This window comes from Spinacia oleracea, chromosome 3 (genome assembly GCF_020520425.1).
Source record: "Spinacia oleracea cultivar Varoflay chromosome 3, BTI_SOV_V1, whole genome shotgun sequence".
Lineage (NCBI taxonomy): Eukaryota > Viridiplantae > Streptophyta > Magnoliopsida > Caryophyllales > Amaranthaceae > Spinacia > Spinacia oleracea.
Window position 1 is genome coordinate 35465821 of NC_079489.1, and position 72089 is coordinate 35537909.

The 72089-nt window shown below is 36.4% G+C and overlaps 3 protein-coding genes across 3 annotated transcripts; all 3 read right to left on the reverse strand.

Annotated features, from left to right (window-relative positions):
- Positions 1–33018: 33018 nt before the first annotated feature.
- Positions 33019–33472, reverse strand: LOC110797847 (phytochrome B-like; the record flags this gene model as incomplete). The annotated part of the gene is made up of 1 exon (XM_022002974.2): positions 33019–33472. A coding segment is annotated over one exon (411 nt), but the record flags the coding sequence as incomplete, so codon positions are not given.
- Positions 33473–34815: 1343 nt separating this feature from the next.
- Positions 34816–38244, reverse strand: LOC110797860 (G-type lectin S-receptor-like serine/threonine-protein kinase SD3-1). The gene has a single exon (XM_022002982.2). The coding sequence runs from the start codon at positions 37363–37365 to the stop codon at positions 35068–35070; it is 2298 nt and encodes a 765-aa protein (XP_021858674.1). The 5' UTR covers positions 37366–38244; the 3' UTR covers positions 34816–35067.
- Positions 38245–71017: 32773 nt separating this feature from the next.
- On the reverse strand, positions 71018–71827 carry LOC110797848 (uncharacterized). The gene is made up of 2 exons (XM_022002975.1): positions 71484–71827; positions 71018–71414 (listed from the first exon to the last, which is right to left on the reverse strand). The coding sequence occupies exons 1-2, from the start codon at positions 71825–71827 to the stop codon at positions 71018–71020; spliced, it is 741 nt and encodes a 246-aa protein (XP_021858667.1).
- Positions 71828–72089: the final 262 nt, after the last annotated feature.

A 72089-nucleotide genomic window follows, 5' to 3' on the forward strand; every position in this document is an offset into this window, starting at 1 on the left:
TAGCATTGGTGCATATATAATTAGTGCAATGTTTTACTTCGTGATTAATAGTAGGATTACAAATATCAATATCCTCATTTGTATTACAGATTTAACTACTTTTTGTTGTTGTTTTAGCTTCTTCATTTGCTTCAGTTCTTCATGCATTGTACTGTTTTCTACACTTTTTCTTTTGTCTCTGCTTTTCCTGTTTTGTTGCTGTTGGAAACCATAATATCATGTTGTTGTTGCTGCCCTATGTTTTCTTCAATTACTCCTTTACACCATCTAAGATTGTTAAATGGATCTCACACTTGTAGTAGAGCCTTTGTGGATTGATTGTTGTATCGGAGTATCTGATGGCAAATTTCCTCCCAAAATACTAGAATTTGTTTGGAACTCTTTGTATGTGGATTCATTGGGCGTGGATGGCGTTTTTTTTGAGAGAGAACTAATATTAAAAAATTAACACAACACTTGATCAGATCAACCACATGAACCATGTAGAATAGGGGTATTTATATGCAAAGAATAACCAACGACTACTTTTTCAAATACAAAAACTAGTCGTTCAGGAAAAAAATGGATACTTTAAAGATATGAGTATTTGGTGAATTAAGTTTATGAATAAGGGTATTTGGTGAAATAAGTTTAAACATAAGGGTATGTGGTAAATTTGAAAATTGAGCTAACAGAGCACTAACGGCGAGTTAAAAGTAAGTATGTTTAGGATATTAAGTTTTATTTTAGGGGTATTTTAAGTATTCTTGAAACTTGTGGGGTGATGAATTATGACAAAACTTAGTAGTATTTCATAAAAAACCCGAAACATAAATAAGAGGCTCTAAAATCTTTGGGAAAAAAAGAAAAAAAGGTCTAAAGATTATATTCTTATAAATTTTAATTTGGTAACTTTTGTGTAAGATCGCCTTACCGGAAATACCACTTTGATTGTTTAACTATTTTTTTTGAGAGGAATTGTTTAACTAATTGGTTTCATTGTTTAACTAATTAATTCTAATGCTTTACTAATTAGTTTCATTGTTTATCTAATTGGTCTTAGTGCTTAATTGAGTAGTTCCAGTGTTTAACTAATTGATTTCATTGCTTAACTTATATGACATCAAAGTGATCTTTTGTGTAAGACCGCCTTATATAAAAATTTATAATTTTAATTAGGATTCTACCATCTTTACAAATTGAAAAACAATGATGAAGAGAACATGAACTAATTACTAAGTTTAGAAGTTGCTTGGTACGTAGTATTAAAAACAAACAATTTGGGAAGAATTTAAAATTTGAGATAAAACGGCAAAGTTAATAGAAAATCGTAGTGTTTGGTTAGTTGCTATGGTGGTAAATAGTAACTTGTTTGTAATTTGTAAAAGTTTCAAGTTCACTTTGTTCCAACTCCTCAATTGTGATTTATGACACTACAAAAGAAACTTGTACAGAGTACTTTAAAAGTAATTTATATGTGAGTTACTCTTACGTTTTTCAGTCAAGCACGCTTAACAATAGAGTTATTGTCATGCATGGAATAGGAACGGTAGGAAGGAATTTCTCTTATCTCGGATCTTTTGTAGTAATAGGGATCTACACACTGCACGTAAGAACGTTAGGCACCCTCATGGGTAATTGAAAGATTCACCTCCGATCCTAAAGTCAGAGAGTATATATGATGTTTTTAAGTAATTACTAAATAAAATGATTGGGAATTTGGGATTGCATAGGCAATAAATGAGGCTCCTATATATAGACAGGTGGATTGTACTGAGGGTATGGGCTAGGATCCATAGGATAGAGACTCGTTGATCCTAGGCCTATCCCAATAACTCATGCAAACTGACAGGACAATATGCCGGTTGTGTGAGTCTCCCAACGACTGACAAGAGATATGTTTTTTTTTGTATGTAAGACATGAGATATATTAGACTATAAATTCATATCTTATTGTTATAAGGATCCCTATGGATCTGTCTTTAGGTATCCCATGTTGTTGGGGCCCGATCACCCACCTCGACGGGCCGCACACCACAATGACTTGACATCTATACTATTAAAACTCAATGGCATTTCATGTCATCTCGAGACATGTCGCCCCCATTAGATGGTAGGTGACGTGCCAAGTCATATTCACATTGACATATATTATTTTCTTACAAAAAAATGAAGAAATAAAAACATTAATGCCCATGACCTCATGTTCATTAACTAGAACTTTAACCACTAATCCAATAACACAACATATGATACTTAAGCAATTCAAACATATAAATTATGTTTATATTAAAACTTTACTACCTACCATAAATATGTATTTTAATTATATCTTATCAAAATAACTATAATTACACTTTTTCTATTTACATTTACTTTTTTTTTAATTGTACATGTTCATTTACAACTAGGTTTTTTTTAGCAAGCCAGTTCATTTACATTTACTTAAAGCTATATAAAAAAGGAATAATTGGTATTTAAACATAGCAAACGACTACTCCACTTTAAATTTAAATTTAGTTTATTAAGATATTTAACCAAATTTTATATTCAATCACCTTATAAAATAAAATGTAAAAATAAATTATTCATTTTATATCATGTTGCTTGTACGTATTTAAATATCAAACTATTTTAATTTTTTTTAATTTAACTCAATTTTTATTAAGATTAATTCTCAAATTACATATAATCACCAGGGCATCGTCCGGGACAATAACTAGTTAGTAGGGAGTATGATATTGTCCGCTAACCCGCACGGATTTATTTTTGAGCTCCTTCCCAAAAGGCCTCATACTAATAGGAGAAGGTGAATGTTAAGATCTGACCCATGAAACATCACGTGTGAGAGTCCCATATTGACAAAAGATAAGAGAGTTAATCACTTAATAAGGCCAAGGGGGTACTCCCCTTATTGCCATATGGTTTTAAGGTGGAACCTCTTTTGGACTTGTTAAGTGGACTCTCTCTCTTGATGACCGGTGCGGTCCAGACCCGTATTTAACATGGTATCAGAGCCAGACCCACAGCTGGGACCTTACTGAAGGAAATAATGCCCTTGGTCCAAGTATGCATTCTATGTTAAGTCTAATAAATGCGGTTCAGTATTAATTAACAAGTTAATAATTTAGTGAGATCAAGTGAGCTGAATGCCTAGCTAGAGGCCACTTCAGTTCAAGTGGAATTAATGATATTAATCCACAGCTTACTCTTGACTGAACCCGTAGGGTCACACAAATAGTACGTAAACGGATCAAGTATTTAATGGCATTAAATACTCTATCTATGGATATTCGGAATCGACGGATCTTGGTTTCAGTGGGAGCTGAGATCGTCACAAGCAAGAAATGAATACTCCGGAAACGATGATATTGCCGGAAACGGAAATATGGATCGTATCGGAACTATAAATATTATCCAAGTCGTAGATGTTGCCGGAAACGGAAACATGGTACGTATCGGAAAATATTACCGGAAATGGAAATATTGCCGGAATCGGAAATATTGCCGGAAACGGAAATATTGTCAGAATCGGAAATATTATCGGAATCGGAAAATAATTCCGGAAACGGAAATATTAAATATTTGTTCGAAACGGAAATTAATTCCGGAACCGGAAATATTAAATATTGTTCGTATCGGAAATGAATTCCGGAACCGGGAATTTAATCGGAAGCGTATCGTACGAATAAGCATCGGACGAGGCCTGCAGGACGAGGGCCCAGCACGAAGCCAGGCCATCGCTCAGCAAGCCAAGCGCGCCACACGAACAGCCAAGGCCACGCCAGGCCCAGCGCAAGGCCAGGCCCAGCAGGCCATGGCAGCGCGCGCAGCAATGGGCTGCGAGCTGTGCTGCTGCTCGCGTGGGCTTGCGGCTCGCATGGGCCGAGCGGCCGTGTGGGCTGTACGCGGGCATGGCCTACACGCTCGTGGGTCATGCTCGTGTAGAGTTTGTGTTCACATACGAAGCCTAAATTGTATAGGATTTGTTTGATGATTAAATTCCTAATCCTAAAAGGATAAAATTAATTAGTTAGAGTCCTACTAGGATTCTAGTTTAACTAATTAGTATCCTAATAGGATTCCAGTTCCTTTTCCATACCTCTATAAATAAGGGCCTAGGGTCATTATTTGCGGGTACGATTGAAGTATTCAAAGGGTAAGTTTTTGAAAGAAAAATCAGCCATACACTTGCAAACACTAGCCGAAATTCCTAGTAACCTTAAGGGCGATTCTAGTTGGTGTAACTTGAGGCGGATCCGGACGTACTGTGGACTATCTACGGAGGGACGACATTTGGAGTCCTAAAGACTTGTTCTTGTTCGGTTCGGGCGCAGCTAGGGAACGCACGCTACAACATGTATGCATCTATAGTATGCTAAATGATTATGTGTAAATAATATGATTTCCTGGCTTTATGGTTTTTCCGCATGATTTATGAATTGTCATATGTATCATAACCTAACAGTGGTATCACGAGCCTCTCATTATTTTCATAATCTAAATTGCATAAACATGGTTAAATATTACAAATTTGCAAGTATTAAAAGGGGTGATTAATTTTCGTAATTGTTAATTAATTGCAAATTGCGTTTATTTAATTATACGTACGTTGTTTTTCGGCAGTTTCTTCGTTACTCATCCAAATCGAGTGATTTTTATGTCAATTCCGCATGTAAAAGGCATTCTAAAATTTTGACAAAAATAATGTTTTTCGGCCGAACCCAGAATTCTCAAATTCGAAGCCTAACTATGACTTTTCGGAGGTTTTAGTTTTTCGAATGCAAAATTTCGTAAATTTAAGATGTTAAATTAAATATTTGCGATTCTTGTTGATAAATCTTGAATTTTTGATTGACCTACTGTATATGTTTAACAAGTTTGAATGCCTAGCCTTGTTAATTATGCAATCTAATTTGTAATTATGATTAATTTGTTGAAAATTGGAATAATTTAGAATTAATTTGATTTTCATAATTAGTTATAATTTAATTAGATACCTATGATTAAAAACCACCATAAAATTGTAAATTTATGTTAAATTTTAAATTTTTATGACCTAGACTTGAATCCATGTTAATCGGAAATCAATTAAATAATAAATTTTCGATTTTTCTCCCTAAAATTATGAAATTAATATGATTTATTAATTTGTCATTAATTTTGAAAATAAATTTTTAATTTTTATGCGATTCGCTCATATAACTTGCACGCACAAAGCAATGGACGCTACGTGTTACCCTCAAGGGGTGTTGTATAGTGCGGGCATGCGACGACGAGCAAGGGAGCTCGTCGCCCATGCGGTACGAATGCAGCGAGCAAGGGCATGGTGCACGAGCACAAGGAAGCAGCCCTGCCTTGTGTCGTGGGCTGTGAGCAATGGGCGCATGGGCAAGGGCGAGAGCAAGGCACGAGCAGTCGCGTGTGGGCAGCAAGCGTGCTGCGCCACAGCGCGCACTGCCTCGCGCAAGCGTGCAGAGCCTCGCGCGCACCGAGCGCAAGTGTGCGTGCGACGAGCGCTGCGCCCAGCGATGGCGTGCAACGTGCTTGTTACGACGTGCGACGAGCGCTGCGCCCAGCGATGGCGAGCAGCGTGCTTGTTGCGACGTGCGACGAGCGCTGCGCCCAGCGATGGTCAGCAGCGTGATTGTTGCGACGAGCGCTGGCGCGCGCCTTGCGATGGGGAGCAGCAGCGATGCGACGCAGCGCATGGGCTGCGCGCACATGGCCAGCGATGGCTGTGTGCGTGTGGCCCATGGGCGTGCGTTGCGTGGGGTTGTTGCGTAGCGATTAGATCGTTTTGAAATTTTAATTTGAAATTTTCAGTTTACGTAATCTTAATTAATTTCAAAATTAATAATTTAAATTATTTTCTTGGATTTTAATTTTGAATATTGTAATTATAATAAATTTTATTTATTCTAATTATTTTACTAAAATTAAAATCATGAATTAATTTAAATACGACTGAAATTAAATTAAATTTATGGATTCAATTATAAATTTATATGAGCTTTAAATTTTAATTAAATTTGTATGTTTCCGGTTAGACTAGAAATACATTTTTATGTTTAAAATTAGTAAATCATATGAATTTATTGGTTTAAGTGGAAGCCCTTTTAGTCATATACTGTTGATTAGGTCTACAAATCCTTAAGGTTAAAACAACTTGATTAGAATTAATAAGGACTGAATAATTTGTAGATTATTGGTGCCCTTGATTAATTTCTGCAAATGTTTATGTGATGCATAATGTGTTTTGCTAACCAGCTATGTGGGCCATTCATGATAATGAATGGGTGAATGGTATATATTGTATATGTAGTGTTTTGCAGGTTATGAAGTGACTAGTATGGCCCAAATAGGATAGAAAATATGGTCTGCGTACCATTAATTTGAATGTAATTGGTCTAAAGTACCAAAGTTGTTTTTCAATTCAAATATGGTCTGCGTACCATCAAATAGTTGTAATTAGTTTTAATTATAGCTTATTCTATTTGAAGAAAATGGTGCCTCCCACGGAGATTTTCAAGACGGACTTTGAAGTTAAAGCTTCAAGATGAAGTCGGGCCATACTAGATCACATTTATCTTATGCATGTTTTAAGTTATTTATTGCTTTTAAATATGTCTTAAAATGCATGAGATCAAAGCTTGATTATGTTGCATGATTAAGGATTTTAGTTCACTTAAAATCTAACCAACATAGTAAGAGCCTTAAGTTCCAAACTTAAAAATTGAGTTAAAAGGTGCCATGCCAAAATATACACTTGCTTGGATATCCTTTACATCAATCTAGTAATAGTTTTCGCTCAGCGAGGTGTTACTTATTGGTCCTAAAGGGGCAAGGTACACAAATAATTGTGAGTACATGTTAGTTTTGGTGAAACTCAACGATATAAGTAAGGAGTCATTTTATGTCGTGGCAAAATCGATAGGTTTACCTAATAAGTTCTTAGACGTACCTATCAACCAAGAGTAGTTTCTAGACTATTAGCAAAAGGCTTTTGCTTGCCTAAAATGTTTTAGAATGGAGTCGACAAACTGTGCTTAATTCTTCAATGGTTTTAGGATCTTGGAATCATTTTATTCACACCTGCCGGAACAATAAATTCGAATAAAATGCTAATAACTTGTTTAAATTGCATGATTGCTTTAATTTTCAAGTTATTACTCATGATAAATGTTTAGACTTTGCATGCTTCAATGTATGTTTTAATTATTGTTTATAATTAAATATCTTGCACTGCAGTAAATCCTTTTAGAAAGGTAACAGTAAATTTCCTCGATTGGTAGTGAATCCAAGAACGATTCACAGAAATGAGAGAAAATGAGCAATTTAAAATGTACGTTTCTTTTAGCGACTTTTATGGTTGTTTTCGAATATCAAAATCGAATGGCAAACCAATTGGTGCTTGTGAATTCAAATTACAATGTAGTTTTGACATCACAAAGCATTGAGTTTAAACGCTCAGCTTTACCAATGGTTAACAACCTAATATCTTTGTTCATTTAATTCTCGAATGAGTCTAGTCCCTAGACATTCGAATAGATCGATGCTTAGAGAACTTTAGAAGCTTCTGGTAAGATCATCTAGTTGAAATAAAATATTCAACATAAATGGTAAGAACTCTGTTGGAGTGACATTGGACATGTCTAAACAAAGTATAAAAGTCAACACTAGAGAATTCAATTCTTAAGGCTATAAGAAAGGGTACAAGAAATAGGAAAACAAAGGAACAGATGAAAGGAATTTACAATTCCGTTTCTACCAGTAAGTTTAGGTTTAAAGAAAAGTGACCTAGCAATCAAACTTCCTTGGTATCATATACCGCTTGAGGTTCTTACTTCGGTAATAACTCAAACAATGGAAGCTAGGATACACTAATGGCCTACAAGTGGGAAATGAAGCATGGAAATGCTACATTAGTTGTAGGGTCATCTGGTTTGTTTTAAGTCCTTTCAAAGGCTGGAACCTAATGGCTATTTTGTTCCATAATCAGCATACCTAAATTTCTGCTTCAAACACAGAAAGACTCACATTCAAGAAAAACAAAAACAATGTTTGTTTATTTGAATGAAATGGTCATTTACGGGTTGAGTCAATATGCTTGATTAAAACAAACAACTCTTTAAATAAAAACTTTACTAGGTTCAAATCAACCCCTTGATTTGAGTTCCACTATTCTTTGGCATTGTTGCTTAGACCATATCAACAAGTTAACAATCAAAAGCTCTATTTTGATGGACTTTTGAAAGTTCATTGATCTCTAAATCAATTTAAGACAACTAGTCTTACTTGTTGAAAGTAACAAAAGATATGAACTATTGTTAGAACGCCTAGACAATAGAGTTCAAAGCTAAAGAAAGCGATTTTATGACTTTATTATTTCACCTAGATTTGAGTGAATGTTGGTTCATTTACTCGAAGTGATATAAGTTTGAATCTGTTGGGCTTGTTCAAAGATTCAGAAGTATGAAATCCACTTGGCAAGAAATCATAAAGATCTAGGATAGATCATATTAATGATTACTTGAGACCAAAATGATCATCAATGATTGTGTGTATTAAAATTCACAATCTAGCTCCATAAGATATGGCATATCTAAATTGGAATGATCGAAGTCGATTAGTACTTGATTTGATCAATGATGGATCATAAAGGCTTTTCCTATAATTTCTAAAAACAAAATGCTCAACTACCACCAAACTAAACCAATTCGTCAAAGCTATTGAAAAGTAATTTCAGAATAACTTTTCATAAAATATATCTAGAGAGTTGCAAAACTCAGTGGGAGCTTAGTGTTTGTCATTCGACAAACTAAGGCCCAAGTATAGATATATGTTTCATTGTGATTTATTCAAATGAGACACAAGGGTATTGTTTCTACCACAAATTGTTTGAGAACATAATGTTTGTTTGCTCGAAATAATGTCCTTTTGGAGATTCGTTTCCAAAATGACAAGTGGGAGAAAATAGACCTCGAAAGGTCTTCGAGGCAAACAACAAACATAAACGGACATTCCGGAGGCTTTTCGAAGTTCTTCAGAAAATCCGAACACTTATCTTAAGGACTTTAGAAGTGGCTTTAAAGAATAGACATCTCTTAGAAGACTTTACAAGTGCTTCAAGGAGAACAGAATATTCAAAGGACTTTCAAGTAGCTATTGATATTCTATTTGTTTGATGTTCTATACCCAAAGTAGGCATAGAGTTCAAGTCACTAGAACTATGATATTCTTCTATTGGATAGTGAAGAAACATGGAGTTCAGGTCACTAAAGCTATGCGATTCTTCTATTAGATAGTGAAGAAACCTACAACTTGCAGTCAAACTATTATCATATAGATTAATGAGTTTATAACCTGTGAGAAAGCTATGACGAAACCCAGATTCCCTAAAATGGTTAGAGGCCATATATAGACTCAAATGTTTTAAATGGTTAGAGGCCATAAAACATACTCAATGTTTTGATGACAAAATTGAAATTTTGTTGATTTGCAAGAATAGTTTCACACCTATTGGTTGCAAGTTTGTTTTAAGGATAAAAACCATCAAACATGGAATTGTGTTCACACACAAAGCTAGATTAGTTGTTAAAGGTTACAAGCAAATTCACGGCGTGGATTGTGTTGAAGCCTCATGCAAAATCGTAATGCTTAAGTCTATAATTCAAGCAATGATTGCATATTGGTACATATGGCAATTGGATGACAAAGCGTATTCCTCAATCAAATGTTAGAAGAAACTATGTACGTGGTATGTCATAGGATTTGAGGATCCAAATAAATACTTGAAAAGGAAAGCTAGCTTATGAAATCAAAGTACAGATTTAAGCAAGCAAATTGGGAATTAAAATTGTATTTTAGTGAAGCTAATAAGTATTTTAATTTCATAAAAGGTACATGATTCTTATAGATATATAAGAAGTTTAGTGGGAGTACGTAAAACTTAATTAGTCCTATGTGTATCACACACATATCTCTCTATTGTGAAATAACATTCAAATGCTAATGACTTAGATTTGAAATAATTCATCAATGATGGACCTTGGCGAAACTTAGTACATACTGGGTATTAAGATCTATTTACAAAGATCTTATATTAATGTTTTGGATTAGGTAATGGCATTTACTAAATCAAACACGAAAGACTCCATTGGAGATATTCGACCCATGTGAATAAATCTAAGTAAAGAATGTTTGAACTATGTATAAGCATTTACTAAGTTAAACATCAAAGGATCTAAGTAAGATTCTTAACCTATATTATATGTCAAAGAATTTAGTTGGATATAGTATCTACTGAAACTAGATGAGCTAAACTTACATGAATAGAATTCAATTGGGAATTATTCTGCAAAAGAATTTATCATGTATGATATAATATGAGGATTGCCAAAAACGTATCGTATGACTTTAGGCATGACGAACATATACCAATCTCTATTGATCTAAGTGAAGATCAACTAGATTGAGATCAAGAATACTTATGGTACTTGAAAAGGTACATAGGAATAGTCCTTGATTCAAGGAAATAAAGATATGCTAAATATTGATGCTACACGCATAAACACTGGCAAAGGATCAAGCAAGACCCTTTGGAGTTAACCATTGATAAGGACGAGCTATAGAGCATCGTGTTTTGAAATGGCAACATGGATTGGAGACCATGAGTTGTTGCGTGGGAAATTAAATATTAATTTCTATGTTCTAAGATACAGCTGGAAAGTCTTCCACATATCCGTGAACTGCTTTGATAAGTAAATCCAAACCAAAGCATCACTAGCAACCTATACAGTTGAAGTAGAAGTACTTATTGCCTAAGAAGCAATAAAACTGAGTTGTTTACATTAAAAAGTTCTTCACTGAACTTGGCTGGATCACATGTCTGCTGACTTGATGGTTCTTCATTGCAAAATGCGTAGAACCACTATTTAAGTAAGAAAGACTAGATCACATAATAAACAAACTCAAAAGATCTTATCATCCTATCTCGAAAAACATTCGAAGAAAGGGATATTAAGATTAGCAAAGCATGATAACTAAACCTATGCAACAAGTGAGAAGCAACACTCACATTGTAGCACTGGAAATCAAGCATAGCTTTGAATTGCATGTAATGTTTTAAAGATGGGTTAGAGGCCCATGGTTGTAAAACGTTGGGGTTGAACATTTATCATATATGAAATGTATTTTTCATATTCCATTTAATCTTGGTTTAGTATTAAATGATGAATCCCTTCAATTTGACGATATATTCAAGATAGACTGTCAGGACCAGTCCTGTGACTAAGAAATGTCTATCAAGTGAACTTGAATGTCAAAAGTTGAAAATGGTCCCTGGTCGGAGTTTTCTATAAAATTGGACGCATAGAAAACGTTAGACGACTAGAATGCAAGATGACTAGTAGTTCTGTTTCTTGAACTACGTGGACATGGAAATGTCATAATCATTTGCATAGATACTTACTTTGGGAAGACTAGTATCGGACAGACCTATGAAACTTTACTGTAAGAGATGAAAATCTGTCATAAGTAAATTTCATTAAAATTATTAGACACTAAATCCTCAATACCTGAGTGATTTGAGATTACTTGTTTGAGAACTGGTTACTTTGACGTTGACCAACCGTCGCACCGTAAAAGGAGGCTATAAAGGCAACGCTCAGGTAATCACCTATCAAACGAAGTCTAATCTCAAGATCGCAAGATTGGGATTGTCCTCCAATAAATCGGGATGAGATGCTTAAAAGTTGTACAAGGCCACTCGGATAGCTAGAAACTGTGAAATGCATGGCCGTGCTCGGATGAATCATACGCTATGATTATCTGTTTATTTGATCAGTTGAACTCTGCAACCGAGAAACACCTCATGACATAATAAGGATGACAACTCTTACCTTATGTTCAAGAGCAAGCATCGAGCGACAAAGGAATTAGGAAATGCACACTTGTCCCTAAGGACAAGTGGGAGACTGAAGGAAATAATGCCCTTGGTCCAAGTATGCATTCTATGTTAAGTCTAATAAATGCGGTTCAGTATTAATTAACAAGTTAATAATTCAGTGAGATCAAGTGAGCTGAATGCCTAGCTAGAGGCCGCTTCAGTTCAAGTGGAATTAATGATATTAATCCACAGCTTACTCTTGACTGAACCCGTAGGGTCACACAAATAGTACGTAAACGGATCAAGTATTTAATGGCATTAAATACTCTATCTATGGATATTCGGAATCGACGGATCTTGGTTTCAGTGGGAGCTGAGATCGTCACAAGCAAGAAATGAATACTCCGGAAACGATGATATTTCCGGAAACGGAAATATGGATCGTATCGGAAATATAAATATTATCCAAGCCGTAGATGTTGCCGGAAACAGAAACATGGTACGTAATCGGAAAATATTATCGGAAATGGAAATATTGCCGGAATCGGAAATATTGCCGGAAACGGAAATATTGTCAGAATCGGAAATATTATAGGAATCGGAAAATAATTCCGGAAACGGAAATATTAAATATTTGTTCGAAACGGAAATTAATTCCGGAACCGGAAATATTAAATATTGTTCGTATCGGAAATGAATTCCGGAACCGGGAATTTAATCGGAAGCGTATCGTACGAATAAGCATCGGACGAGGCCTGCAGGACGAGGGCCCAGCACGAAGCCAGGCCATCGCCCAGCAAGCCAAGCGCGCCACACGAACAGCCAAGGCCACGCCAGGCCCAGCGCAAGGCCAGGCCCAACAGGCCATGGCAGCGCGCGCAGCGCGCGCAGCAATGGGCTGCGAGCTGTGCTGCTGCTCGCGTGGGCTTGCGGCTCGCTTGGGCCGAGCGGCCGTGTGGGCTGTACGCGGGCATGGCCTGCACGCTCGTGGGTCATGCTCGTGTAGAGTTTGTGTTCACATACGAAACCTAAATTGTATAGGATTTGTTTGATGATTAAATTCCTAATCCTAAAAGGATAAAATTGATTAGTTAGAGTCCTACTAGGATTCTAGTTTAACTAATTAGTATCCTAATAGGATTCCAGTTCCTTTTCCATACCTCTATAAATAAGGGCCTAGGGTCATTATCTGATAGTGCAAATTTGGTGCAGTGACTGCTGTCCACACTGAAATCAAGCAATTTTTTTTTTAGTTCCAACACGCCATCAACTGTAACCAATTACAAAGAAAGTCTAAGTTACTCCCTAAAAGGAGACTGAAACAACAAGTAGATACGGTGCTCTCAATTTATACAATCACAAACAAAGCAAGATAAGAGCCAACAATATCAAAGTATTACCGCATTAGGAGTTGACTGATCGACAGGCACAAAAACTAATCCGTATTGAGCAGTATCCTAGTCTATGTAAACTGCCTGATCTATCAACATTGGATGTAAGCAGTGTCAGTCACTGCAAGAACAGTACCCATGAGTATCAAAATGCACCTGATTGTTGTGTGTTTTATGTTGTGTGTTTTTAATATAATTTTTAATAATTTTATGTATTATTAAATAATATTTAATGGGATATTACACCAAAACGGTTCCTCGAGATTAAACTTTTTTTGCACAAATAAGTGAAAATAAGAATATAGCATAGTTACGTGATGTGCTTTTCTTGCTATATATGTTCTTTTATATGGACGAAATAATGTTCGTTTAACATTGTGCTTTTAATAATTTACAAATTAATGTTATTTTTATATTACGTATGTGTTTTTCTTGTCAAATATGTTCTTTTAAAAATGTATACTACTTTTAATAATTGTGCTTTTAATAATTTACAAATATTATATTTATATTACATGATGTGCTTCTTGCTATATATTTTCTTTTATATGGAGGGAAAAAAGGTTCTTTTTAACATTGTGCTTTTAATAATTTACAAACTAGTTATTGGCCCGGGCGATGCCACGTGTTACTACATTAATAACATTCTCATTTACTTAATTTTTTTTTTTTGACGGATGCTTAAATATTTTTTTTTCAATGATAACATAAGACATTTAATAGCTTAGTGGTAAAAGGTTTATTGTTTAAACATGAGGTCAGGGGTTCAAACCTTACGCAAACCCATGTTAGACATTTTTTTTAATGTATACAAAAATTACATGGAGCGAACGGTCCATAAGCAGAGCGCCACATGTCACCTATGATTTCTTGTAGACGCCTTTTAATATATAGTATAGATAGATGTTATTTTTATGTTACGTATGTGCTTTTCTTGCCATATATGTTCTTTTTTACGTACGAAATAATTTATGGTGAATCGTACTGAATATTCTACTCTTTAAACTAATATATTCACAAATCGAAAAAATATAGGTTTTTCATAAATTTGTAAATTTGTAAGATATTGATGGAAATGATTTTTTAAGATAATTTTTACAGATATTGATGGAATCTTTGACTTTTGGTTTCATTAAAGAAACTAATTTTTTGAAAAACATGCATGATTTGCGTTTTCTTGGCGGAAAGGAGTTACATTTGTGATTTTAATTTTTTTTTTTTTGGCCAAAAACCTTCAAAACGACGTAGTTTTACCCGATTGCGTGTAGAGCTACACGCAACCAGGTGTACCTTCTAATTTGCGCCCAACATTTTGCTGAAAAGTATTTTCTACCTGTCTGTCCCCCAATATTTTCTGAAAATTATTAGGTACATCCGGATGCACCGTGTATACAAGGGTATTTTTATGTGCATGTGTGGTTCTTCTTACATTTTCACCTTACATGTAAGGGAAAATTTTAAAAAGGCCCACAGTGCACTGGGTGCACCTTATATGTTCTACATGTTTTCAACTCTTCTATATATATATATTTTATGTTGAGTCATTTTTGAAGAATTTATTAGCTACAATTTGCTTAGCAAACAATAAATCTCACTCTCTAATTTTACTCCCTCAATTTATGAATATGTGCAACATTTTAACTGAAATATGAGTCAATGCACAATTTTTTTTTACAATTAATATATCTCTATTCTACAATGGAACTCATGAGGTCATTTTAGTAAATGGACTTTTGGTGTTCCCCTATAGAATAGTCCATAATACCCTCAATTAAATCACAATTTAATTAATTAATGCCCCTACTAATTACAAAGTTTAAATTACTACTACATTTATTAATAAAAATGCAATATAAAAGGCAAAAGGAAGTGTTTAAGTTAAAAATCACTCTCTTATAAATTACCTTAAAAGTTTTAAAAAAAAATTAGTGTGAATATTAGTTAATTAAAAGTAATGATAACATTAGTATACGTTATACACAAATCTCTACTTTATAAAGAAACTTTTGAGGTTATATAGTAAATGACCTTTTGGTGCACCCCTATACAATAGTCTACATTACCCTCCTTCACCACTAATTAGATAATTGAATTAAAAAATACAATCAATTAAAACAATACAATCAACTAAAATAGTTTAACTCAAATTTTATTAGAATAATCAGTTGACATAAATTTGATTGAAAAATGGTACAAATCAAGCAAAAATTACTACTAAATCAAACTAATATTACCTCAAATTTGGTTGCACATGTAATTGTTGCAAACTAAGCACAAATTAAAGCATAAATGCAAATTAGAAATTTTAAAAAAAAGCAATAACCAATCTTGGCCTGAATTAAATCAATCATAATTTGCAACTCAAAAATAAAAATTAATTAGAAAAATTCAATTATCTTTATGATTATTACAATCATAATTTATGACTATGGCGATAACATTAATTAACCCATAATTCACGTCAATCACCTCTCAAGAAGTTAGCAAAAAATAATTAGCATTTGTCTACTATATAAACATGACTAGCTCTCTCCTTATCCTAATCACCGAAACCACAATCTATCTCTCTCTTTTTATTTGACCTTTACTGTATGTCCATGTTATACATATACTTTATAGAATATTGGGTATTGTTGTTGAGAGTATTGGGTATTATTGTTGATTGTAACTGAATATTAGTGATGGGTATATATATAATATTAGTGATGGGATGAAGGTTGAAAGAATATATATATAATTAAATATAATATTAGTTTTCTCACAATCTATACCTAGTAGTATTTAAAAAGCAAAACCATAGATAATTAAATGACTGTGTCATCCCTCCCTTCATCCATCACTTAGTTTTTTGTTTTTTGTTTTTTAATTTTCTCTTTACCACTTCATTTCAATCAATATTAATATTACATTTAATTATATATATATTCTTTCAACCTTCAAATTTCACCTATATTATTTAAATCATACATTCCCACTAAAATCTTATACCTCCAATCACATTAGAACTTTAAAAGACTGCTAAACAACTGCTATATAACTGCCCGTTCTTTGAACGGGCTCAAGAGCTAGTTATACATAATAAGGTGGATCTCAATCTATTGTTTCTTTTTAAGTTTTCAACCTATGCCTTTTATTGTTATAGATCTTTTAAACCATTTTCTTAACTTTCGATTAGTTATTTGCGATGAAGTCTTGAAATGAGTATTAAGAAATTGGTTAAAATGTTTTCAAAAGAAAAAAGAGAGGTAATCATTAAACGATATACATATTAATTTCTTAATGTCGGTTTACATGCATTCTAAAAATTCACGCACACATCGCGTGCATAAAAAACTAGTTCAATATATTTAAACTCTGTAGTCAATACTCCCTCTGATTCTTTTTGTTCTTCATGTTTTGATTGTGCACATTCATATTTGACAATTAATAACATTAATTTCGTATTAGTAAAAATTAAATTAAAAAAAAAAAATTCTTAAAACATTTATCGAGATGAAACAAACAAGACTATTTTTTTTCTTATGTGTTGTGAATGAATTAGTAGATCGATTCCCTCAAATTCTAAATAGTTGTAAGATTCTAAACATGAAAAAACATTATGAAACAGAGGGAGTAGTAATATTTATGGAAAAAAAATTAATATTACGAAAACATACTCTTTTCGTTCCATGAGAATGTTCCGATTTAGAATTTTGACACTATTCACAATTGAAGAAAATCTTATAAATTATTTATAATACAAAACAAATAACATATTCATGTGGAGTTTTGTTTGATTTGTCTCAAAGAGTACTTTAATAATATCAATTTGCGCTGGCAAATATGAGAAATAGAAATTGGAACATTATTATGGAACGGAGTGAGTACATTGTAACTAATCTAACATCATATTTTACAATAACATTATCTTTTTATAAACTAAAATGTATTCGTGCTAATGCACGAGGTATATTAAAATTTGCAAAAGAAAACGATGTTGGAAGTTACATGAAGTTATATGGAATATTTTTTTTTACAAAGTAATTCCACATAAATAGAGGATTAAACGATTAAAGACTTGTGGCTAAAAGTTGAAAAAATGACATCTATACTAATATATTAAAAGACGTTGAAAAAAACGTATATATGCCACGTACGTAGTACTCTTTCCTTTAGCGCCACATTATGCACTCACCAAATGATATTTCATATCATAGACAACCAAAAATGAATACATACGATGAGGTTCGACCTCCAAACCTTGATTGTGAATGATAATCCTCATTACCATCTTAACCAACCACAAATTGTGGTTTATCTTTTCACATTAACTTATAAATGAATGTTAACATGAAGTCTAAAACAACTAAATGTTTATGTGACTTTTTATTTTCTATTCTCAATTGTGGAAAAAATAATAATTAAAGAATAAGGACAACCATGAATAAACATGACATCATAAGTCTTATAAGCATCGAATACAGAAATGGCTTGCATGCCTGCATATATCTATTTTGGTGTTTATTAATTCGGATTTTTCATGAAATACCCCCGAGTTTTTACGGAATTCACCAAATGCCCCCCGACTTTCAGAAATTCACCAAATACCCCTCACAAACGACTTAATACCCAGAGTACCCTTACACTTAACGGACGTTAAGTCTCCGTTAGCATGACTTTACTATTTTGCCCTTATCCATCACACATTTTAATGGGACAAACTCCCCCAAACTCTCTCACTTTCTCTCTCATCAGCAACTATGGCACCAAAGGCTGAGAAGAAGCTCGCCGAAAAAGAAGCCCGCGGAGGGGAAAAAGGCCGCCGCCGCCGCCGAGAAAGATCCGGCGGAGAAGAAGCCAAAGGCCGACAACAAGAAGAAGAAGGGGGAGAAGAAGGCCGCCGCCGCCACAGAGAAAGATCCGGCTAAGAAGAAGTCAAAGGCGGGCAAGAAGAGGAAGAAGGTCGCCGCCGAGAAGAATCCCGCGGAGAAGAAGAAGGCAGCCGTTGGAGACAAGAAGAGCGTCGATACTTATAAGATCTACATCTTCAAGGTTCTCAAGCATAGATTGAAATTTTCAATTGGGTATTTTTGAAAATCAATAATTGTTGATTTAATCTATTTAATATTGTTGTCTTGTGAGTAAATTAGTTTAAAAATTGTGTGTTTCATTGACTTTAACTTTGTTTTTGTTAATGGGTTTGCTATAATGTTGTTGAATTTTCAATTGGGTTTGGTACTTTGTGATTTTATTGATGTCTGCCAAAAGAAATGCAAAAGAATTTGACAAAAACGAAATCACATGAAAATTCCACATTTCCAATCCAGGGTCCAACAACAGAATTTGAGTATTGTTGCATACCTGATACAGGTTAAAACACAAGATGAAGACAGCAACATCTGATAGTGCAAATTTGGTGCAGTGACTGCTGTCCACACTGAAATCAAGCAATTTTTTTTTTAGTTCCAACACGCCATCAACTGTAACCAATTACAAAGAAAGTCTAAGTTACTCCCTAAAAGGAGACTGAAACAACAAGTAGATACGGTGCTCTCAATTTATACAATCACAAACAAAGCAAGATAAGAGCCAACAATATCAAAGTATTACCGCATTAGGAGTTGACTGATCGACAGGCACAAAAACTAATCCGTATTGAGCAGTATCCTAGTCTATGTAAACTGCCTGATCTATCAACATTGGATGTAAGCAGTGTCAGTCACTGCAAGAACCGTACCCATGAGTATCAAAATGCACCTGATTGTTGTGTGTTTTATGCAAGCTAAAAGAGCACAGCTTATCAAAAGTAAAAGAACCTGGAAGCAGGAACATCTCCAGGATCCCAGAAAAGGGTGCATAAGACAAATACTACTCACTTGATTGTCCTAACCTCAAGATCCCGCGTATTGACGATATTTTACTAGGAAATCTCCAAATTATTGATGTTTCATTTGATCGTAAAGCCAAAAACTAGCGTTGAGCATCAAAATGGATAATTTAAAGTTATGAGTATTTAATGAATTAAGTTTCAGAAAATGAAATATTTAGTGAAATAAGTATTAAAATAGGGGTATTTGGTGATTTTGAAACTAGGCTAACGGAGGATTAACGGCGCGTCATTGGTAAGGGTACTCTGGGTATTAAGTCATTTGTGAGGGGCATTTGGTGAATTTCTGAAAGTCGAGGGGCATTTGGTGAATTTTGTAAAAACTCGGGGGTATTTCATGAAAAATCCGTTATTAATTTGAATCAATTAATTCCACTAGAAAACAAATTATACAAATTGTAAGAGGATGTAATTGAAAAATTATTTTCCATGATAAACGACGTAGTGTGTTTGTGTAGTTGACGAACTTGATGAATGCTTTTCACTTTATGGTATACATGTATTTTAAAAATATCGAGATCAAGAAAAATCTAAAATTTTAGCTATATAATGTAGCAATCGGGGCATCGTCCGGACTACACACTAGTTCTTATTTATATATAGGAATTAACAAAAAAAAAAAAAAGCAAGTCAATGTAGTGAAAAGTGGGGTACATAGACTCTATGTGATAGGGTGTAAAACGTTTTCATGGAAAACGATTTTCTCATTTTCAATCATTTTACGTTGTTTGGTTCGGCAAATAATAGAAAACAATTTCCCATAACTCTTTCAAAGGTGGAAAAACTTTTTCCAAATAGAAGGGAAACCACCTTTCCATATTACCTACTTACCTCCATCTTTCTTCTTCCCATCAATCTTCACCCATCTTCACCCATCTTCTCCCATTTTCATTTTTCTATTACTTTTCTTGTAAGGAACTAAATAAAGGAAAACTAGTTTCGAATTGTGTTTTTCTTTGAAAATTTCCATGGAAAATCATTTTTCACTGAAATATTTTACGACAAATCAAACGGAGCATAGTATATGAATTTACAGTAATAAGTTAAGATTTGAATTTTAATTCAATAGAACACAGTGTTTTCTTGGCGGTATTGAACGTCCAAATCAAGCATATACAAAACCTTATTCAAATGACTCTGATTACCACTCCATGGTGCTACTTGATATTTTTGTGGCATATTTTCGTAAGCAGATTTCCTTTCACGAGTTGAAGACAATGGAAATGTATCTTTTATGACCGAAGACTTCTTCGTGAGCAACTTTGAAATATTTCTTCCTATCAAACTTTAGTGTTTTCATCATGTATGGAGTAGTACGTAGAAAGAGGAATGTGTGGCTTGGAATACCCTATTTATCTTTCTTCTCTGTGATGTTATAACATGACAATTTTTGTAAATATATAGTGAGTAAAATGTGATTTTCCATTCTCTGTATACTGTTTTGCAAATCTCTTGATTCTTTGTATAAACAGCTACAAGAACTAGTCAATAGTAAGGCCCTGTTTGGCTGAACTGAACTGAATTGAACTGAGCTAACCTGAATGGATCTGAGCTGAATAGAACTGAACTAAATGGAGCTGAGCTGAACTGAACTGAGTGGAAGTGAATGAATAGTAAATAGTAAATAATAAATAATAAATAACAAATAATAAATAATAAATAACAAATAATAAATAATAAATATAATGTTAATATTTATAACAATACTCATAATATTAAATAATAACTACAATAATCATAATTATTTATTAATAACAATAATTACATATAATATTAATTATTATAGTATTAATATTTAAGTAATAATAACGATAATTTTTGTAATAATAAAGAATAAATAATAAATACTCCCTCCGTTCCATAATGTTCCTCACTTTTCCACTATGCACGGTCTCCAATGCACTACTTTGACCGTTAATAATTTTTATTTCGTATTAGTAAAAATTATAAAAAATTGATATTTAGAAAATTTATGTTGAAACGAATCCAATGATATCCACAAGTTAACATTTATACTTTAATCATACTATTAATTACGGTCAAAGTTTTTAAACTTTGACCATATGAATAGTAAACATGAGGAACATTATAGAACAGAGGGAGTATAATGTTAATATAATTATACTCATAATAATAAATAATAACTACAATAGTCATAATTATTTATTAATAACAATAATTACATATAATATTAATATAATAATAGTAATATTAAGTAATAATAACGATAATAATAATTTATATATATATATATATATATATACATATATATATATATATATATATATATAGGGGTCGGTTCTCATGAGAACCCTCTTATAATGAGAACCCCCCTTTTAATGAGAACTCTCGTCCTCAACCCTTGGATTTTGGTCGACGGCCAAGATTAACGCTTATTAAAACTCATTAACTTTAAAAAAAAAAAAAAAAAAAAAAAACCTAAAATCTAAAATCAGAATCTCTCTCATACTCTCTCTCCTCTCGGTTCATGACCCTCCTTCTTCCCTTGAAATCCTTCCCAGATCCCACCCCCCTTCAAATTGTAAACATTCAAATGCTGCAAATTGTAAATATTCAAGTACCAAAGAGCGTTCGGCGTCAACAACGGAAACATCACTTCAAGCTGATTTTTTTTTTCGCGAGACTCCTTTGATCCACGAATCGATGATAACAAGAAACCGGTAATTATTAATTTCTTCTCCTTCCCTCCCTCTTGTTTAGTTAAACTAATACAACATTGTGATTCATGAAATAAGTATGCTTCTCTAATTTATTTATTTTTTAAATTTTTTTCCTTCAAATTCTAGGTTTTGGGGTCTTATTTCTAATTGATTACAGATTATTAGAAGTCTCAAGTCTACTTAGTTTTCTCTCAATCAATATGTTCTTTATAGTTTAATTTTAGCTAGATTGGGGAATTTTAGAAATTTGGTTTATTAAGTCAAAAAATTATGGGGTAGATTGTTACTTTCAATGGAAAATATTATCGGTTGTTGGCAATATCAAGTTGGATTACATAACTGACATTCAATCTAGTTGTAAATATGGAAAAGCGGTTCTCATGAGACATCCTATATAGGATTACTCAGAGGCATCCATACATTCGATGAGGCACAAGCCAAAAATATGACAATGGATAATTGCATCTGTACTGCATTATACATTTAAAGAATCATATATTTATGTTTGCAGTGGGTACTAAGTTATTTGCAGTGGATAACTGATACTTCAAATTAGGATAATACTCGGATGTTGCTCTTTAAATTAAATCTCATTCTCACGATATTGTGTGGACTGTGTAGAATATGGAGATCAAGGTTTTTTTCTGAAAATCCTAACTGTTATGTATTCTGATATTCTGAAATTTGTGATGGGTGAAAACTGCAGTCTTGTTCTTGCTTGCTATGTAGTTGGAGTTGTGCTAAAACCTATTAGCTCAAATGGTAGAGCACTATGCATATGATATGCATAGGGGACGTGGGTTCGATTCCCACATAGGCTGTCTTTAAACCTTATAGTATGCGAGCATGCCATTTCAAGGACCATTTCCAAGATGACATTACCTTATTGATTTTAGTTTTATAGATACACAAAACTAGTATTGCTAATTACCTTGTTCAGTTTAGTATAATTGTTTTATTGATACACAAAAATAATACTTCATAGGAGATATTATCACATCAACTGATAAATTAGTACACCAAAATATTGTGACTTGTTGTGACTCATAAACTGCTATGTTATCTCATCAACTCATGAACTGTTATGTTGTGACTTGTGATATTGAAACTAATACTTCTATGGAGATATTATCTCATCAACTCATAAACTGCTATGTTATCTCATCAACTCATAAATCCATAAAACTAATACTTCATAGGAGATATTATCTCATCAACTCATAAACTGCTATGTTGTGACTTGTGATATTGAAAAACTGGCAGTAGCTTATATACACCAAAATATTGACAATATATAATGGTGAACAAACACTTACTTTCAAGGATATATCTCTTTATATTAGAATTTTTCTTTTAAAAAACTTTCCTAAATGCAAAGTCTGTAGAGTCAAAGGAGACACAAAAACTAGCGTACGAAAAACAAGAACAAAACAGCAAGTATTTGAGCTAACACAAGTCTGGGCTGCAACTCACAGAGAAAACACAAGTAAAACACAGTCTAAGCTAACACATTCAAATAAGCCTTTTTATACACTGATGCATGCAAACTAAGCTGGCATAGAAAGTACTGAAAACAACTTTGTTTTGCCATTATCTGATGGTTCAGGGTTGTTCACAAGTGTTCAGGCGCTTTTACTTCTCTGTTGAACTATAACCAAGCTAAAATTCAATTAGATTCCACTATTTACACCACTCGGAAAGGGATGACTTTGGAAGTTTAGCGTTCCAACATGTTCTGAACTGGCATATTCAAGGGATGGACAATGAAGATGATTTAAATTTGAGTGGTTTTGCTGCAGTTTCTCGGCAAAGCATTTCAAATGTTACAATCTAAATGCTCTTGCTGTCATCTAACTGTGCTTTTATGCTTTGAGCTGAATGAGTGAAACCCCGTCCCTTTTTCGGCATTTTAGAGTAGCAAGGGTTCGTGTCAGGAAGAACTTGTTGCTGATATTTTCTTTGAGAGTCCATGTCCAGTATTTATCAATTTGGTAGAGTCTACTATGTTATCTCAATGGTTCTTGAAATGGCATACACGCATACTATAACGTTTAAAGACAACCTATGTAGGAATCGAACCCACGTCCCCTATGCATCATTTGCATAGTGCTCTACCACTTGAGCTAATAGGTTATAGCATAGCTCCAACTACAGATTATTAAAAGCAAGCAAGAACAAGACTATAGTGTTCGCCCATCACAAATTATTAGTTTTCAACTCAACTCTTGTATCTTTACTAATTTCCAATACCAGGCTCCCAAAATCAAACATGCTGATCATTAAAACCAAAAATAATAAGAGTTTGCTAAAGCAGCCCGTATAAACAAGAGTTTTCTTTAAGCAGATACAACACCAAATCAACAACGCATACACTAAGTATGCTGATTATCATTACCTTACCCAAATAGGACAATTCATATAGTTTGACTTCAAACATTGAATTACCTTATGTAAATTATCATTACCTTACCCAAATAGGACAATTCATTTCTAGCGTTTTGTTCAGTTTCAAGATCGGATTTGATCTTTTTGATTATAATGAAATTATCATAATCACTTTTCGTCTCATCCGAAAGAGTTCTTTGCAGGGCCTCTTCTACTCCGGTCTTGTTTTCATCAGCTGAAAGCAAAAGCTTTCACCAGGAAAACAGTATATGCAACCCAACAGTGAACTAATAGAAAGGAAAAAGTAAATAGCAAAGGTAATTGAAAACCTGGTTTCCTTGGCTTCAGATGAAAGGGGATGAAAACTTGTATTCTGTATCCAATTTGAAAGGGGATGGGCAGTTGCAAAAATTGAACGGGAGTGATCACATATGACAACAAAGAAATGTTATTCTCATTCATCCAAGCACAGTCAACTCAGATGACAGCAAAGAAATGTTCTGATTTTCTAGTCTATTACATAATGAGAAAACTTACCTGTTTTGAAGTACAAATAAGACTAAAGTTTGGGTGAAGCGTCACAGACTCAACCTGTTTCAACTTAATACATCAATTTTTCTCATTTATTTGCCAAAAAAATCAAATTTTATAAAATAGCTCAATCTAAAATTAAACAACCATAGAACATATTGAATGAGAGAAAACTCAGTAAACTTGAGAGTTTTAGTACTCCAAAATCAATTATGGAAAAAGACCCCAGAACCTAGAATTTGAAAGAAAAAATTACAAAAATTGAAGTAGAGAAGCATACTTATTTCATGAATCACAAAGCTGGATTAGATAACTAAACAAAGAGGGAAGGAGAAGCAATTCATCATCACCAATTTCTTGTTATCACCGATTCGGATAGGAGGAGTCTCGCGAAAAAAAACTTAAATTGGCTTAATAATCATGAAAACTTTCGAAAGTAACTGATATTTCCGTTGTTGAGGTCACACTCCATGGTGTTTGAATAGTTACAATTTGCAGGAAGATGGGAAGGGATTCAAAGGGAAGGAGGAGGGTAATGAATCGAGGAGAGAGACATACGAGATTTTCTGTTTTAGAGTTTTATACGGAGTATTTTTTAACGTTCTTAAAAATTTTATGGGTTTTAATAAGCGTTAATCTTGGCCGTCGACCAAAATCCAAGGGTTGAGGACGAGAGTTCTCATTAAGAGGGGGGTTCTCATTAGAAGAGGGGTTCTCATGAGAACCGGCCCCTATATATATATATATATATATATATATATAGAGGGTCCCCCTCCAATGAGAAGATCCTTATAATGAGAAAAAAGAGAAGCGATCTTAACTGTCCATGCAAACTAAAATGGCCACGATCCACCCGACCAAATGAAGCATTAAGGGTAAATTAGTAATTTGCCGCATCGAAAGACCTTTCCTCACTCAATTTTTCAGAGTTCTTTCTCTCTCTTCTTTCAGTTTTCTCTCTCCTCTTGTAAATCCTCTGGTATGCGCCTATGAGAAGACGTGTTCTTTATCTCTAGCTTTTCGCGATCCTCTTCCAATTCTTCAGGTATGTATTTGATTGTTTTGATATTTCTTCAGTTTTTTCTACTTTAAATTCTCTCTCTTCATTCAATTAGTCTATAGTTGTTCTTCAATTTTTCTGATTATTTTGTTTTTGTTTTTCAATTTTTCTGTTCATGTATTTGATTTGTGTTCAGCTAGTTTTCGATTAATGTTTTGTTCCTTATTCGTGTTTCTTAGCCTACTCGGTTGATATTTTTGACTGATATTTACGAATTAGGTTTTTTGAATTAGTATTTGGTATTAGGTTCATTTATTTTATTAGGTTTTGTTGAATTAAGTTCATTGGATTAAATCTTTCGAATTATATCACCTGAAGGATGGATGTCGTTCCGACAAGACTTTGCTTTCCAATTACGGGATGTTTGGGAATAAGGGACATGAGCTGATGTCTCTAAGCGAGTTAAATGGAGTAGCAAGATTCCTAAAGTGCACTTGACTGCTTATGGTGCTCAAAACTTTATACAGGCTCATGAATGAGATTCTGGTTTCTAATTCGTCGTACCAGGAAAACTGTAACTAGTTATTAGTTTCTATTTAGTTATTGGTTTAAATCTCATATTGTATTACCAATGTGTATAGATTAGGCATGCCGAAGTAAAAATGAATTTGAGTATTTGAATTTTCTTTGCTCATTTGTGTTAATGAGCAATTTGTTTTGCTCATTTGCACTAAATGAGCAAATGTTTTTGAGTTATGAGGACATGTTCTCCAACTTAATTGTTTTGCTCATTTGCACTAAATGAGCAAATTGTTTTGCTCATTTGCACCTAATCAAGCTGCAACCCGTTTTAATTAATCATATGGTTGTAATCAATTAAGTTGGAGAACATGTTATGATATTTCACAACCACCTACGTGTCCTTCATCCACTACTAGCGGTCTTGATCTTGTATATGAAGTGTTGGAATATTTCTTAATCTTGGATGATCTTATTAATAGCCTGCATTCAATGTATGGTTGTGCAGATGTTCTCAGTCCTGGCGTCCTGCCAAGTAATTAAGATATAATGAAGCGGGTCCGATATCCGATCTCCCACAGAAACCTCTACATTCCTATTGGAATGGTTACTAACTGGGCCTTGAATTCGGGACTTCTTTTCGTATCCTTAATAGTGCGAAAAGAATGGTAAATTTTGGATTCAATTGTCAACTACTCATATCGGATATAATCATATATAGTTGAACTTGAGTCATCACATTGCACTTTGACAAGAAAGTACCCAAAAAAGATCCCTATGGCCTATACTTGACTTGTAATCATGAAAATAGATGGGCTGTTTAGAATTCATCATTTGAAGATGTGACAGTAATCTGAAGATGTTTCTGTTATGTGATTAGGAAAATGTACAAATGCTCGGCTTTCTGAATCGGCTAGCGATTTCTGTATCAGGTCCTGCAGAATTATGTGCCTTAAGTCTCAGCTTATTACAGACCACTTGTCCACTCAAATAAAGGAATTGCAATGATTCAATAGATGAATCCACTTGCCTTGGCCACCAAAAGTAGATAGAAGGAGCAAGGTTTTGGAAAGATAAATGATGCAGTGTGCAGGGGCTGGTTACAGCTTCATAAGGCTGCTGGCGAAGGAAAGATTATACAGGTTTGGTGTTTGCTTACATCAGGCCTGCTTGTTCCGTGGGACTGTATATGAATCACATGTTCATTTCTTCTTCAAGTGTACATATAGTCAGCAAAGTGTGGATATTATAAAGTCGTGGTTTGGTTTAGGGTGCAGTTTAGCCTCTTGGTCTTCCATTACCCCTTAACCAAACTCAAAATGGTTAACATGCAAATTATGCCTATTAGCTCAATTGGTAGAGCTTTGTGCGATTGCACAACGATGTAGGTTCGAATCCTACATAGGCAAATCTTTGTATTTTGTTTCTGATATTAGTTCTCCTACTTGATTATTCATTACTTTTGAATCAATTCTATTTACTTTTACAAGTTTTTTATTCACTTTTGAATTGAACAAAAGGAAAACTATTAGCAAATTTTTTAAATTAAGCAACCAGAACTTCAAAAACATTTGCTCATTTGTGTTAAATATCAAAATGAGCAAAAGTTTTGTAAGTTAATTAAGCAATTAGAGTTTTAAAAATATTTGCTCATTTTGTGTAAACTATCAAAATGAGCAAAAGTTTTGACTATTAACAAATCCGAATTAACTTTAAAATTTAAAAAATGAGCAAAAATATTTGCTCATTTGTGCAAATATTTGCTCATTTAGAAACGATGAGCAAAAGCTATCAATATTTGCAAATCCGAACTTTAAAATTTTAAATGAGTAAAAGTATTTGCTCATTTGTGTAAACTATAAAAAATGAGCAAATTTATTTGCTAATTTAGAAACGATGAGCAAAAGTTTTCAATATTAACAAATACGAACTTTAAAATTTTAAAAATGAGCAAATATATTTGCTCATTTAGACACGATGAGCAAAAGTTTTCAATATGAACAAATTCGAACTTTAAAGTTTTAAAAATGAGCAAAAGTATTTGCTCATTTGTGTAAACTATAAAAAATGAGCAATTTTATTTGCTCATTTAGAAACGATGAGTAAAAGTTTTCAACATTTGCAAATCCGAACTTTAAAATTTTAGAAATGAGCAAAAGTATTTGCTCATTTGTGTAAACTATAAAAAAATGAGCAAATTTATTTGCTCAATTAGGAACGATGAGCAAAAGTTTTCAATATTAACAAATCCGAACTTTAAAATTTTAAAAATGAGCAAAAATATTTGCTCATTTGTATAAACTATAAAAAATGAGCAAATTTATTTGCTCATTTAGACACGATGAGCAAAAGTTTCCAATATTAATAAATCCGATTATTGTGTCTAAATGAGCCAATATTATAGTTTCGATTTGAAATTTTTGCTCATTGAGTCTAAATGAGCAAATTTTAAAGTTCGGATTTTAAAATTTTGCTCATTGTGTCTAAATGAGCAAATATTAAAATCCCAACTTTAAACTTTTGCTCATTGTGTCTAAATGAGCAAATATTAAAATCACAACTTTAAACTTTTTCTCATTGTTTCTAAATTAGCAAATATTATAGTTTCGATTTAAAAATTTTTGCTCATTTGTGTCTAAATCAGCAAATATTAAAGTTCGGATTTTAAAATTTTGCTCATTGTGTCTAAATGAGAAAATATTAAAGTTCGGATTTTAAACGTTTGTTCATTGTGTCTAAATGAGCCAATATTATAGTTTCAATTTGAAATTTTTGCTCATTGAGTCTAAATGAGCAAATATTAAAGTTCGGATTTTAAAATTTTGCTCATTTGTCTAAATGAGCAAATATTAAAATCTCAACTTTAAACTTTTGCTCATTGTGTCTAAATGAGCAAATATTAAAGTTCAGATTTTAAATTTTTGCTCATTGTGTCTAAATGAGCAAATATTAAAGTTCGAATTTAAAAGTTTTGCTCATTGTGTCTAAATGAGCAAATATTTGCTCATTTGTGTGAACTATAAAACATGAGCAAAAATATTTGCTCATTTATGTAAATTATAAAAAATGAGCAAATATTTTGAATGTTAAGTAATCGGAGATTTTTAAAATATTTGCTCAATTTAGACACAATGAGCAAAAGTTTTGAATATTAACAAACCCGAATTTTAAAATTTTAAAAATGAGTAAAAATATTTGCTCATTTGTGTAAATTATAAAAAAATGAGCAAAAACATTTGCTCATTTGTGTAAATTTTAAAAAATGGGCAACTTTTTTTGAATGTTAAGTAATCCGAGATTCTAAAATATTTGCTCATTTAGACACAATGAGAAAAAGTTTTGAATATTAACAAACCCGAACTTTAAAATTTAAAAAATGAGCAAAAATATTTGCTCATTTGTGTAAACTATAAAAAATGAGCAAATTTTTTGAATGTTATAACTGAGATTTTGAAATATTTTCTCATTTAGACACAATGAGCAAAAGTTTTGAATATAAACAAACTCGAGCTTTGAATAATATCTGACGGCTCATGTCATCATATTAAGCATCAGTAGTAAAAAATGGTATGTGTTAATCTGTATATATCAGATTTAGTGTGTATATTTCAGGGTTCGTAATATGATTATTGATGGCATTTGTAAGAAGAAGCTATTGTCTCAGGCTTCAGAAATCTTCTCTGAAATGGCATGTTGCCTGATGTTGGCACTTACAGCTTGTTAATGTGTGGACACGGTAACACCATTTGCAACGTGGCTTAGCTTGATGATTCGATGCTGCTTTTCTCTAGTGATCTATCACATTTAAACATGTAGCTCAGTTTGAGACACATAACATATTTAGGTTGGATTATCAGTTGAGGCCGAGAAGTTAATCTGGAAACTAGATGCAGTTTGCTGCTCGCATGACTATTTACCATCAAGAGGAAGGCACCACAAGTCCACTACTTAATGGTTGTAAATGGCGTTAGAGCTTCAGCTCAAAGGGGTCTCCTATCTTGATAGTTTGACTTGCTGAGTTGTGCTGCATTACAAACTCCATCCTTAATCTCATGAACTTCTCTCAAAACTCTTCTTGGATTAGATATGTAGATCTCTGCATCTGACTCTTTCAACGGTGTAGCAGATGAAGTACTGGTTTTGTATCTGTGGCAGAAGTTTCATGGGTATGTTCTGCCTTGCACTGGACACGTTTGGGATCAACAACTAAAGCTTCACGACAGCTATAGATCTGATGTACCTGACGGCTAATGTCATCATATTAAGCATCAGTAGCAAAAAATGGTATGTGTTAATCTGTATATATCAGATTTAGTGTGTATATTTCAGAGATCATCTGTGGGTTTGTAATTCCCAAAGGCATGCGACTTGCTAGCATAGACGACTATACATGGGAGGCAACAGTAGCATTCTGTCTCGGTGGTGCACCAGGTTGAAGTCTATATGACTCTACTGCTTGGAGAAAACTCGGAGGGTATCTTTGTGTTGCAGCCACATTAATAGTTGTCCCGTTCCAATTTTTTAAACTCAAATCACATTGAGGAGGGTAAGGGGGACTTTTCTCTTGCCCTTGAGAAAGAGACAGGAACCTTGCTGGAACTGGATTTTCTGTCGGAACACAACTTGGGGCACCTAATGGGTTGCGGTTGAAGTCAAAGAAATGACTCAAATTTCCATTAACTATACAGTTTCTAGCATCAGTTGATGGTGAATTTTGCATGCTCAGAAAATGGGATTGTCTGGTGTTTTTCCATTGCGAACTATTGACTTGTTTATCCCTGATGCATCTTCCAGAATTAGCAGCAGGGGATTGCTGATTTTTCTTCTGTGTTGGGCACTTGGGTCACCTAGATGCCTCTCGTATTGATTTTTCTTCTGTGTTGGGTCACCTAGATGCCTCTCGTATAGTTTATACAAATATTTGCTCATTTGTATAAACTATAAAAAATGAGCAAATTTATTTTCTCATTTAGAAACGATGAGCAAAAAGTTTTCAATATTAACAAATCCGAACTTTAAAGTTTTAAAAATGAGCAAAAGTATTTGCTCATTTGGGTAAACTATAAAAAATGAGCAAATTTATTTGCTCATTTAGAAACGATGAGTAAAAGTTTTCAACATTTGCAAATCCGGATTTTAAAATTTTAAAAATGAGCAAAAGTATTTGCTCATTTGTTTAAACTATAAAAAATGAGCAAATTTATTTGCTCATTTAGACACGATGAGCAAAAGTTTTCAATATTAACAGTACGGGGGACGTGGAATGATTTTTATTTGTCATTAGATCCCTTCTTCTATTTCATTTCATTTCCCTTTTTTGGGTGGGTATGAGCATTTAGCGACGTATCACTTCTCAATAGTTGATAATGTCTTGACACTCGTCGAAAACATGAATTAGATTGATTGTGTTCACAGCATTGACACTATAGGTTTTTAAATGGAACCAGGACAAGTTCTATGTCAAATATGCTTTGAGAGAGATATTAGCATTGTGTTGCTTCCCTGTAGGCATCGGATCCTGTGCAGGTTCCTGTTCTTTTCTTACACTCAAGCTAGTTCTATATTGCTGCTGATGTTTCTTTGCCTTTCTATACTCTTATTCATTCCTTTTCTTGACTGGTGCAGTGTCTTTGTGTCTGCAGCCCAAAGTGCAATAGATGTCCAGTTTGCCGGGTCTCTGTTGACGACAGATTAGCCGTATATGATGTATAGTTGCAGAAAATTATCACCATTAAGATCTTTGACATGTTTTAGGCAAGGAAGCAACTAGTCTTTTTCATTTTCATTTTCATTTTAACTTTTCACACTGGTTTCTATTTAACAAGTCACTGATTAGGTTCATGTTTTAGGCAAAAAAAACTGTACTATTTGCTATTCATCCCAATCGATTTTAATGTTGAAATGAAATGAAATGAAGTAATTCGACACAGCCTTGGTGAAAATTTTTAACCTTTATACCACTTTGCAAAATTGTTAACATGAACCGATAAGAAGTAAATAACAGTAACCCAGAAGTAAATAAAACAATACAAAAAGTAAAGATTAACCTACGTGGGATTCGAACCCACATTTTTTGTGCATTTGCACAATGCTCTACCTATTGAGCTAGTAGGCTAGTGTTTTTAAAAAGAATCAAAAAAAGTAAAACAAACACCAAAATGAAGTAAATCAAAATAATTCGAAAACTTACAGCAACAACAGCATAAGAACCAACAAGGCCAGAAGTCAACATTGGTCCAAGTTGACAAAAAGCAGCAACAGTTTATAGAGGAATTATTTTCCATGGACAAGTTATGGCTGTAAAAAGATTCAATGATGTTGGCAATGATAATCTAATAAAACCATTTACCAATGAATGTACTGCTATGGCTAGAAAATTGAAGCATAAAAACCTGGTTCAACTGTTGGGGTGGTGCTGTGAAAAGAATGAACTTATCCTAGTATATGAGTTTCTGCCTAATGGTAACCTTGATCAGATTCTGCATAGAGATTCAGATGCTTTTCGTGTACTAACTTGTGAGCAAAGGATGAACATTATGTTGGGTATAGCTTCTGGCCTCACATACTTACATGAAGAATGCAGTAGGCAGATTATTCACAGGGATGTTAAGACTTGTAATGTGATGCTTGATTCAGACTTTAACCCAAAACTTGGTGATTTCGGATTGGTTAAGGTATATGATAGAGATTCTAGAACGACAAAACCAACAATTCCAGCAGGGACAATGGGGGTACTTAGCCCCGGAGTATGTTTACTCAGGTGTTCCTACAATTAAGTCAGATGTTTACAGTTTTGGGGTGGTAGTTCTGGAGGTGGTTTCAGGGAGGCCAGATCTGCCTCACACTCTCAACCACAGTATCGCAAAAAATCTTAACATCACCACCAGGCAAAAACTGGAAATGTGAAACTGCCCTCACAGCAAGCTTATGAGACTGAACCGCCCCAGCAATCGACAACGCCGGGTCCTCAATCCTAGCAGGTTCCAGATCAATAACAATCCCCACATCAATCCTATGCAAAATTGCGTAAAAGGGCTTCCCAGACACCTTAGAATGAATCCAAACAGGGTTCAAAAGTGTAATTTTCCTAGCCCCAAAAGGCTTCTCTAACAACACACTATTCGACATGAAAAGGGTTCTTACATCCATTCCAATCATCAAAAGTTCAGGCCTATCAACCTCCATAGAAGGCACAGTATGTGGGTTTAACCGCGACATTTCTCTGGCATTTACACAAGAAATCTTACTCCACCACCCCCCCCCCCCCCCCCTCCCCACACACACAAACTAAGGATTCTTCTATTAGAATTACTAACAGCTTGAGTTCAAAAGTTTCAATGAAAATCGATAAATACAAGCACTGGTTTCAATGAAAGACGAACAAAACTTCAAATCATAAACTAAATCAACCAATTGAAGAACACACATAAACCGTCAAAAGATTATTCTCGTGAAATCGACCTAACTCTCACAGCGAATACGAATGAAACTTTTCACAATTTCTTCAATTCCTTCCTAATCACAAATAACAAGCACGAATAATAACATTCATAACAACAAAAACTTGGAGACGGTAGAAATCAATCATGAAAAATCATTAAATTCGAGCAGTATGCGAAAATCAAATTAAAAAGGCAATGAACATAAGGAAATTGAAAACCTAGAAACTAATTGGACTAAATTAGGAACGTTTACCTTCAATTTTAAGCTCGATTATTGCAGATTCAAGTGAATAATTGAGTATTGCAGACATCAAATCAAAGCTGAAAATTACGATAGACCATTAGGAATCACTAATCAACGCAGAACCTACAATTTACATAAATCAACAAAGAATTACACTTACCAATTGTAGCAGAGGAGACGACGCGTAGATTATGGCAGCTTGAAGATGGTGGCGGTGCAGTGGTTGCAGAACTTGCAGCAGGTGAGGAGCGGTGGCGGTGAGGAGAGAGAATCACGAAGGAGAGAAAATGAAGGAGAGAGAATAAGGAGTTCATGAGACTCTGAGACTGAAGCACAAGGAGAGAGAAACGGGTGTACCTTCCTTTTTTTTATTTTTTGCATTATTTACAATTTTGCCATTACTAAACGCGGTACGTAAATGATTACGAGCTGTTAGATCTTATCTTAGCGAACGCACGAGATTGCTTCTCATTCTTCTCATTTTAAGCTCCCTTCTCATTTGAGTGCAAATATATATATATATATATATATATATATATATATATATATATAATATATATATATATATATATATATATATATATATATATATATATAATATAATAATAATAATTGTCAATTTTAATTACAAAGAAAGATGAATTCGTTCTTTTGAACTGAATTGAACTGAACTGAATGAAGCTAAACTGAACTGAATGGAGCTGAGCTAAACTGAACTGAAAGAAGTTGAGCTGAGCTGAGCTGAACTGAATGAAACTGCAATAAATTCCAAAAGAACAGGGCCTAAACTTTTCGCATAATTAAGTACCAAGATTCCCGCCAAGAGGAGATGACGAAAGAATTTGATTTCAAGCTTTTCTGTTTGTAATAAGAAGTAGAATTCAAAATAAATGTTTGACATACAGAAGAGTTTTTCCATTAATAAGAATCAGACTAGAAAATAAAATGTTTGACCTACAGAAGCTTAGAGGCAACCTAATGTCACTCTCAGTCTCACTTGAACCAAACACAGGAATTTATTTGTTAGCCCTTAGGTCAAAAGGTTAATCTAACCAATCTATTCCTTAAAATTTTACAGCTTACCATAATGTTAGTGGCTTAGTGCTGCTATACATAATACATGGGCAGGACAACAAGTTTCAAACCAGCTCTGATTCTGCTAATATGTCTTCCTGTAAATTTCTTGAGTCAGAAAACGGGGGCGGTGGTGGATCAACTGTCAGTGTACCCTCTAAAACATTCACGACTTCCCCCATTGACGGCCTCATTCTTTCATCAACTTGCAAGCACCAGAAAGCAATTCTAAGGCCACGCTCTAGCTCTTCAAAGTCTACTTCGCCTTCAATTCTCTTATCCACAACCCTCCATCCATACCCACTAACCCATTTGTTGTAAGACCACTCACAAACTTCTTCTTGGCGCCCACATATGAGATAGAGTACCATCTTACCAAAGTCTTCCACATCTTTCTCCGCATAAGTCTCAATACCATCAAGTTTCTGTAAGCCAAACTCTGTCACTTTTGCTTCCAGGTTTTCATCCAAAATCACATTTCCACATTTCAATTTCCCATGGCTTACAAAATCCCTACAACCTGTGTGCAAATAAGAAATGGCCTTCGCCACATCTAGACAAATCAACATTCGATTTTTCCAAGAAAGCTTTTTGCATGATGCAGGATCGTGCATGAAGTCTTCTAGTGAACCGTTCTTTAAAAGCTCGTACACCAAAAATCTGTTTCCTGACTCACAACAATAACCCTCCACCTTAACCAAATTTTTATGATGAATGCTTCCAATCATTGAAACCATAGCCCTAAATCTCCTCTCCTCAATTTGTGATTCTAGCCGCTTGACTACAGCAGGTTGGTTGTTTTGAAGCACAGATTTATATGAATGTGGCCCTAACTGATCCTTGAAGTTTCCAGTTAGCTCCTTGATTTCACCATATGTCCATCTGACCAAGCCAGCAGAAATCAAACCATGAGAAGGAGGACTAGCTTTCTTCCTGACAGTAGCTCTTCTTCTTTTGCAGACCCAAAACCCAACAGCTATCTGAAGCATACAAAACAGACAGAAGCTAACCAAAGCTGCATCAATTACAGGACGGATTGGGAATCTACTTGACTGATTAGATTTAGAGGACAAGAGAGAGGGTAAAGATGGAGAAGCGGCAGTAGGGGATTTGTTAGGAAGGACCGCGAAGGGATCCGTACATGTCTTAACAAAGGATATGGAACTCAGAGACGGATCTGAAGAACCAGTAATAAACCGGGTTTTCTTGATCTGACATCGTGCACTACCATCATTCAGATATGTCACAGCAGTGCAAAGAGGGTCCTTCTCACACAAACGCTGGCAAAAGTCTAAACTGGTTATGATGATTGTATCACTTGGCGGGTAAATCCCGTAAAGTGAAGTGTGCTTGTATTCCACCATAGCTCTAGAACTACAGCTCTGCTGCCTGTAGGGTGCCAAACACTTTGAATTAGACTCCATGGCCGATCCAAAAGGACATTTACAGATAGAGAGGCTAGAGTTAGCAAAGGAACAAATTCCTTGATCACCACATGTTGCAAAAACATCACACTGATTCTCAACAGCTTGCCACACCGACTTCCAAGATACTGAATCTTCATCCCATGAGTAAATTCGAAGATTCCCATCAACATCTAACCGAAGAAACCGGAACTTCACATTGTCATTGTGATCTTCTGCGAATACAGACCAAAAAGCTTCAGATCTGTCGTCAAGAAGTTGAAAGGAGCCATTTGAGCTAAGGGACGCCTTGAGTGACAGATTAGAAGGGCTTCCCCTTACCCAGTATAATACACCGGTTTCCCACCTCAGTTGTAGCTGCCCTGAGTCATTCAAGTATAGGCTATAGTGACTGGAAACCAAATTCCCACTCAGAGCACGAAGTGTTTTGTGGACAGACAAAACTTGGCCAGGCAAGAGTGTATCGGAGGGTGTATCAAAGCTTTGCCACACCATATCCTTGTTTCCATCCAAAACAACCAAATTCCCATCATCCTGCAGGGAGGCAGAAGCAACAGACTTCCCAGACGTGTTGCTCGTCCATACAACCCCACCATTCGACGGATCAAACAAAACCAATCCCCCCTCCTCCATGAGCTGAAAATAGGACTGATTACTAACGGTGAGTTCTGCACCAGCAACCCAAACTACAGATTGCTTATCAACAGGTATCGAACCCGAATGGAAGCGAATTCCTAAACTATATTGGTTCACATTATCTGAATGAGTGAAAAAACCCAATGCGAAATCCCCGTTGGAGGAAACCCACAATTGATTTTCAGAAACAGTAAGCTTTGAACCCAGAGAAATTTCTGAGACAGCAACTGAAAACAGCAATGACACAAGAAACTGGCAAAGCATTGTAGCTGAAGTACCCACAAAAATGCATCTAGTCACCATTTTCGGTATAACACAAATTAATTTGGGATTCACAATGGATATTTTAAACTAATTTGTAATAAAAAAAGAACTCTTCAGTAACCTAATGTTGAGCAAACCCAATCATATAACCTATGGTTTCAACGGCCATGTTTTTCCATAAAACTTAGGCACTAAGATGTAAAATCAATAAGAACAAAACATACCAGCTAAAGAGGAAAAGTTTGCACTGGTGAAGAATTTGCGTGCCTGAAAATGACATCTGAACCCAGAAATTTCCAATATATGGTGAGACTAGTTACACAATGCCCACCAAGTGTTGTATAAATGCTTCAAAAAGATAAAGCAGCGAACATAGAACCAGAAATTGATATTCTGAACCAAAAATAGTTAGGGTTTATATCCTTGAAATTTTTTCTTTTCCAGAATTTTCTGGGTTTTGAAAATGAGAATTGATTAAAGGAAAATGTGGACCCAGAGGAAAACAAATGGAAAAACGAAAATCTGCGTAAATGGGAGTACTTTCAAACCTTCAAATTTGACTACATCTCTCATGTTAAATGGCTGATAATTGCAGAAAAAGGGGATAATATTAGTTCGTTTTAAATTAAATAGAAAAATGAGTGTAAACCCAGATCAGAAATTTAAGCCAGAAAGCTAAAACCCAACATAAACAGGTAAAGATTTAATGGAGTGAAGATGAGAGGTTAGAGAAGATGGTAATTTGAGGAGAGAGAAAGATGGACGATGAGTTGCATTATTCAAGAGTAGCAGTAGCAGAGTATAGTACTCCCTAGTCTAGTAAAACTGCTACTTTTTGGAAAGATTTTTTTTAAAAAATTGGCGAGTTTTGTTTTGGAGGAGTCAGCTGTCAGCTTTGTATAGTTGGACCCAGGAAGACGAAGATGCCCCACGAGGGTTTAATGCTTTATGACATTTTTATTTGAAGATGAAGAATGTTGCTCATTTTGAACACGGGATGACTATGGTCTATGGTCTATGGTACATTGGTACATGGGTGGGGTTATCCGTATTTATGATCTTGGGTCGAATTCGTCGACATTACGGTTTTTGTTTTGTTTTGTTTTTTTTGAGGTCAAAGATTAGTGCATTTTATTAATTAGTCGAAAGTTTGTCCACAAGGACGTACGAGCTAACCTCACAAGGACTATGGTTAACCCATACTTGTTCAACATCAAAGGGCACTAATCTAGCGAGGTGATGGGCTACACTATTGTCATCCCTCCGAACATGAGACCATTCAATAAAATCAAAGTAAGAACAATAATGCATAATGTCTTCGAGGATCGAATCTAAATCAGCAAGATAAACCGTAGCTTTGGTTAGCCTTGAGATCACCACCTGACTATCAGTTTCAACAATGACCTTCCTCATGTTGTACTTCTTTGCGAGTTTAACAGCAGCAAGCACAGCCTTGCATTCAGCAAGGACGGGTTCCCAACGAGCTCTCATCCTCCTTGTAGCTGCGAGCAGAACTTCCCCTTTCTCATTCCTGGCCACCACGCCCATCCCCACCCAACCATTGTCCACCACAGCAACATCACAGTTCAGTTTAACAACATCTTGCGGAGGGGGACGCCAAGTATTGGGGATGCATAATGCAGGGGTAAGAACAACCCCATAGATACGTTGGTTGTAGCTGTTGAAATCCTCGGTCAGTTTTCAAACTCTTTCTAGCAGTATGCTGTGTGGTGTCTCCCTATTATTGAAGATTTTGTCATTTCTTCGATTCCAAATGCTCCACAACAAGAACACACCCATCTGACATACCTTAGCTTCTTCCTTCGCCCATGATACGATCAGATCCCCAAAAGGGAGAGAGTTAGAGTTCTGGAACAGAACCTCACACCCACTCTCCTTCCACAGGTTACACACGCTGCAGCACTCAAATAGAGCATGGTTAAGGGTCTCCACTGTATCAGGGCACCACGGACAGCAGTCAACGTCTGACATGTGTCTGGTTTTCAGCAAGGCGCGAACTGGCAAGGTGCTTGTGCATACCCTCCAAACAAAGTGCTTTGCTTTGGGGGTAACATTGAGTTTCGATCCATATTTCTAACCAAGCTGCGTGAATATCATCAAGATTACATGATTTACCAAGCATGTAAGCAGTTTTAACTGAGTACAAACCGTCATTCGAGAAGGCCCAAGTCAACACAACATTTGGCAACCTGTCACTGATGGGAATAGCAAGGATGCACCTCTCATCCCTCTCATTGAAATGCTTTGAAATCAGGTCATACCTCCATTCTTTCGTTTCCTGGTCAATGAGCTCGCACACCTGCCTATGTCTGCATTAGGGGAAGACGTGATATGCCCCCCGTTTTCATCAGCCACCCATTGGTCATTCCATATATTTATGCTCTTTCCATCTCCCACTCTCCATATCAGCCCTTCTTTCAGCAAGTCCTTGGCTGCCTAGATGCTCCGCCACGCAAAACTACTTGCAGGACCACGATAAGATTCCAGAAAATCACCATTGAGATAGTACTTGCCCTGCATAACACGCCCGAGTTAGGGATGGCAATGGGTCCAAGACCCGATCCAGATCCGATTGGACCCGGTCCATTTTTAAGGGTCTGGGTCCAAAAAAATTAAACCCTGTGGATCTGGGGCGGATCTGGGTCTTTGTTCAATGGGGCGGGTCTGGGTCCGGGTCCAAGAATTAAAGATCCAGATCCGACCCACGGACCCACATATATAAATTTTTTAAAAAATATTATAATTTAAATATAATTCAATCTTTACGTGCTAAACTTTATTAAGTTCTTATGATACTAAACTATTTAAAAATTATTTGACGTGACATGTAAATAATAATATTAGAAACTTTAAATACTTATTGTATTACAAGACTAATATGATTTGTTTTTTCTAAACAAAATTAACGAATATTCCATATTTAGTGGTTTTATTAAAGCAACATTACGTTTACATACAAAAAATGGGCAAAAAAATTACGTAATATAAGAAAAATGAGAGACAAATTTTTTTGGAAAACAAATACGCTTAGACCCATTTAGGATCCAGATCCGACCCTAGACCCATTAGACCCAGTGGATCTGGGTCTGGATCTGATTTTTTTTGGACCCAGCCGATCTGGGTTGGATCTGGATCCACCACTTAAAAAGCGGGTCTGGGTCTGGATCCTGTCGGACCCGGTCCAGATCCGACTCATTGCCATCCCTAGCCCGAGTAAAGAATGTGGTGATGAGAAAATGCGCCAGGCCTGCCTTCCAAGTAGAGCCAAATTAAACACCTCCAAATCCCGGAACCCCATTCCCCCAACGCACTTAGGAGAACACAAAAAGTCCCAGCTCTTCCAATGGACTTTCCTCTCCGTGCCTGAACTTCCCCACCAGAACCGAGCTATCATGGAGTGGATTTCCTGGATAACATCAACCGGCAGCTTGTAAATCCCCATAATATAGGTCGGGATTGCTTGGATGACCGACTTTATCAACACCTCTTTCCCCGCCCTAGACAATAATTTTTCTTTCCAACCTTGGAGTTTCTTCCAAATTCGATCTTTTAGGGCCACAAAAACTGATTTCTTTGACCTTCCAATTATCGTTGGGATACCGAGGTACTTAGCATGCTCATCAACCTGCTTCATCTTCAAAATATCTAACAACTCCCCTTGCCTTGACTCACAAACACCTTTGCTAAAAGAGACCTCCGATTTATCATAATTAATTTTTTGCCCGGAAGCTGCTTCATAAATGTTGAGAATATCAACAATCTTTTGGCATTCCCTTCGGTTGGCTCTAGCAAAGAGCAGACTGTCGTCGGCAAAGAGAAGGTGTGAGACATCCGGTCCATTCCGGCTCGCTCGAGCACCATGGATATCACCACTTTCCAAGGCCTCATTGATCATCCCTGAAAAAGCATCCGCATTCAAAATAAATAAATAGGGAGAGAGGGGGTTGCCCTGCCGAAGACCCCTAGTTGGAACCACAGAACCCCCAACTTGGCCGTTGATGATAAAGGAATACGACACGTGGACACACAGTTTATCACCACTTTAACCCATCTCTCCGCAAACCCCAACTTGAGAAGTAGATGCTCCAGAAACGTCCATTCAACCCTATCATACGCCTTACTCATATCCAATTTCATCGCGATGGTACCTTTCCTCCCCTTGCTACGCCTTTTCATTGTGTGGAATAGTTCGAGCGCAAGTAAGGCGTTGTCAGTGATCAGTCGTCCTAGGACAAAAGCACTTTGATTCTCCGAAATCACCTCCGGCAGGATAGATTTGAGTCTCATCACAATTTCTTTAGAAGCAATCTTATATAGAACGTTGCAAAGGGCTATCGGCCGGAAGTCCGTCATCGAGGTAGGAGATTTCACCTTCGGAATGAGGGCTACATTGGTGTTGTTTATTCGCCTCGGAGAGCATATTCCATGAAGAATGTTACAGACATGGTTACTGACATCATCTCCCACAATATGCCAGAACCGTTTGTAAAAAATGGCGTGCATACCGTCAGGCCCAGGAGCTTTGCACGGGTGCATGGAGAAAAGGGCTGCACGAACATCCTCCTTCGTATACTCCCTAAGGAGATCCTCGTTATGTGACATCGAAATAGAAGGCTGGCAGGCCTCCAAAACTGCATTACAATAAGTCATAGTTGGAGACGACGAAGTGAATAAGGCCGAGTAGAAATTCTGAACAATTACTTCCATCTCCTCTTCCTCCGTGCACCACTTCCCCGTTTCGTCCCTCAATCCCTTTATCTCGTTCCTCCTCCTTCTTTGAGAAGCTTTATGATGAAAATATTTGGTGTTTTTGTCACCATCTTTTATTTCTGCCACCCTCGATCTCAGGTACCAATATGCCTCTTGCTTCTCGTACAGGTCCTCTAATTTCTTCTCCAGTAGCAGACAATCAGTGACTGACTCATCAGAAATCGGAAGGGCCTGGGCTACATGCAGCTTCTTTTCGGTCTCCTGCACTTTCTTACCCAAGTTATCAAAATTCTCCCTACTCCATCCCTGCAACTCACCCCCCAGTAACTCTAATCTCTCCATGATTGGTCTCCCATCTGACATACTCCAAGACTCACGCACCACTCGATCACATTGATCATCTAGCAACCATGCCGACTCGAACTTGAAAGCTCTTTTGCGCTTCTTGTAATACCCCGAAATTTTTAAACTCGATTTATTAAAATTAAAAATATTTATTAGCTTGATTTTGTTTTAAATAATTACGAATAATCGAATTTAGTTAATTTAAACGTTTTTACGATTTATTTTTAAACGATAAATTTAAAAACGAAAATTTATTTATTTAGGTTTCGTTAACGACATTTTATAAAGAATTATTTTAGCTAAACATTTTTATTTTTAGTAGTTTTCAAAAAAATAGCAACAAATTTCAGAATTTGGCCTGATCTTGTGAAATGACCAAAATGCCCTTGGGAGTAAGAGTTTTATTTCTCTTCTTTCATTCCTCTACTTTCCTCCTGCTTTTCACGTGAACCAGAAGAAGTTAACTTCTTCTTTCCTTCTTCTTTTCTCTGAAATTGATCCACGTACATAGCAAACTCAAAGTTTTCTTTCTCCTTTTCTTCATTTACAAATCCATCTCAAGTTCAGAGAATAAATTCAATCACAAAAAAATCCAAAATCGAAAACCAATTTCACCATCCCTTGTTCCGGTGATTTCGAACCATCACAACAAACACCACTGCCACCACCGTTTGCCACCACCCTTACCTGCTGCTTGACACCACCCCAACCACCGTCGCCCCCAGCACCACCGCACACACCACCGACTTCCTCTCCTTCTTTCACGCACACCCTTGCCTCTCTCCTGCTTCCTCTTCCTTCACCCCACCTCACCACCAACACCACGCCACACACCACCTCCTCCAGCCATCCTCATCATCTCTCCAACCAATCCCGCCCTCAATTCCGGCGAGCCGCCGCCCAGACCGGACCAAGAAACACCCTTTTCCCCTGTTTTTCTTTCGCCCAATCTATCCCCTTTTCCCCTCCTTCCCTCGCCTGTATCACCGTCGCTCAACCACCACCATCAGCGTTTCAGTTCCGGCGTTGCGCCGCCTAGCCAGCCGCCTTCCACCCTCCTCCCTTTCCTCCTCCTCGTGCCTTCCTCTGTTTCCCTTCCCCCATTCGTTTCCCCTTTCCCAGTAAAACCCACAGTTAAGTTTCAATTGAGAAACTTTGATTTCTAATTTTCCAAACCCATCTAAGTTTGGGCTATTTAAATTGGCCCTTTGGGTAAGTTAAACCTGAATTATAATTTTCAGATTTTCAATATTAGCAATATTTATATTTTAATGAATTTTTAAAATACGATTATTTACTAATAAAATTGTTAATTATTTTCCAGGTTTTCGATTTTATGAGAATAAGATTCTAGTTTTATTTATCAAAATGGAATTTAAATATTATTTCCATGAAAATCGATTTATAAAAAAATATATATGTATTTCGATTGAAAATTCGATTAATAATAATATTTTCGTTAAATTTCGAAATTATATTTTATTAAAATGCGTTATTATAAATTCATTACTTATAAAATTTATTGTTTATAAAATATTGATTTTAAATTATTTATCGTTTTAAGTACTAATTCATTGATTTAATTTTTTTGAAAGAAACTGGACTCGGAGCTCAGGACGAACGAACCCAGGAAAATCCTTAGCAAAATCGTGGAAGTGAGGTAACGGCTATTGCTAGTACCCGCAATTCCCTTCTAAATGTGTTTATGAAATCATGACAATATGATTGAATTTATGATCTGAATGCTTTAACATGTTTTATTGAATTGCGGGAAATGAATTATATTTTGATTGAATAATTTATTATAATATGATTTGATGGAATTATTCCTTATATTATGATTGATTGAATGTTCTTATAAAATAATGTTTATAAGAAACCATGACAGGAATGATGATTTATTTTGATCACATGATCTAAAGGAATTATGTTACTTCAACTGAAGTAAAAAAAAGCTAAAATGTAAAATTAAACGAAACATGATAAAAGAAAGTGAAAGACCTAGTCCGTTTGGCAGTATATGTTCACAGGTTACGATTCTCGGTCATGCATGTACCCATGGGGCATCCGCCCATTGAGCCAAGGCTCTCATGTTTTCGGGCCAAGGCCCCATGTTTTATGGACAGCGGTCCATCGTGGAAGACGTTCCACCATGTCATACTTGCCACGACTAGCTTGTGCACCCAAAAACTATGAATGAATTAAATAAAGGACTTTATAAAATGTTTTACTATATTCTATTCTCCGTGTGTTATTAAATAAAATGAATTGAAATGAATTTACGTTACTAGGATAGTCGTTACTGAGTCTTCGGCTCACCGTTGTGTTTTATGTTTTAGGTATTGCGGGGAACGATGGAAACGGTTAGTGGCGAGGAATTTCACCATTTTAATATTCACTTAGTTTATGCTTTAAGTTTTAATAGTTTAATTAAAGAATTTTAGTAAGTTATGTACTTTTATTTTGGGAATATAAAGGATTATTATATTAATTTGGGAGTTTTAATAGTTTATGATTGATGGTTGCCTTGTAATTCCCAAGAGGGAGTTACGGCAGGTAATGTCCCGACCGAATTAGGTTAATTCCGCTGCTAATTAAGCTTTAATAATTGAATTAGAGGTCGGGGCGTTACAGTTTGGTATCAGAGCCAAGGTTCTGGACCATAAGTGCTAAACCTTACGGATTTTGCACGAAATAGAATTCAGTAGGCTTTAAGCAAAGAATTTTAAGGAATTGAACTAGTTAAAAAGAATTTTCTAAAATTTTGTTAAGTTAAAATGAATATGAGTGTGAGTGTAGGAACGAGATGAACGGGTTTATTTTCTATGATTTATTTGCGTCCATTTGATGAGACATGTTATGTTGAATGTTGTCTATCGAGGCTACGAATGATGTCACCAAGGGCTCGTAACGAGCAACCTGTTAACAATGATAACCACATTACCCACGCGTATTATGCCCATATCGATGCATTTATGAATGTTTTCTTTCCTAATAGAGAAATTGTGACATAGAAATTGTCCTATGATGTTAGAGAAATTTGAGTTTTATTATTCTTTGACCTATCTAGATTTGATGTAGTTTTGGGAATAAATTGGTTGACTGAATATAAAGCTAACATCAATTGTTTGGGGCGTAGTGTGACCAAAATGGCAAATGAGGTTAGGATTTCATCCCAAAAGTTAGTGAAGAAAACCAATGATTCAAAATGTCTCTACTTTTAAAACCCCTAGTGACCGATGGTGAGTTTTTTTGGTTATTCTTGTAGTGTTGTCGATCATCCATCACCGATACAACTATCGTTTGTGAATAGGCAAATGTTTTCCAGAAAAGAAACCTAGTATGCCTCCACCAAGAGAATTAAACTTTAGCATTAAGTAATTACAAGGTCCACCCCTATTCCTAAAGAATGACACCAACTAAGTTGCAAAGAATTGAAGAAACAATTAGATGATTTACTTGGATAATGGTATATTCAACTGAGTGCATCACTTTTGGGAGCCCTGTCATATTTGTGAGGAAAAATGATGAAACGTTGAGGTTATGCATAGATTATAAAGAGTTGGACAAGAATAAATATCCTTTATTCCGCATTGATGATTTGTTTGACCAACTTCGAGGTGTAAAAGTGTTTTCAAAGATAGATTTGAGGTCTGGATACCATCAACTTTATAATAAACTTGAGGATATTCCAAGGACAACCTTTAGAACCAACTATGATTACCATGAGTTTGTTGTAATACCTTTTGGGTTAACTAATGCATCAGTTGTATTTGTGGATTCAATGAACCGCATTTTCAAGCCATACCTTGATAAGTTTGAAGTTGTTTCCGTTGATGATATTTTGGTATATTCTAAGAGTAATGAGGAACACGTGGAGCATCTGAGAAAACGTGTTAGATATGTTGATTGAAAACCAATTATGTGCTGAGTTGTCAAAGTGTAAATTCTGGCTTAAGGAAATATCGTTTTTGTTAGGTTATGATACATATGAATAAACATAAATCATGCGGAAAAACCATAAAGCCAGGAAACATACTATTTACACATAATCATTTAGCATAATTCAGATGCATACACTTTGTAGCGTGCCCTCCCTAGCTGCGCCCGAACCGAACAAGAACAAGTCTTTAGGACTCCAAGTGTCGTCCCTCCGTAGATAGTCCACAGCACGTCCGGATCCGCCTTAAGATTGACCAACTAGAATCGCCCTTAAGGTACTATAAATTTCGGCTAAATAGAGCAAGTGTTTGTGGCTGATTTTTGCTTGAAAATCTTACCTTTGAATACTTCAATCCTCGATGTAAATATGTGACCATAGGCACCTATTTATAGAGTTATGGAAAAGGACTTGGAATCCTATTAGGATACTAATTTATTTAATTAGAATCTTATTAAAACTCTATTAAACAAATTCTATCTTTATTAGGATTAAACAAATTCTATCTTTATTAGGATTAGGATTTAATCATATGACGAATCCCGGTAGCCTTAGGATTCGAGTAACACACTTCGAGTGACAAGCTAGCACCGCACGCAGGCCTTGCGGCCCACGCACAGCGCCAGCCCACTCGTCGCAGCCGCGCGCGCGCGCCAAGGCCATTGCTGGGCCTGGCGTGGCTTGGCAGCGTGTGTTTGGTGCACATCGGCTTGCTGGGCGATGGTCCGACTTCGTGCTGGGCCTTCGTCTGGCAGGCCTCGTCCGATGCTAATTCGTACGATACGCTTCCGATTAAATTCTCGATTCCGGAATTCATTTCCGATACGAACAATATTTAATATTTCCGATTCCGGAATTAATTTTCGTTTCGAACAAATATTTAATATTTCCGTTTCCGGAATTATTTTCCGATTTCGATAATATTTCCGATTCTGACAATATTTCCATTTCCGGTAATATTTCCGATTCCGGCAATATTTCCATTTCCAATAATATTTTCCGATACGTACCATGTTTCCGTTTCCGGCAACATCTACGACTTGGATAATATTTATATTTCCGATACGATCCATATTTCCGTTTCCGGCAATATCATCATTTCCGGAGTATTCATTTTTTGCCTTTGACGATCTCAGCTCCCACTGAAACCAAGATCCGTCGATTCCGAATATCCATAGATGGAGTATTTAATTCCATTAAATACTTGATCCGTTTACGTACTATTTGTGTGACCCTACGGGTTCAGTCAAGAGTAAGCTGTGGATTAATATCATTAATTCCACTTGAACTGAAGCGGCCTCTAGCTAGGCATTCAGCTCACTTGATCTCACTAATTTATTAACTTGTTAATTAATACTGAACCGCATTTATTAGACTTAACATTAAATGCATACTTGGACCAAGGGCATTATTTCCTTCAGTCTCCCACTTGTCCTTAGGGACAAATGTGCATTTCCTAATTCCTTTGTCGCTTGATGCTTGGTCTTGGACATAAGGTAAGAGTTGTCGCTTGATGTGCATTTCATAATTTTAGGGCAAAAAATCGAAAATTTATTAATCAATTAATTTCCGAATAACATGGATTCAAATCTAGGTCATAAAAATTTAAAATTTAACATAAATTAACAATTTTTATGGTGGATTTTAATCATGGATACCTAATTAAATTATTAATTAATTATGAAAAACAAATCAATTCTAAATTATTCGAATTTCAACAAATTAATCATAATTACAAATTAGGTTGTATAATTAACAAGTCTAGGAATTCATAATTGTTAAACATATACTGTAGGTCAATCAAAAACTCAAGATTTATCAACAAGAATCGCAAATATTTAATTTAACATCTTAAATTTACAAACTTTTGCGTTCGAAAAACTAAAACCTCCAAAAAGTCATAGTTAGGCGTCGAATTTGGGAATTATGGGTTTCGGCTAAAAATTCTATTTTTGTCAAAATTTTAGAATGCCTTTTACATGCGGAATTGACACAAAAATCACTCGATTTGGATGAGTAACGAAAAAACTGCCGAAAAACTGCGTACATATAATTAAATAAACGTAATTTGCAATTAATTATGAAAATTAATCACCCCTTTAATTCTTTGCAAATTTGTAAAATTTAACCATGTTCATTCAATTTAGATTATGAAAATAATAAGAGGTTCGTGATACCACTGTTAGGTTATGATACATATGAATAAACATAAATAATGCGGAAAAACCATAAAGCCAGGAAACATATTATTTACACATAATCATTTAGCATAATTCAGATACATACACTTTGTAGCGTGCCCTCCCTAGCTGCGCCCGAACCGAACAAGAACAAGTCTTCAGGACTCCAAGTGTCGTCCCTCCGTAGATAGTCCACAGCACGTCCGGATCCGCCTTAAGATTGACCAACTAGAATCGCCCTTAAGGTACTATAAATTTCGGCTAAATAGGGCAAGTGTTTGTGGCTGATTTTTGCTTGAAAATCTTACCTTTGAATACTTCAATCCTCGATGTAAATATGTGACCCTAGGCACCTATTTATAGAGTTTATGGAAAAGAATTATAATCCTATTAGAATACAAATCTTATTTAATTATAATCCTACTAGGACTCTAATTAAACAAACTTTATCTATTAGGATTAGATTTAATCATATTACGAATCCCGGTAGCCTTAGGATTCCGAGTAACACACACGAGTGGCCATGCACCGCACGCAGGCCTTACGGACCACGCACAGCGCACGGCCCAGCTCGCCGCTGCGTGCTCGCGCGCCCAAGGCCTTGGCTGGGCCTGGCCTTTGCGCTGGGCCTGGTCTTGGCTTTGGCGTGTGTTTGCGCTTTGGCTTGCTGGGCGATGGCCCGGATTCGTGCTGGGCCTTCGTCTGGAAGGCCTCGTCCTATGCTAATTCGTACGATACGCTTCCGATTAATTTCTCGATTCCGGAATTCATTTCCGATGCGAACAATATTTAATATTTCCGATTCCGGAATTAATTTCCGTTTCGAACAAATATTTAGTATTTCCATTTCCGGAATTATTTTCCGATTTCGATAATATTTCCGATTCTGACAATATTTCCGTTTCCGGCAATATTTCCGATTCCGGCAATATTTCCATTTCCAATAATATTTTCCGATATGTACCATGTTTCCGTTTCCGGCAACATCTACGACTTGGATAATATTTATATTTCCGATACGATCCATATTTCCGTTTCCGGCAATATCATTGTTTCCGGAGTATTCATTTCTTGCCTTTGACGATCTCAACTCCCACTGAAACCAAGATCCGTCGATTCCGAATATCCATAGATGGAGTATTTAATTCCCTTAAATACTTGATCAGTTTACGTACTATTTTTGTGACCCTACGGGTTCAATCAAGAGTAAGCTGTGGATTAATATCATTAATTCCACTTGAACTGAAGCGGCCTCTAGCTAGGCATTCAGCTCACTTGATCTCACTGAATTATTAACTTGTTAATTAATACTGAACCGCATTTATTAGACTTAACATTAAATGCATACTTGGACCAAGGGCATTATTTCCTTCAAATCCCAATCTTGCGATCTTGAGATTAGACTTCGTTTGATAGGTGATTACCTGAGCGTTGCCTTTATAGCCTCCTTTTACGGTGCGACGGTTGGTCAACGTCAAAGTAACCAGTTCTCAAACAAGTAATCTCAAATCACTCAGGTATTGAGGATTTAGTGTCTAATAATTTTAATGAAATTTACTTATGACAGATTTTCATCTCTTACAGTAAAGTTTCATAGGTCTATCCGATACTAGTCTTCCCAAAGTAAGTATCTATGCAAATAATTACGACTTTGCCATGTCCACATAGTTCAAGAAACAGAACTACTAGTCATCTTGCATTCTAGTCGTCTAAAGTTTTCTATGCGTCCATCTTTATAGAAAACTCCGACCAGGGACCATTTTCAACTTTTGACATTCAAGTTCACTTGATAGACATTTCTTAGTCACAGGACTGGTCCTGACAGTCTATCTTGAATATATCGTCAAATTTAAGGGACTCATCATTTAATAAACCACAAATTAAATGGAAAAATGAATTCTATTCATTTATTGTGAATGATTAACCAATAATGTTTTACAAAGTATTAAACTCTAAAACTTTAAAACATTAAACAAGGACATCAAAGCCATTCTCCATAGCCGCACTGTGCGAGTTGTGCTTCGCCTGCGGCAGAGGTTTATTCAATGGATCTGATATGTTGTCATCAGTTCCAATCTTGCTTATCTCGACTTCTTTTCTTTCAACGAACTCTCGTAGAAGGTGAAATCTACGAAGTACATGCTTGACTCTTTTGTGGTGTCTTGGCTCCTTTGCCTGTGCAATAGCTCCGTTATTATCACAATATAGGGCTATTGGTCCTTTAATGGAGGGGACTACACCAAGTTCACCTATGAACTTCCTTAGCCATATAGCTTCCTTTGCTGCTTCATGTGCAGCAATGTACTCCGCTTCAGTTGTAGAATTCGCAATGGTGATTTGCTTAGCACTTTTCCAGCTTACTGCACCTCCGTTGAGGCAGAAGACAAACCCAGACTGTGATCTAAAATCATCTTTGTCGGTTTGGAAACTTGCGTCCATATAGCCTTTAACAATTAATTCATCATCTCCACCATAGACTAGGAAGTCATCTTTGTGCCTTTTCAGGTACTTCAGAATATTCTTGGCAGCAGTCCAATGTGCCTCTCCTGTGTCTGATTGGTATCTGCTCGTAGCACTAAGTGCATACGCAACATCCGGGCGTGTACATATCATAGCATACATTATTGAACCAATCAATGATGCATATGGAATCCCACTCATTCGTCTACGCTCATCAAGTGTTTTTGGGCACTGAGTCTTGCTTAGAGTCATACCATGAGACATGGGTAGGTAGCCTCGCTTGGAGTCTGCCATCTTGAACCTCTCAAGCACCTTATTGATATAAGTTCTTTGACTAAGTCCAATCATCCTTTTAGATCTATCTCTGAAAATCTTGATGCCCAATATGTACTGTGCTTCTCCTAGATCCTTCATCGAAAAACATTTCCCAAGCCAAATCTTGACAGAGTTCAACATAGGAATGTCATTTCCGATAAGTAATATGTCGTCGACATATAATACTAGAAAAACAATTTTGCTCCCACTGACCTTCTTGTATACACAAGATTCGTCTGCGTTCTTGATGAAACCAAAGTCACTGACTGCTTCATCAAAACGTATATTTCAGCTCCTGGATGCCTGCTTCAATCCGTAGATTGATTTCTTTAGTTTGCATACCTTTTTAGCATTCTTTGGATCCTCAAAACCCTCAGGCTGTGTCATAAACACAGTTTCTGTTAAAACGCCGTTTAAGAAAGCGGTTTTGACATCCATCTGCCATATTTCGTAATCGTAATATGCAGCCATTGCTACCATTATCCGAATAGACTTTAGCATTGCAACTGGTGAAAAGGTTTCATCGTAATCCACACCGTGGACTTGCCTGTAACCTTTTGCAACCAATCTAGCTTTGAAAACTTCAAGTTTCCCATCCTTGTCCTTTTTCAGTTTGAAAACCCATTTGCTTCCAATGGCTTGGTAGCCATCTGGCAAATCGACCAAATCCCATACTTGGTTTTCTGACATGGAGTCTAATTCAGATTACATGGCTTCTTGCCATTTCTTGGAGCTAGGGCTCGTCATAGCTTGTTTGTAAGTCGCAGGTTCATCACTTTCAAGTAATAGAACGTCATAGCTCTCGTTCGTCAAAATACCTAAGTACATTTCCGGTTGAGATCTATATCTCTGCGATCTACGCGGGGTTACATCTCTAGATTGTCCATGATTCTCACCAGATACTTCTAAAGATCTCTGAGATTCATCCTGAATATCATCTTGAGCATTCTCTAGAGTTTGTTGTTCGACTCGAATTTCTTCGAGGTCTACTTTTCTCCCACTTGTCATTTTGGAAATGTGATTCTTTTCCAAAAAGATACCATCTCGAGCAACAAACACCTTGTTCTCAGATGTATTGTAGAAGTAATACCCCTTTGTTTCCTTTGGATAGCCCACAAGGATACATTTGTCAGATTTTGGATGAAGTTTGTCTGAAATTAATCGTTTAACGTATACTTCACACCCCCAAATCTTAAGAAAAGACACATTTGGAGGCTTTCCAAACCATAACTTATATGGAGTCTTTTCAGCAACTTTAGACGGAGCTCTATTTATAGTGAGTGCAGCTGTATTTAGTGCATGTCCCCAAAATTCTATTGGAAGTTCGGCCTGACCCATCATTGATCTAACCATGTCTAGCAAGGTTCTGTTCCACCGTTCCGACACACCGTTCCATGTGGTGTTCCAGGAGGAGTCAATTCTGATAGAATTCCACATTCTTTCAGATGGTCATCAAATTCATAGCTCAGATATTCACCGCCTCTATCAGATCGCAGTGCCTTAATCTTCTTGCCTAATTGATTCTCTACTTCACTATGAAATTCCTTGAATTTATCAAAGGATTCAGACTTATGCTTCATTAGGTAGACATAACCATATCTACTGAAGTCATCAGTGAAAGTGATAAAGTAGCTGAAACCACCTCTAGCATTTGTACTCATTGGTCCACATACATCTGTATGGATTAAACCCAATAGTTCAGTTGCTCTTTCTCCAACTTTAGAGAAAGGTTGCTTTGTCATTTTGCCAAGTAAACATGATTCGCACTTACCATAATCCTCTAAGTTAAATGGTTCTAGAATTCCTTCCTTTTGAAGTCTTTCCATGCGTTTCAAGTTAATATGGCCTAATCAACAATGCCACAGATAGGTGAGATCTGAATCATCCTTTTTGGCCTTTTTGGTATTTATGTTTTATAAACTTGTTTGTCGTGATCTAATAAATAAAGTCCATTGGCTAATCTAGCAGATCCATAAAACATCTCTTTAAAATAAAACGAACAACTATTGTCTTTTATTAAAAAGGAAAATCCCTTAGCATCTAAGCAAGAAACAGAAATGATATTTTTAGTAAGACTTGGAACATGGAAACACTCTTCCAGTTCCAATACTAGCCCAGAGGGCAACGACAAATAATAAGTTCCTACAGCTAATGCAGCAATCCGTGCTCCATTTCCCACTCGTAGGTCGACTTCACCCTTGCTTAGCCTTCTACTTCTTCTTAGTCCCTGTGGATTGGAACATAAGTGTGAGCCACAACCTGTATCTAATACCCAAGAAGTTGAATTAGCAAGTATACAGTCCATAACGAAAATACCTGAAGATGGAACGACTGTTCCGTTCTTCTGATCTTCCTTTAGCTTCAAGCAATCTCTCTTCCAATGCCCCTTCTTCTTGCAATAGAAGCATTTGGATTCAGAAGTGGGTTGACTGACCTTCCTCTTTTCAGACTTGGCGCCAGTTTGCTTAGTTGGGCTGGCCTTGTTGCCACCTTTCTTAGCATTCCTCTTCTTTCCAGATTTCTTGAATTTGCCCCCACGCACCATAAGCACATCTTCCTTATCACTTTTGAGCGTCTTTTCAGCGGTTTTCAGCATACCGTGAAGCTCAGTGAGCGTTTTGTTCAGACTATTCATACTGTAGTTCAGCTTGAACTGATCATACCTGTTATGAAGAGAATGGAGGATGGTGTCTACAGCCATTTCCTGAGAGAACTGCTGATCTAGCCGACTCATATTCTCAATTAGTCCAATCATTTTGAGAACATGTGGACTTACGGGCTCGCCTTTCTTAAGCTTGGTCTCAAGAATTTGCCTATGAGTCTCGAATCTTTCGACCCGAGCCAGATCTTGGAACATGTTCTTTAACTCACTGATGATCGTGAAAGAATCTGAGTTGATGAACGTTTTCTGTAGATCTGCACTCATGGTTGCAAGCATTAGACATTTCACATCCTTGTTGGAATCAATCCAACGATTGAGGGCTGCCTGAGTGACCCCTTCGCCTGCGGCTTCGGGCATCGCCTCTTCCAGGACATACTCCTTTTATTCCTGCATAAGAACTATTTGCAAGTTCCTTTGCCAGCCAAGGAAGTTTTTCCCGTTCAACTTCTCCTTTTCGAGAATTGATCGAATGTTGAATGAATTGTTGTTTGCCATAATTAAAACTACAATTGAAAAGAATAAACAAATAAATAATCATTCAAAGTTTCTCTTAATAAACTTAAATTCTAGCATACATGCATAATTCAATGTTCATTAAGCATTTTATTCAAGTTATGTGTTCCGGCAGGTGTGAATAAAATGATTCCAAGATCCTAAAATCCATTGAAGAATTAAGCACATTATGTATTTAGACTCAATTCTAAAATCTTTTAGGTAAGCAAAAGCCTTTTGCTAAAAGTCTAGAAACTACTCTTGGTTAATAGGTACGTCTAAGAGCTTATTAGGTAAACCTATCGATTTTGCCACGACATAAAAGGACTCCTTACTTATATCGTTGAGTTTCACCAAAACTAACATGTACTCACAATTATTTGTGTACCTTACCCCTTTAGGATCAATAAGTAACACCTCGCTGAGCTTAATCTATTACTAGATTGATGTAAAGGTTATCCAAGTAAGTGTTATTTTGGCATGGCACCATTTAACTCAACTTTTAAGTTTGGAACTTAAGGCTCTTACTATGTTGGTTAGATTTTAAGTGAACTAAATCCTTAGTCATGCAACATAATCAAGCCACAATCTCATGCATATTTAAGACATATTTAAAAGCAATAAATAACTTAAAGCATGCATAAGATAATTGTGATCTAGTATGGCCCGACTTCATCTTGAAGCTTCAACTTCAAAGTCCGTCTTTGAAAATGGTTGGAAACTTCGTTTTGAATTTCACCGTGGGAGGCGCCATTTTCTTCAAATAGGATAAGCTATAATTATACTAATTACAACTATTTGATGGTACGCAGACCATATTTGAATTGAAAAACAAATTTGGTGCTTTAGACCAATTACATTCAAATTAATGGTACTCAGACCATATTTTCTATCCTATTTCGGCCATACTAGTCACTTCATAACCTGCAAAACAGTACATATACAATATATACCATTCACCCATTCATTATCATGAATGGCCCACATAATTGGTTAGTAAAAACACATTGTATGCATCACATAAATATTTGCAGTAATTAATCAAGGGCACCAATAATCTATCAATTATTCAGTCCTTATTAATTCTAATCAAGTTGTTTAACCTTAAAGGATTTGTAGACCTAATCAAGAGTTTATGACTAAAATTGCTCCCACTTAAACCAATAAATTCATATGCTTTACTAATTTTAAACATAAAAAATGTATTTCTAGTCTAACCGGAAACATACAAATTTAATAAAAATTTAAAGCTCATATAAATTTATAATTGAATCCATTTTATTTAATTTATTTTTCAGTTGAATTAAATGAATTTAAATTAATTCAAGGTTTAATTTTAGTAAAATAATTAGTATAAATAAAATTTATAATAATTATAATATTCAAAATTAAAATCCGAGAAAAAAATTTAAATTATTAATTTTAAAATTAATTAAAATTATTTCCGAACTGAAATTCTTAAATTAATATTAAAACGTATCAATCGTCTTAAGACGAGGCACTTGGGCTTGCGCCCAAGCCCCATCGAGCTACGAGGCCGCATCGCCCCGCACGACTAATTGTATGGCATACGCGAGCAGGCCACACGCAACGCAGCAAGCCCAGGCCACGCTACGCGCAACCCGCTCACTTCGACGCGTCTGGGTGCTTCGCTGGGAGCTGCAGCGCGCGCTGTGGCGCAGCATGCTCGCTGCCCACACGCGACTGCTTGCCTGGCTTTGCGCCAATGCCATCGCCCTTGCCCCTTCGCCCACGCTGCACACGGCACTCGACACAAGGGCAGCGTGCTGCCTTGTGCTCGTGCGCCATGGCCCTTGCTCGCTGCATTGTACCGCATGGGCGACGAGCTCCCTTGCTCGTCGTCGCATGCCCGCACTATACAACACCCCTTAAGGGTAACACGTAGCGTCCATTGCTTTGTGCGTGCAAGATTTATGGGCGTGCTTTATAAAAATTTAAAATTTTTAATTCAAAATTAATGACAAATTAATAAATCATATTAATTTCATAATTTTAGGGCGAAAAATCGAAAATTTATTAATCAATTAATTTCCGATTAACATGGATTCAAATCTAGGTCATAAAAATTTAAAATTTAACATAAATTAACAATTTTTATGGTGGATTTTAATCATGGATACCTAATTAAATTATTAATTAATTATGAAAAGCAAATTAATTCTAAATTATTCGAATTTCAACAAATTAATCATAATTACAAATTAGGTTGTATAATTAACAAGGCTAGGCATTCAAACTTGTTAAACATATACTGTAGGTCAATCAAAAACTCAAGATTTATCAACAAGAATCGCAAATATTCAATTTAACATCTTAAATTTACAAACTTTTGCATTCGAAAAACTTAACCTCCGAAAAGTCATAGTTAGGCTTCGAATTTGGGAATTCTGGGTTCGGCCGAGAAATACTTTTTTTGTCAAAATTTTAGAATGCCTTTTACATGCGGAATTGACACAAAAATCACTCGATTTGGTTGAGTAACGAAGAAACTGCCGAAAAACTGCGTACATATAATTAAATAAACGCAATTTGCAATTAATTACGAAAATTAATCACCCTTTTAATTCTTTGCAAATTTGTAAAATTTAACCATGTTCATGCAATTTAGATTATGAAAATAATAAGAGGCTCGTGATACCACTATTAGGTTATGATACATATGAACAAACATAAATCATGCGGAAAAACCATAAAGCCAGGAAACATATTATTTACACATAATCATTTAGCATAATTCAGATGCATACACTTTGTAGCGTGCCCTCCCTAGCTGCTCCGAAACGAACAAGAACAAGTCTTTAGGACTCCAAGTGTCGTCCCTCCGTAGATAGTCCACAGCACGTCCGGATCCGCCTTAAGATAGACCAACTAGAATCGCCCTTAAGGTACTATAAATTTCGGCTAAATAGGGCAAGTGTTTGAGGCTGATTTTTGCTTGAAAATCATACCTTTGAATACTTCAATCCTCGATGTAAATATGTGACCCTAGGCACCTATTTATAGAGTTATGGAAAAGGACTTGGAATCCTATTAGGATACTAATTTATTTAATTAGAATCTTATTAAAACTCTATTAAAAAAATTCTATCTTTATTAGGATTAGGATTTAATCATATGACGAATCCCGGTAGCCTTAGGATTCGAGTAACACACTTCGAGTGACAAGCTAGCGCCGCACGCAGGCCTTGCGGCCCACGCACAACGCCAGCCCACTCGTCGCAGCCCCGCGCGCGCGCCAAGGCCATTGCTGGGCCTGGCCTTGCGCTGGGCCTGGCGTGGCTTGGCAGCGTGTGTTTGGTGCGTTTCGGCTTGCTGGGCGATGGCCCGGCTTCGTGCTGGACCTTCGTCTGGCAGGCCTCGTCCGATGCTAATTCGTACGATACGCTTCCGATTAAATTCTCGATTCCGGAATTCATTTCTGATACGAACAATATTTAATATTTCCGATTCCGGAATTAATTTCCGTTTCGAACAAATATTTAATATTTCCGTTTCCGGAATTATTTTCCGATTTCGATAATATTTCCGATTCTGACAATATTTCCGTTTCCGGCAATATTTCCGATTCCGGCAATATTTCCATTTCCAATAATATTTTCCGATACGTACCATGTTTCCGTTTCCGGCAACATCTACGACTTGAATAATATTTATATTTCCGATACGATCCATATTTCCGTTTCCAGCAATATCATCGTTTCCGGAGTATTCATTTCTTGCCTTTGACGATCTCAGCTCCCACTGAAACCAAGATCCGTCGATTCCGAATATCCATAGATGGAGTATTTAATTCCATTAAATACTTGATCCGTTTACGTACTATTTGTGTGACCCTACGGGTTCAGTCAAGAGTAAGCTGTGGATTAATATCATTAATTCCACTTGAGCTGAAGCGACCTCTAGCTAGGCATTCAGCTCACTTGATCTCACTGAATTATTAACTTGTTAATTAATACTGAACCGCATTTATTAGACTTAACATTAAATGCATACTTGGACCAAGGGCGTTATTTCCTTCAGTTTTAGGTCATTTCATTTCTGAGAAAGGCGTATCTGTTGTTCATGAGAAAGTAAAAGCAATTGTTGAATATCCTAGACCAACCAATGTCCCTCAAGTATGAAGTTTTATGGGTTTAGCTGGAGATTATCGAAGATTTTTTTAAGATTTTTCTAGGGTTGCCTTACCCACAATCCGATTGGTTAGAAAGAATATCAAATTTTTGGGGAATGATGATTGTGAATCTGCAGTTCGAGAACTTAAGAGACGTATCACAATTGCCTATATCCTTGCCTTCCATCCGGAACTGAGAGATTTATTATTTATAGTAATACTTCTAAACATGGAATAGGATGTATCAAAATAGAAAAGGAAGGTCATAGATGATGTTTCTCGCCGACTCCAAGTCCCTGAATAGAACTACCTTACTTATGATCTTGATATACAATACCCTATTAGAAAAGCTAATGTTATTGTAGATTCTTTAAGTCAAAGCCTTACCTAAATTCAATCCTACCTTTTTCTGAGCCAACCAAGATGATATGTAAGACATGAAATCCGTGTTCATTAAGAAATAAAGTAAATGTTTAAGTGCATTAGTAACGAGACCAACTGTGAATTATTACGGATTTGCGATAGGAACAAATGATCGTTGTGGAAGTCATGACTATTAGGTCCGGAATTATTCTAAGCTATCACCATCAGCTACACGTACTAAAAGATCGTCTATTGACAATGAACATAGAACCAATGACATTGTTAGCATGCCTCAGAAACCCATGACTGAAGTAGGTTCTATGACAAAATCACATGAAAAAGGCAGAAATGTTACTAATGGTCCATGTAATTCTCTTTTCTAATTATTCTGTATGATACCGTTGATATTCCTTCATTTATTATTTGTCATTTATGTTTAGAGTTTATACCAAATGGGTTGACATGTGTATGATAGTGAGTACTGGGTAACCTGAGAGTTCAGGCATATTGAGAAGATGTAATGAAAGGGTGATAGGTTGGAGATTATGAAGAAGATTGACATTTATGCGTATGAGAAAATAAGAGTAAATTACTCCAATGACTAAGAGACAAAAGGGTTGAAAATGAAAGGTTATCAGACAACTAGGGGGAAGAAAATTTTAATTGCCTATAGTAAGTGCCCAAATATATTTCGAGAAGGAACCATGATAGACCTTTAATAAGAGAACAAGATTTTAGTTTTCAATGAGATGAGAAGAGTTAATTTGCGGAAATCATTTTAAGAATGATAACATGAAAATGTTACCTTGGGAACCCCAATCTTATGTGCAAAGAAACTATAATGTATGAGTATTATTGAGGATTAGGGTAAGTTACCATTATGCGTCATATATCTGGTATCAATGGAATTGGTGCAAAAGTATGTTTGAAGGTTCGTTGAGCTACGAAGAATATAATAGAGGTTGTAAACCAAATACCATAACGTTAGCTGAAATTATTTTGGGATTATCAATTGTATGTGGGATCTTGGTGAATCACAATTAAGACCCATGCTTTGATACATTTAGTAGACTTACCTATGAATATTTTAAGAATCATGGGGAACCCTAAGGAACAAATTTGAGGAAAATACAGGAGTTCATGAAGTATTGAAATATGTCAAGTTGGCAAGAGAGTAGTTCGAAGGCTATGAAATGGCAATCTAGAGTGAACAACCTAGGCTAATCTATGCTAGAGTATCTACCGTATATTTTGAGTATATGTAGAAATCTAAACCAGGCTATGTTCAAGGATCGAGTCACGTAATTTGGGTTGAGCCCTCCATTGCTGAAAGAATTTGACTTAGGAGAGAAATAGTTGAACACCATTGTTTTGAAGTGAAATCAAAGAAACGCATGTTGAAGGACTAAAAGATGATTGATATGCCTCTATTAAGGAAGCTAAGAAGTTAAGAAGAAATGTTATGAACCCAACATGAGTTATGATAAAAGACCCATCTGAATTAACACATGAATAAGATCTTAAGGATTCTACCAAAATAAGTTATCAGGAATTAATTTGTCAATAAGGTTGATGATATCGGTGAATGTTAGAAATTCGAAAAAAATTATGAATGCTTGAAGAATGCAATGGGATTGAGATTAGAGAATCAACATATGACATGTATATAGGACCAGGTAGTCTGAACTAAGTTTTTTTGGGAGCTAGATTATTTCTGATAAAGGCACTCTTGATGGCTTTGCATTCTTCGAAAAATCCGAGGTTTGTTGACTTAAAAAAAAATAAAGGATAAGTAGCAACGTCACATGTCTAACGATGTATTTTTTTAGTCACTTGATTGGACTCAAACCCCTGCAACGAACATGGTCAACGAAGTTATTTAACGTAGAAGGAATGATCGAAGATCGTAATCAAAGCGAATCAAGTAATGAAACTCGACGACAAGATTCCTGCAGCAAAGAAGCCCAATAACAAATGAAAGCGAAATATTTTCAAATAGTCGCCTAAGAACGATATGATGTCCGAATCACTATGTTTTCTGTGAATGTGTAATGTATCAACCATGCTTATGCTTGAGATCAAATGATTGGTTATGACATGTATGTTTTCAATGAATGACGAATAGAACGATTAAATATGACTCGTATGGTTCTAAGAATGGCAAGTTCGACTGAGCTCCAGTTTCGAGGACGAAACTTTTTCTAAGGGGGTAAGGATGTAATACCCCGAAATTTTTAAACTCGATTTATTAAAATTAAAAATATTTATTAGCTTGATTTTGTTTTAAATAATTAGGAATAATCGAATTTCGTTAATTTAAACGTTTTTACGATTTATTTTTAAACGATAAATTTAAAAACGAAAATTTATTTATTTAGGTTTCGTTAACGACATTTTATAAAGAATTATTTTAGCTAAACATTTTTATTTTTAGTAGTTTTCAAAAAAATAGCAACAAATTTCAGAATTTGGCCTGATCTTGTGAAATAACCAAAATGCCCTTGGGAGTAAGAGTTTTATTTCTCTTCTTTCATTCCTCTACTTTCCTCCTGCTTTTCACGTGAACCAGAAGAAGTTAACTTCTTCTTTCCTTCTTCTTTTCTCTGAAATTGATCCACGTACATAGCAAACTCAAAGTTTTCTTTCTCCTTTTCTTCATTTACAAATCCATCTCAAGTTCAGAGAATAAATTCAATCACAAAAAAATCCAAAATCGAAAACCAATTTCACCACCCCTTGTTCCGGTGATTTCGAACCGCCATAATAAAAACCACTGCCACCACCGTTTACCACCACCCTTACATGCTGCTTGATAACACCCCAACCACCGTCGCCCCCCAGCACCACCGCACAAACCACCGGCTTCCTTTCCTTCTTTCACGCACACCCTTGCCTCTCTCCTGCTTCCTCTTCCTTCACCCAACCTCACCACCAACACCACGCCACACACCGCCGCTTCCAGCCACCCTCATCATCTCTCCAACCAATCCCGCCCTCAATTCCGGCGAGCCGCCGCCCAGACCGTGTTAGCTAAATAATGAATTTGAACGACTTAGCTGGATAATGCGTATGTGCGAACTGAACTGATTGTCGCGCCGTGGCCGAACCACTGCTCTAAAAGACAATTCCGCGCTACCTCCGATGCAGTAGAACTCTTGTGGTTGCCCTCCAGGGTTTACACGACACCGAGAATTATGTGCACTCACAATCCCCGATTGGAGACCAGAATATTTGCCCAGAAAGAGAGGAATTTGAGAGAGCGATCGATTGTAATGTGCTGTGTGTTTTTTGTGGAAAAAGACGATGAATTTATAGAGAGGTTTTTGGGAAACTGTAACAGCCAAAAACGGCTAGTGGAGAAGTTGCGGGAGTAATGGGGAAACTGCAACAGTCATAAAACGGCTAGTGGGGAGTAATGACGTGATTAATGGAGCAGTTTCCAAAATTAGTGGATTGATTAAGTCTTCTGACTTAATCAAACCGCCCTTGACCAAAAAGAATAACCCGCCCACAAAACCCACCCCATTCCCGCGAACCGCATTTGCCAAGTACCAAGTACCAAGGCCCATGGCCCATGGCCCACGGCCCTCGCCCGAGCCCGACCCGGCGCGCGCGCGCGTGTGTGTGTGTTGTGACCACCCATGCCACTCTCAAGCATTCTTAAACAAATGTTTCCCTCAAACCCCCAAATATAAACATTGAATATGGTTTGTGTTTTTCCCTTGTGGGACTTTTCATATTCCCACATTTTCCCACTTCCCACTCATTTTCTTTTGTATTCTCACTAGGATTTCCAAGAATCCCCCACTGGTCCGAAGATGAGAAGAAAAAGAAAGAAATAAAAGAATTGAATTTCTGGGCAAAACAAACAATTGAATAGGTGTCAATGTCTTGCGACTTGAATTAACACTTGAGACATTCAAGCTAGAATCTCTTTCCTACCAAGTGACTTTCGTATTGAACTTAATAGGGGGTTAGAAACTCATTACTCAAAGCACACAATTGAACATGTATGATATTCTGAATCTCTGCCAATAAAAGTGACGCATTATACTGGCCATACGTCCATAACCTGGATGCTCATAGGTGCTCTAGAGAATAACCCATGCAATTCTCATAGGAAGCGGCCTCACTTCCACACCTAAGTAGGTGAATCCCATCAAGTGTGAGCTACATCACACCACCAAAAATATGGATATGGGTTCATTAAGAGCTGTATGCTCAACCTCGTTCAATAATAGCAAGCACATCAGAAACATCTAAGGGATGGACAAAAAATAAAAGTTGTGCTTCTGAATTATTACATAATGTTCCCCTTTGAACTTATAGTGAGTAGGAGTTCATTACCTTACAATTCATCCAATGGGCCTCAAGCCCATCCCCTCCGACGTTTCCAAAACTAGTTTCTTACATAGGCCTTTCGTTAACGGATCCGCGATGTTCTTTTCGGACTTGACATAGTCCAGTGATATCACTCCACTTGACAACAATTCTTTGACAGCCTTGTGCCTCAAACGAATGTGTCTTTTCTTCCCATTGTAGGCTTGGTTGTTTGCCACGGCAATAGCAGATTGCGAATCACATGGAAGTGCAACTGAGGGAGCTGGCTTCCCCCACAGTGGAATATCTGCAAGCACGTTCCTCAACCATTCTGCCTCATGACCTGCCAATTCAAGAGCAATAAACTCAGATTCCATAGTAGACATAGCAGTACAAGATTGCTTACAGGATTTCCAAGAAATAGCTCCACCCCATAGGGTGAAGACATAACCACTAGTGGAGTTGACTTCATCATTTCCGGATACCCAGTTGGCGTCACAATAACCCTCCAATGCTCCTGGAAACTTGGAGTAGTGCAATCCCCAATCCATGGTACCCCTTAGGTACCTAAGAAATTGCCTTAAAGCACCCCAATGCTCATTGCTTGGGTTATGAGTGTACCTGCTTAATCTACTTACAGAATAGGCAATGTCAAGTCTAGTATAGTTCATGAGAAATATAACACTACCAATAATTTTAGCATACTCAGATTGACAAACAGGATCACCTTGTTTTTCTTTAAATGAATGCTTATATCATAAGGGGTCTTGATTGGATCGACATCAAATGAATCAAACTTTTTAAGAAGCTTTTCAACATAGTGAGCTTGGCTGAGACGGATGCCATTTGGAGTTCTAATAATTTTCACTCCCAAAATCACATCTGCCTTATCCATATCTTTTATTTCAAATTTTGAACTCAAAAATTCTTTTGTTTCATTCACTCGATCCAGATCAGTACCAAAAATTAGCATGTCATCCACATAAAGACAAATAATCACACAACCAAAAGAATCATGTTTATAATAAACGCAAGAATCACCTTCATTTACATGATAGCCATTACTAGTCATTGTCTTGTCAAACTTGTCATGCCATTGCTTAGGTGCTTGCTTAAGCCCATACAATGACTTGACTAGTTTACAAACTTTGTTTTCTTGACCTGGAATAACAAAACCTTCAGGTTGAACCATATAAATCTCTTCATCTAAATCACCATTCAAAAATGCAGTTTTCACATCCATTTGATGCACAACAAGATCATGAATGCATGCAAGAGCAATTAAGGTTCTAATGGTTGCAATTTTAGTTACAGGAGAGTATGTATCAAAATAATCAATGCCATGTTTTTGAGTAAAACTCCTTACCACAATCATGGCCTTATACTTGTCAATGGATCCACATGATTTCAATTTTTTCCTAAAAATCCACTTACAGGTGATGGGTTTGCAACCTCTAGGCAGATCAACCAATTCCCAAGTATTATTACTTAGGATTGACTGAAGCTCGCTATCAATGGCCTCTTTCCAGAAAACTGCATCAACTGAACTCATTGCCTCTTCATAGGTTCTAGGATCGTCTTCTAGAATAAATACATACACAAAATCATCAGTAATCAAGAAAGGTTCAGTTAGGAAAGCAGTAACAAAATCATCACCAAAGGTTGTTTCCTTTCTTGCCCTTTTGCTTCTCCTTGGCTCTAAATCAGACTCATTATTAGTAGTGGAAGAAGGAGCAATGGGTAAAGCATTAGAAGTGCTAGAAGATGGTACGTCATTGATGCAAGAGATTTTCAAAGGAAAGGTGTTTTCAAAAAACTCAGCATCTCTTGCTTCAATAATGTTACCACTTGCATAGGAGTTGTTAGCACCCTTAACTAGAAAACGATAAGAAGAACTTTGATAAGCATAACCAATAAAGATAGAATCAACCGTTTTGGGACCAATCTTGTCCCTTTTAAAACTAGGTAAGGCAACCTTTACTAAGCACCCCCACACTTTCAAGTATTTCAGGCTTGGTGCTCGACCTTTCCATAGCTCATATGGGGTCTTGTCCAGTTTCTTGTGAGGCACCCTGTTCAAAACATGACAAGCAGAAAGAATAGCTTCCCCCCACATATTATCAGGAAGTCCAGAACTAATAAGCATTGAATTCATCATATTTTTTAAAGTTCTATTTTTCTTTTCAGCAATCCCGTTTTGTTCGGGTGTGTAAGGAGTTGTTGTTTCGTGAACTATACCATTCTGTTCACAAAACGCCTTAAGAGTGTTAGCGTCATACTCACCCCCCCTATCACTCCTAAGTCTCTTGATTTTCCTGTCTAGCTGGTTTTCAACTTCAGCCTTGTACTTGAGGAACATCTCCTCGGCCTTATCCTTAGACCTGAGAAGATAAACCATGGTGAATCTAGAGCAGTCATCAACAAAAGTAATGTAATACCTTTTACCACCCCTGCTTTCATAGTTTTTAAAATCCCCCAAGTCACTATGAACAAGTTATAGTACTTCTGTCTGTCTATCTATTGATTTAAAGGGTTTCTTTGCAAATTTTGCTTCAACACATACTTCACATTTTGCAAAATCAGTTTTAGAAAAGCTTGGAATAATGTTCATTTGTTTAAGTTTTTTAATTGAAGCAATATTAACATGACCCAATCTAGCATGCCATAAATCAATAGACTCAGCAATATAAGCAGAAGAAGTACTAGCTTTCTTATTCATAATTTCAATGGAAACATCAAGAGTAAACAACCCCCCATTACAAAAGCCCTTTCCCACAAATTCCCCATTATGAGTAATAACTAGTCTATCAGAATCAAAGGACAATTTCAAACCAACTTTCATAAGTAAACTACCAGAAATTAAGTTCCTACGCATTTCTGGAACATGCAAAACGTTAGTTAAAGTGAGGGTTTTTCCAAAAGTGAGAGTGAGAACGATCTTCCCTTTGCCTTGATCAGTTGCAGAAGCAGGGTTACCCATGAATACATTTTCACCATCAGTCTTCTCGTAGGAAGTGAACATTTCTTTGTTGGTGCAGATGTGCCTAGTTGCTCCTATATCAAATATCCATTCAGCAACATCACCTGCCAGACTAGCTTCTGAAACAACAGCAATAAAATTGTTAGGATCAGCAATCGCTTCAACAAGGTGAGCTTGATTCTGATCTGGCTTCTTCTTGACCCTGCAATCCCTGGACTTGTGACCAGCCTTCCCACATTCAAAACAGTTACCCTTAAACTTATACTTCTGGATTTTCCCTTGAGGCTTGAACTGACTGCCCTTCCCCTTAAACTTATCAGAATAGAAATTGCCCTTAGGTTCAACCAGATTAGCTTTGGCAGAACCAGAAAATACAGATTGGCCCTTATCCTTAATGCGGTTCTCCTCCTCAATTTTTAGGTGACCTACGAGTTCCTCTAGGGTAATGTCTTTCTTCTTATGCATTAACTGGTTTCTAAAATCTTTCCATGAAGGTGGCAGTTTTTCAATTAAAACAATAGAAAGAGTGATATCACAAATGTTCAAACCCTCAGCAGCCATAGCAATGCAAATATTCTCATATGCATGAATCTGATCAATAATAGGTTTGTGATCGTCAACTTGAAAGCCTAACCATTTACTAACACAATAACGCTTAGTACCAGCATCATCAGTTCCATAATTTTTTTCTAAACCATCCCAAATATCCCTAGCATGATTATATCCCATATAAATATCAAGCAAAGAATTCGACATATGATGCAACAACATTCCCTTACAGGTTCTATCATCCTTAGCAAACTTAACCTCAAAATCATGCAATTCATCATCATCATCAGGTTTTACAACATCAGAAATAACATACGCAACATCAATTTGCTCCAAATAAAATCTCATCCTAACAGCCCAGCGTTTATAATTTTTCCCATCAACAGGTTCCAATTTCGACATATCAGGAATAAGAAATTTCGACATGCTCATAGCCATAACAGAATAATTGTCTTTTAGATTGTTAGCTAAATAATGAATTGGAACGACTTAGCTGGATAATGCGTATGTGCCAACTGAACTGATTGTCGCGTCGTGGCCGAACCACTGCTCTAAAAGACAATTCCGCGCTACCTCCGATGCAGTAGAACTCTTGCGGTTGCCCTCCAGGGTTTACACGACACCGAGAATTATGTGCACATCACAATCCCCGATTGGAGACCAGAATATTTGCCCAGAAAGATAGGAATTTGAGAGAGCGATCGATTGTAATGTGTTGTGTGTTTTTTGTGGAAAAAGACGATGAATTTATAGAGAGGTTTTTGGGAAACTGTAACAGCCAAAAACGGCTAGTGGAGAAGTTGCGGGGGTAATGGGGAAACTGCAACAGTCATAAAACGGCTAGTGGGGAGTAATGATGTGATTAATGGAGCAGTTTCCAAAGTTAGTGGGTTGATTAAGTCTTCTGACTTAATCAAACCGCCCTTGACCAAAAAGAATAACCCGGCCCACAAAACCCACCCCACGCTCGCGAACCGCATTCGCCAAGTACCAAGGCCCATGGCCCATGGCCCACGGCCCTCGCCTGAGCCCGGCCCGGCGCGCGCGCGTGTGTGTGTGCTGTGACCACCCATGCCACTCTCAAGCATTCTTAAACAAATGTTTCCCTCAAACCCCCAAATATAAACATTGAATATGGTTTGTGTTTTTCCCAAGTGGGACTTTTCATATTCCCACATTTTCCCACTTCCCACTCATTTTCTTTTGTATTCTCACTAGGATTTCCAACAGACCGGACCAAGAAACACCCCTTTCCCCTGTTTTTCTTTCGCCCAATCGATCCCCTTTTCCCCTCCTTCCCTCGCCTGTATCACCGTCGCTCAACCACCACCATCAGCGTTTCAGTTCCGGCGCTGCGCCGCCCAGCCAGCCGCCTTCCACCCTCATCCCTTTCCTCCTCCTCGTGCCTTCCTCTGTTTCCCTTCCCCCGTTCGTTTCCCGTTTCCCAGTAAAACCCACAGTTAAGTTTCAATTGAGAAACTTTGATTTCTAATTTTCCAAACCCATCTAAGTTTGGGCCATTTAAATTGGGCATTTGGGTAAGTTAAACCTGAATTATAATTTTTAGATTTTCAATATTAGCAATATTTTTATTTTAATGAATTTTTAAAATACAATTATTTACTAATAAAATTGTTAATTATTTTCCAGGTTTTCAATTTTATGAGAATAAGATTCTAGTTTTATTTATCAAAATGGAATTTAAATATTATTTCCATGAAAATCGATTTATAAAAAAATATATATGTATTTCGATTGAAAATTCGATTAATAATAATATTTTCGTTAAATTCCGAAATTATATTTTATTATAATTCGTTATTTATAAATTCATTACTTATAAAATTTATTGTTTATAAAATATTGATTTTAAATTATTTATCGTTTTAAGTACTAATTCATTGAATTAATTTTTTTGAAAGAAATTGGACTCGGAGCTCAGGACGAACGAACCCAGGAAAATCCTTATCAAAATCGTGGAAGTCAGGTAACGGCTATTGCTAGTACCCGCAATTCCCTTCTAAATGTGTTTATGAAATCATGACAATATGATTGAATTTATGATTTGAATGCTTTAACATGTTTTATTGAATTGCGGGAAATGAATTATGTTTTGATTGAATAATTTATTATAATATGATTTGATGGAATTATTCCTTATATTATGATTGATTGAATGTTCTTATATAATAATGTTTATAAGAAACCATGACAAGAATGATGATTTATTTTGATCACATGATCTAAAGGAATTATGTTACTTCAATTGAAGTAAAAAAAAAGCTAAAATGTAAAATTAAACGAAACATGATAAAAGAAAGTGAAAGACCTAGTCCGTTTGGCAGTATATGTTCACAGGTTACGATTCTCGGTCATTCATGTACCCATGGGGCATCCGCCCATTGAGCCAAGGCTCTCATGTTTTCGGGCCAAGGCCCCATGTTTTATGGACAGCGGTCCATCGTGGAAGACGTTCCACCATGTCATACTTGCCACGACTAGCATGTGCACCCAAAAACTATGAATGAATTAAATAAAGGACTTTATAAAATGTTTTACTATATTCTATTCTCCCTGTGTTATTAAATAAAATGAATTGAAATAAATTTACGTTACTAGGATAGTCGTTACTGAGTCTTCGGCTCACCGTTGTGTTTTCTGTTTTAGGTACTGCGGGGAACGATGGAAACGATTAGCGGCGAGGAATTTCACCATTTTAATATTCACTTAGTTTATGCTTTAAGTTGTAATAGTTTAATTAAAGACTTTTAGTAAGTTATGTACTTTTATTTTGGGAATATAAAGGATTATTATATTAATTTGGGAGTTTTAATAGTTTATGATTGATGGTTGCCTTGTAATTCCCAAGAGGGAGTTACGGCAGGTAATGTCCCGACCGAATTAGGTTAATTTCGCTGCTAATTAAGCTTTAATAATTGAATTAGAGGTCGGGGCGTTACACTTCTTTTTTCTTTTCCTTGGCCTACCTATCGAGAGGAGGATGGGTGTATGGTCTGATTTGAACCGGACTAGGTGTTGAACTGAAGCCTCCAAGAAGTGTTGCGTACAAACCGGTCAAGTCTTTCACGAACAATAGTTTTAGCCGTTAGCCCCCTTTCCCATGTGTACCACTGTCCTTCGAAGCCCAGGTCCCTCAAACTACAATCATCCATCATCTCTCTAAACCCAGGGATGGCTCTCCGCTCCACCTTCTTTTTTGTCATGGCTTAGAATTTCATTGAAGTCACCACCTATCACCAAAGGGCCATGAAAATTTTCGCAGAGTTTTCGTACAAGTTCCCACGTTCTGTATTTGTTTTCCGTTTCGGGCCAGCCGTAAATGCCAATGAAACGCCAAGACTTGTCACTAGACATAATAACGTCACCACAAATATGATTTTGGGAAAAAGAAACGAGATTGAAAGTGATGTTTTCCCCCTTCCAATAAACACATAAACCTCCAGACAATCCAATACTACTAACACCAAAAGCACAAGAATAACCCAATCTGTGTTTAGCTTTTTCAGCAGCTTTTCTATGAATTTTCGTTTCAGACAAAAACACAAGATCGGGGGCAAGGGTTGCACACCAGTTGTGGAGTGCATTAACTGATCGAGGGTTGCCAAACCCTCGACAGTTCCAACACAAGGGATTCATTGGCCACGGCGGGACTGGTCCACGCCAGCCGCCGCCTCAAGGTTCACAGAAGGAGATCCCAAGGGAGCATGTTTAGAGCGCTTCCCTACCAAATCGCCAGCATTATCTACCTCCATATCCACTAGCTCAATCGCACGTTTCTAGGATGAAGTCCCAGTGCATGGCACTGCTGAAAGTCCTCCTTCACGTTCAATTCTACTCCATTTTTTCCTCGCAGGTGGACCTTTTTCCGTGCCATCAGTGTCCCCCCTTGGAGCTCCACTTTTATCTTTCGAAACCTCAACTTCCTGCAAGTTACTCTCCAGGGCCTCCCTTGGTGCAGAATTCTTTCCCACCTGCAATGCTCCTTTGGGAGTTGGTGATAAGCTGTTAGTGGCCATCTTACTTGCCTTACTCGCACTCAAGCTCTTAGCACTGGCTTCCTCAGGCCGGGGAAACGATGCAACGGGGGAAGATGGCCCCTTTGATGATGGTGGGGGGGCAAATAAAAGTTTTCGAGCAACACTTGGTGGTCCAAGCCGCACAGCCAAAGGATCGTTATAGCTTTGTGGGCGCGCTTGCTTCTTCACCGAAAATTATCAACCCATTTCTTCTCCTTCTCTTTGTCTGTTATGGACATCTTAGGGTGCCTGTGAGGTGAGGCCACCAACCATGGTCCATATTGGTACACTACATCATTCTCACTCTCTGTCGCCTTCACCTGAGATTGACAGTCCCGGTCTGTGTGACCAAGCTTTCCATAGAAGTAGCATAAGTCACCCAATCTTTCGTATTTTATGTCCAGCCAAATCTCGGTTTCAGGCCCCGTTGCAAGTTTAACTCCTCGACGCAAAGGTTTTTCAATGTCGCACAAAACTTTGATCCTCATGAATTCATCCCACCCGAAAGAATCAGTATTGTCAAAATCCAGGAACCCCCCTAGGCTTTCTCCAATATCATAGGCAAAGGAAGAATTCCTTTTCCTGAGAGGAACGTCCAGTAAACGAATCCAGAAAGGGGTATGTGAGAATTTCACATCCGACGGCTGCTACCTCCCATCCGTCTCCTTAAGGCACAAAATCTGATTATCGAAAGACCATGGACACCCTTCGAGCACTCGGTCCTTGTCCGCCTCACAGAAGAACTGGAAAACAAACAAATTCATCTCAATCATACGAATCACAACATGCTCCTGTAGACGCCAAATTTGAGTTAGGGTTCTCTTCATTGCTTCAAAATTGAACGGCCTTCTAGTGAGCATCTTACCGACGAGGATTAGGGAAATTTGGTCCCTCGATCCCGCGTCTTCCACGTCCTCAAAATCCCGCCCAAAAACCACATCTTCCTCCACCGTTAACTTCAACTTCTCCCAATCCTTCAACAACTCGTCTGCCATGGCCGTCGGAGTGTTAAGGATGATGGAGACCTACTGGGAAACTGGTTAAATAGAAGGAAAACTGACTCGAAAAAACTGCCCTAGTGCAGGAACTCTATCGCACCTTAAAACTCATTGTGGGTTTCATTCACTTGATACACAAATTCTTATTTACATGGGTTGTACGATAAATATTGTACACCAAAGTTAAAGTTAACGTAAAATGCTTAAAAGTTACCCTTACATATGTAAAAGTTATCTATTTTTTAGTGATAAAATTTTC

Excerpts from the sequence above, each read along its gene's own strand:
- LOC110797848 (XM_022002975.1), bottom strand. The coding sequence starts at position 71,827 with ATGGCAGACGAGTTGTTGAAGGATTGGGAGAAGTTGAAGTTAACGGTG. Across the intron at positions 71,415-71,483 it reads CTTAAGGAGACGGATGGGAG|GAAAAGGAATTCTTCCTTTG; the intron begins GTAGCAGCCGTC and ends CGTTCCTCTCAG.
- LOC110797860 (XM_022002982.2), bottom strand. The coding sequence starts at position 37,365 with ATGGTGACTAGATGCATTTTTGTGGGTACTTCAGCTACAATGCTTTGC.